The 72,089-nt window shown below is 45.3% G+C and overlaps 1 protein-coding gene across 1 annotated transcript; it reads right to left on the reverse strand.

Moving 5' to 3' along the window:
* Positions 1–26,402: 26,402 nt before the first annotated feature.
* Positions 26,403–45,032, reverse strand: LOC148151332 (heme-binding protein 2-like). Its single transcript, XM_087976373.1, has 4 exons — positions 44,901–45,032; positions 38,487–38,616; positions 31,914–32,088; positions 26,403–27,758 (listed from the first exon to the last, which is right to left on the reverse strand). The coding sequence occupies exons 1-4, from the start codon at positions 45,030–45,032 to the stop codon at positions 27,593–27,595; spliced, it is 603 nt and encodes a 200-aa protein (XP_087832499.1). The 3' UTR covers positions 26,403–27,592.
* Positions 45,033–72,089: the final 27,057 nt, after the last annotated feature.

A 72,089-nucleotide genomic window follows, 5' to 3' on the forward strand; every position in this document is an offset into this window, starting at 1 on the left:
AAGCAAAAACTCAAAATATCGATGTTCCCTCAGATCGGTGAATTCACGGTTCGATTCTCAGCATCTTCAGGTGGATCTGCAGTTTGAGCAGTGAGTTCAGATATTTTCATGCTGTTTTTGGGCCTGTTTTTGGAATAAATTACTCAAACATGAAACACAGGAGGCAAGTAGCAGCAATTTGCTTCTGGAACAGTTTCCTTCATTCCAACTTTGAGATGGATTTTGAAATGATTAACTCACTGAGTGCTGGCTCCAGGGAAGTCTGAAGGTCCCCAGCAGCATTTGCTTTCAGCTCCCACAGTGTCAGGCTGAGAGTTTCCCTGGTAATACAGAAAGTACAGAGTTGTCAGAGTAGTTTGTCAGAGTAGATGAGATAAATCAACTTCACTCAACAACCTTCCCTTGGCTCTCAATGCTCCCATTAAGGAAGTCACACTCCAGGGTATTTAAATGGCTGGTGTAATCTGCAGTCTGTGCTGGGTTAGACAATCTCACCCAGGTGGCAGGAAGGTCACAACAGGAAGTTTAACCTCCTGGTGTCAGGAAGGTGACTAGCATCGTCCCAGTTGAGGGAAATAGCCAGTGAGCTCTGCTGAATTATGTCTCTGTCTGGGTGCTGAGTGAGGACAGTGATGTTTAAACAACACCTCACTTCCAGTGGGGTCAGAAACATCTCAGAGGTGAGAAACCACACGAGTTACCGGGAGAGACACCCTGATGTCTCGGTGAAATACAGGGCCAGCTCCTTCCTGCAGTGACGAGTGTTACAGTCTGGTATGGCAGGAGCACTTGCTCTGTCAATGTCTTTCTGAATTCTGCTTCCTCAATGGTGAACACAGAATTAAATAATCCCCTCAGGGGGGCTGTTCTCTGCTGACTGGGGTCTTCAGGTTCTTTCTTTATTCCTCAGATAATGAAGCAGTTCATGCACACACACAGCAATTCAGAGCGGGACAACATTGATGCCCAGATGGCAAGTGAAATCCATGCGGTGAAAGTGCCAGGCAGTGGCCATGTCTGATCATATTAACATTATTGGGTCCAAGTTTCAAACTCCTGGTCATGCTCATTGACCAGAAAGTGAACTTGACCAGCCACATGAATACTGTTTCTATCCGGCCAGATTCGAGACTGCACTGACTCACCCTCTGTACAAATAAACCTTAATAAACATCACAATTCGGGTGTGCCATGGAATATTCCCAATTTCCTGGGGGTGTGTTCCCACTCCAGACACTAGACACAACAGACCTCAATATATCAATCCCCTTGACCAGAATCCCATCCATTATCTTCAGTACTCCATTTTCTCCTCTGTTGGTATATTGCATGTCAGTCTGTTCTTGCTACAGGATGGACTGCAGTGAGGTACTGCAGCTTCCTCAGCTGCTCATTCTCATTCCCTAACATTCACACTCAAAGGACAAATGCAGCAGGTAGATGGGAACACCATCACCTCCAAGTTCCCCTCTGAGACATTACTCTCCATTGTGTCACCATCACTGGCTTCATAACCTGGAACTGCCACCTTAACAATGCTGGTGTACAGACCCCAGATAGAATCATGGAGATGTACAGCATGGAAACAGTCCCTTCAGTCCACCTTGTCCATGCTGAACAGATATCCCAACCCAGTCTCGTCCCACCTGCCAGCATTCGGCCCATATCCCTCCAAACGCTTCCTATTCATGTACCCATACAGATGCCTTTTAAATGTTGCAATTGTACTAGCCTCCACCACATCGTCTGGCAGCTCATTCCGTACACGTAACATCCTATCAGTCTATTCAATCTCTCCCCATACCTCAAGATCGTCCAATCCTGGCAACATCCTTGTTAATCTCTTCTGACCCCTTTCAAGTTTTGCAACATCTTTCCGATTGGAAGGAGAACAGAATTGCAGGCAGTATTCCAAAGGTGGCCTAACCAATATCCTGTACAGCCGCAACATGACCTCCAAACACCTGTACTCAATATTCTGACCAATAAAGGAAAGCATACCATATGCCTTCTTCACTATCCTATCTACTTGCAACTTTACTTTCAAGGAGCTATGAACCTGCACTCCAAGGTCTCTTTTTCAGCAACACTCCCTAGGACATTATAATTAAGTGTATCAGCCCTGCTAAGATTTGCTTTCCCAAAATGCAGCACCTTGCATTTATCTGAATTAAACTCCATCTGCCACTTCCCATTGGCCCATCTGATCAAGATCTCACTGTAATTTGAGGTAACTTTCTTCGCTGTCCACTACACCTCCAATTTTGGTGTCATCAGCAAACTTACTAACTATATCACTTCTGCTCACATCCAAATCATTTATATAAATGATAAAAAGTAGTGGACCCAGCACGCATCGTTGTGGCACTCCACTGGTCACAGGCTTCCAGTCGGACAAACAACCCTGCACCACCACTCTCTGTTTTCTACCTACAAGCCAGTTCTGTATCCAAATGGTTAGTTCTTCCTGTATTCCATGAGATCTAACCTTGCTAACCAGTCTCCCATGGGGAAGCTTGTCGAATGCCTTACAAGTCCATACAGATAACGTCTACAGCTCTGCCCTCATCAATCCTCTTTGTTATTTCTTCAAAAAACTCAATGAAGTTTGTGAGGCATGATTTCCCACGTGCAAAGCCATGTTCACTATCCCTAATTATTCCTTACCTTTCCAAATAGATTTACATCCTATCCCTCAGGATTCCCTCCAACAACATGCCCACCATCAATGTCAGACTCACTGGTCTATAGTTCCTTAGCTTGTCCTTCCCAACTTTCTTAAACAGTGGCACCACGTTAGCCAACCTCCAGTCCTCCGGCACCTCACCTGTGACTATTGATGATACAAATATCTCAGTATGAGGCCCAGCAAATCACTTCTCTAGCTTCCCACAGAATTCAAGGGAACACCTGATCAGGTCCTGGGGCTTTATCTAGTTTTATTCGTTTCAAGACATCCAGCACTTCCTCTCTGTAATATAGACATTTTTCAAGATGTCACTATCTATTTCCCCACATTCTATATCTTTCATTTCCTTTTCCACAGTAAATACTGCTGCTAAATACTCATTTTGTATCTCCCCCATCTCCTGTGTCTCCATACAAAGGCCACCTTCCTGATCTTTGAGGGTCCCTACTCTCTCCCCAGTTCCCTCTTATCCTTAATGTACTTGTAAAAACCCTTTGAATTCTCCTGAATGCTACTTGTCAAAGCTATCTCATGTCCCCTTTTTGCCCTCCTGATTTCCCTCTTAACTGTAATCCTATACTCTTCTAAGGATTCACTCCATCTATTCTGTCTATATCTGACATATGCTTCCTTCTTTTTCCCTACCAAACCCTCAATTTCTGTAATCATCCCACATTCCCTACGCCATCCAGCCTTTCCTTTCACCCTGACAGGAATATACTGTCTCTGGCCTCTCATTATCTAATTTCTGAAGGATTCCATTTTCCAGCCATCCCTTTACTTGCAAACATCAGCCCCCAATCAGCTTTTGAAAGTTCTTGCCTTATGCTGTCAAAATTAGCCTTCCTCCAATTTAAAACTTCAATGTTTAGATCGTGTTGGTGGCTCAGAGGCTCAGTGGTTAGCACTGCTGCCTCAGAGTGCCAGAAACCCAGGTTCGATTCCAGCCTCAGGTGACTGTGTGGAGTTTGCACGTTCTCCCCATGTCAGTGTGGGTTTCCTCCCACAGTGCAAAGATGTGCAGGTCAGGTGAATTGGTCATGCTAAATTGCCCAGAGAGTTAGGTGCATCAGTCAGGGATAAATAGGGGGAATGGGTCTGGGTGGGTGACTCTTCAGAGGGTCAGTATGAACTGGTTGTACTGAAAGGCCTGTTTCCACACTATAGGGAATCTAAAAATATCTAGTCTCTCCTTTTCCATCAGTATTTTAAAACTAATAGAATTATGGTCACTGGCCCCAAATGCTTCCCCACTGACAGCTCAGTTACCTGCCCTGCCTTATTTCCCAAGAGTAGGTCACGTTTTGCACTTTCTCTGGGAGTAACATCCACAGACTGAATCAGAAAATTTTCTTGTGCACACTTAACAAATTCCTCTCCATCTAAACCCTTAACACTATGGCAGTCCCAGGTGGACGACAGCAATTCAAACAGAGGACTGACCACCATCTTTGGGCATCAAGGAATGGTCAATAAACAACAATCTTGTCAGAATCTCCCACACCCCAAGAAGGAATAAACAACACTGAGTGTCTGCAATGTGAAATTCCGAAACCGGGTATGTTTCTGTTCAAGTGTTTTCCAGCTTCATTTTTTTGATGTCAATGAAGAACACCTGAACTACCTCTAAAGATGAACATCAGCTCCAGCCATTGCTCTGAAATGCAGACCCTGTAAATGTCTGATGGTCGTGTGGAATTTAGCTTCAGGTCTGCCTTTTGAGTTTGACTTTACTTCAGTGAATATTGGGTGGTCCAGATTTGACCAACATTTACACCATTGCTGTTCATGAGCGAGATACTGAGCTAACTTTATTACTTTGCACTAACAGAAACACAAGTCACCATTTGGCCACTTTTCTCATTAACGTCTCCATGGTGACAGAGCATTTTAATGTTGAATCATGAGTGATGCAGAAAAACATCATTCCGAGCCCGAAACTGACTTCATCCACACCTGACCATCCGAATCCCTGAATTTGACTAACTGCAAATTTTACAACATGAGACACAAAATGTACCCGTAATTCTGCCAGGCTCTTTACTCCCTGGAACAGTGACACATCTTGTGGTAAAACCTGAACCAAGCAGGAACGAGGAGGTGGGTGGTGGGTGGGAGAGTGATACCACACGACATGGGGACACCACCTGAGACTGGAGGGAATGATCCCTGGCATCGGAAAAGTGGTCCAGGCAAAGGTCTGGGAGAAATTACAACTGGGGAAGGGGAAGAGAAACCTGGAGCAGGGAGTGGTGAAGAGATGGGAGTGGGAGCTGGAGTGACACTTGGACAGACCCGAGGGTGGGAATGGAGGGACAGTCTCGAGGGGTTGAATACTGTATTCTGCCATTTTTACCCAGGAAAAATATTACAAATCATTAAAGCCCAACATTTAACTGGACTTCTTCTAAACAAAATGCAAAACCACGTCAGGTTTGTGCTGACAGATCTCACAAGAGGAGTCACAGTCTCAGAGCCTCTTCCAATGGTTAAAATCACATCTGAAGGGGAAAAGTATCATAGAATGTGTAAAAATGCAGTCAGGGAGGGGAATGAGGAAAAGGCTGTAAACTTTGATTGAATGTCAGAGGGCTCCATCACCAGGTTTACAGCAGAACAACAGTCAAAATTGATGAAGGGAATGCTGAGAGATGGGCTCAACCCATCGGGCCATCCCCACTCCAGGGGAAAATGTTAATGGATGGTTCTGAAGAATGATAAAGATCAGAAAGAGGAGTGATCATTGCCACTTTATATTTACAGTTGTGTCGATGAGTTAATACTAATACAAGAAGAAACGGTGAGTCAGTGGCTGCAGCAGGTGTCGATGAGGATAAGGTAGAAACAGCTGAAAAATGGGCAGTAGACAGGGACACCCCGTATACTGAATCACAGCTGTGTACCTCACTACACTGCACGGAGGTGGGAACTCACCCCATAGTTAAAGAGGGCTCACTGAAAATTAGGCTGTTGTTCATGCACAACATCAAAGATTCAAAATTGTTTTAATAATGAATTTCAAATCTTTGGGAGTGGAGTGAACTGTGTGTTTGTTATTCTAATTAAAGTCACATGTTTGTGCTTTACACCCTCTGGGTTGTCTCACAATCCAGATAAACTGTCATTTGGCAAATTCCAAACTGAACTCAGCCTATGAGAAATGTTTAAGAGGAACAGAGAAAATGTAAAGGTGAGAGATAAATGCTTCTGCTGTGAAGTTGATCTTAAAAATAGGAAAGGGATTGGAGCAATTGAAGGCAAAGTATAAAACCATAGGGAGGATTATCAAATTCATAAGGTCAGTGTGAAAATGGACAGCAAATTGCAGCAGTGTTCTTGAACATCGACCCATCCAGGTGCCTTTTAAATGTTGCAACTGTACTAACCTCCACCACTTTCTCTGGCAGCTCATTCCACACATGGAACACCCTTGGCATGAAAACATTGCCCCGTAGGTCTCTATTATATCTTTTCCCTCTCACCCTAAACCTATCCACTCTAGTTCTGGACTGCCCCACCCTCGGGAAAAGACTTTGTCTATTTATCCTATCCAAGTCCCTCATGACTTTATAAAGCTCTATAAGGTCACGGTTTAGATTAGAGTGGTGCTGGAAAAGCACAGCAGTTCAGGCAGCATCTGAGGAGCAGGAAAACCAATGTTTCAGGCAAAAGCCCTTCGTCAGGAATACAGGCAGAGAGTCTGAAGGGTGGAGAGATAAATGAGAGGAGGGTGGGGATTGGGAGAAAGTAGCATAGTGTGCAATAGGTGAGTGGGGGAGGGGTTGAAGGTGATAAGTCAGGGAGGGGGGTGGGTGGAGTGGATAGGTGGAAAAGAGGATAGTCAGGTAGGACAAGTCATGGGGACAGTGCTGAGCTGGAAGTTTGGAACTGGGGTGAGGTTGGGGAAGGGGAAATGAGGAAACTGTTGAAATCCACATTGATGCCCTGGGGTTGAAGTGTTCTGAGGCGGAATTTGAGGCGTTCTTCCTCCAGGCGTCTGGTGGTGAGGGAGCGGCGGTGAAGGAGGCCCAGGACCTCCATGTCCTCAGCACAGTGGGAGGGGGAGTTGAAATGTTGGACCACATGGCGGTGTGATTGATTGGTGCGGGTGTCCCGGAGATGTTCCCTAAAGCGCTCTGCTAGGAGATGTCCAGTCTCCACAATGTAGAGGAGACCGCATCAGGAGCAACGGATACAATAAATGATATTGGTGGATGTGCAGGTAAAACTTTGATGGATGTGAAAGGCTCCTTTAGGGCCTCGGATGGAGGTGAGGGAGGAGGTGTGGGCGCAGGCTTTGCAATTCCTGTGGTGGCAGGAGAAGTGCCAGGATGGGAGGGTGGGTTGTAGGGGGGCGTGGACCTGACCAGGTAGTCACGGAGGGAACGGTCTTTGCGGAAGGTGGAAAGGGGTGGGGAGGGAAATATATTCCTGGTGATGGCGTCCGTTTGGAGGTGGCGGAAATGTCGGCGGAGGATTTGGTTTATGCGAAGGTTGGTAGGGTGGAAGGTGAGCACCAGGGGCGTTCTGTCCTTGTTATGTTTGGAGGGGTGGGGTCTGAGGACAGAAATGCGGGATGTGGACAAGATGCGTTGGAGGGCATCTTTAACCACGTGGGAAGGGAAATTATGGTCTCTAAAGAAGGAGGCCATCTGGTGTGTTCTGTGGTGGAATCGACCCTCCTGGGAGCAGATGCAGCGGAGGCGGAGGAATTGGGAATACGGGATGGCATTTTTGCAAGAGGTAGGGTGGAAAGAGGTGTAATCCAGGTAGCTGTGGGAGTCGGTGGGTTTGTAAAAAATGTCGGTGTCAAGTCGGTCGTCATTTAATGGAGATGGAGAGGTCCAGGAAGGGGAGGGAGGTGTCAGAGATGGTCCAGGTAAATTTAAGGTCAGGGTGGAATGTGTTGGTGAAGTTGATGAATTGTTCAACCTTCTCGTGAGAGCACGAGGTGGTGCCAATGCAGTCATCAATGTAGCGGAGGAAGAGGTGGGGAGTGGTGCCTGTGTAATTACGGAAGCTGGACTGTTCTAAGTAGCCAACAAAGAGACAGGCATAGCTGGGGCCCATACGGGGTGCCCATGGCTACCCCTTTGGTTTGGAGGAAGTGGGAGGATTTGAAGGATTGTTAAGGGTGAGGATCAGTTCGGCCAGAAGAATGGGAGTGTTGATGGAAGGGTACTGTTGGGGACGTCGGGAGAGGAAGAAACGGAGGGCTTGGAGACCCTGGTCATGACGGATGGAGGTGTAGAGGGATTGGATATCCATGGTGAAGATGAGGCATTGGGGGCCGGGGAAACGGAAGTCTTGGAGGGGGTGGAGGGCGTGGGTGGTGTCTCGAATGTATGTGTGGAGTTCCTGGACTAGGGTGTATAGGACAGTGTCTTATAACTTCCCTGGATGTATTTCTAGGAATATCTTCCCTAAGTACAACTGTAATGCGATCCCTTATCAAAACCCCCACTCCCCCTCCTGTCTTGCCTCCCTTTCTATCCTGCCTATAGTGTTTATATTCTGGAACATTAAGCTGCCAGTCCTGCCCATCCCTCAGCCATGTGTCCGTAATTGCTCTGATATGCTAGTCCCATATTCCTAGCCATGCCCTGAGTTCATCCCACGAGGAGTTTGAACAGTTCATCCACTACACTAACACCTTCCACCCCGACCTCAAATTCACCTGGACAGTCTCGGACTCCTCCCTCCCCTTCCTAGACCTTTCTGTTTCTATCTCAGGCGACCGAATCAACACGGACATCTACTACAAACCAACCGACTCCCACAGCTACCTGGACTACACCTCCTCCCATCCTGCCCCCTGTAAAAACGCCATCCCATTCTCCCAATTCCTTCGTCTCCGCCGCATCTGCTCCCAGGAGGACCAGTTCAAAATACGTACAACACAGATGGCCTCCTTCTTCAAGGACCGCAATTTCCCCCCCGACGTGGTCGACGGTGCCCTCCACCGCATCTCCTCCACTTCCCGCTCCTCCGCCCTTGAGCCCCGCCCCTCCAACCGCCACCAGGACAGAACCCCACTGGTCCTCACCTACCACCCCACCAATCTCCATGTACAGCGCATCATCCGCCGTCACTTCCGCCACCTCCAAACAGACCCCAGCACCAAGGATATATTTCCCTCCCCTCCCCTATCAGCTTTCCATAGAGACCACTCCCTCCGCGACTCCCTTGTCAGATCCACACCCCCCACCGACCCAACCTCCACTCCTGGCACCTTCCCTTGCAACCGCAGGAGGTGCAACACTTGCGCCCACACCTCCCCCCTCACTTCTCTCCAAGGCCCCAAAGGAAACTTCCATATCCGCCACAGATTCACCTGCACCTCCACCCACATCATCTACTGCATCCGCTGCAGCTGGTGTGGCCTCCTCTATATTGGGGAAACAGGCCACCTACTTGCGGAGCGATTCAGAGAGCACCTCTGGGCCACCCGGACGAACCAACCCAACCAACCTGTAGCACAGCATTTCAACTCCCCCTCCCACTCCACCGAGGATATGCAGGTCATTGGACTCATCCACCGCCAAACCACAACAACCCGACGGTCGGAGGAGGAGCGTCTTATCTTCCGACTGGGAACCCTCCAACCGCAGGGGATGAACTTGGACTTCACCAGTTTCTTCATCCCCCCTCCCCCCACCTTGTCTCAGCCGGATCCCTCCAGCCCGGCACCGCCTTCCTGACCTGCAGTCTTCTTCTTGACCTCTCCGCCTCCATCCTACTCCGACCTATCACCCTCACCTTGACCTCTTTCCACCTATCACATTTCCAACGCCCCTCCTCCAAGTCCCTCCTCCCTACCTTTTATCTTCTCCTGCTGAACACTCTCTGCTCATTCCTGAAGAAGGGCCTGTGCCCGAAACGTCGAATCTCCTGTTCCCTGGATGCTGCCTGACCTGCTGTGCTGTTCCAGCAATAAAGTTTCAACCCTGAGTTCATCTGCCTTCCCTGTTAGGCCTCTTGCATTGAAATAAATGCAGTTTAATTTATCAGTCCTACCTTGTTCTCTGCTTTGTTCCTGCCTGCCCTGACTGTTTGACTTGCTTCTTTTCTCCACTGTACCAGTCTCAGATTGATCTCTTCCCTCACTATCTCCCTGAGCCCCACCCCGCCTTCCCCCTTTACTGGTTTAAATCTTCCTGAGGAGCTCTAACAAATCTCCCTGCCAGTTCAGGCACAATCCATCCTTCTTGTACAGGTCACTTCTACCCCAGAAGAGATTCCAATGATCCAACACTGTGGATTCTTTTCCCATAACCAGCTCCTCAGTCAAACATTCACCTGCTCTATCCTCCTATTTCTATTCTCATCAGCTCATAGTACCGAGAGTATTCCCGATAATACTACCCTCGAGGATCAATATGAACACAAGCCAGGACCAAGGAAAAATATTGCCAACTTCAGAAGAAACAAAGTTACAATAACCTTTAATACTAAACACACAATCTCAAATCCTATTTGGCTCCTAAGGTTCCAATAATTCCCGAGTTTCTTGGAGATTTACACAATTGCTCTCTCTCTCTGGGTGTGTGAAGCTGCTTTCTTCCTCTCTCTCTCTCTCTCTCTCTCTCTCTGGATGGTCAGTTGGTCTTTGCCTCTTGCCATGTTGGTCTCCTCAGAAGGCCTCCAGAAGATTCCAAGAGCAACATCTGTAGGTGTAGCCTGTTTTTATATCTTTGAGATGGTTTTCTGGAACTTTCTTTTGTTCTGGCCAATCAGGGAGATACCCTTAGTGGTTTGAAACAGAGTCAATCATTTGGATGGATTGCTGATGTTAGTTTATTTTTGTGTAGAAGGGCCCAGCACTGTACCTTGCTGTCAGGGCCCTCCTTTGTTCAGTAAATAAGTTGTTGGGAGTCTGTTCTGCATAAATGTTGCCTTTTACATTAGCAAATGGCATTAGCACCTGACTGCTGTGTTTGCACTGTGTCTGGTGTGTGGACGTTGTGATTTTAGAACTTTACTTGGCCAATGTACCCAGCATCCCTTGCTGTTTGGCCAAGTTATCAATCTATCTGTGTTTTAGCAACCAGGAGGCTGCTGAAGTACACACTGGATTAATCTAGAGTACTGTGCATATTTCTGATCTCTTTAAGAGAAAGATATACCCTTATACCTACCTTCCAGTAATACAATGACTGTTCATGAGTTCGGTTATGTATACGTGCCCATATTGGAAATTTGACCAATTCCATCAAAGTCCCATTTTAGGAATTCTGGGATCCTGTTTATAAACACTGCCCTCTACTGGCAGTCAATAATTTTAACTCCAACCAAGAATACTGTACAGCATTTATTCTCAATTGAATACTATTCAGCTGAATTAATGTCAGCAGGAAGCATTTCATTAACCATTTGCACTCACTGTTCCCATTGGCTCATTAGTTCAATTATTCTGATCAATGGCTTTATCCAAGTTTCTCACTTCATTGGCCCTAGAATTCTGATCAGAATTCAGTCATTGTCACCGACACACTTCCCCTGTTCCCCCTGACCTGACACCACCCCCGTAATGACCATGTCAGACCGGACAGACCCCCTCAACCTGACAACCATGACCTGGATTGACCCAAAACTCCCTCACTTTTCCACCAAGCCCAGGAGCCTACAGATCCCTCATCACTGACCCAGTACTCCCCTTCTCCCCAAACACAACCCCATTGGAACTTGACCTCCCCCCACCCCATAACCAGCAAAACAACAGCCCCTCCCTTTCACTAGACTTGGTACCCCCTTTGACCCAAAATGGCCCTTGCTCCTGCCAATGGGATTGGAACTACAACCACCTGCATCACCCATCACCACCCAACACCCACCCAGCCCCTCCCTCACTGACCTGAAACCCCACCCAAACTGACCCAGGTGGTACTGACCCCACCTTCCAGACCCGGTAGCACCACACCCCATCCCTAAAGCCTCTGGAGCTGACACTGCCCCCTCAACCCAGAGAATCATAGAGTCATACAGTATAGAAACAGACCCTTCGTTCCAACTATAATCCCAAACTAACCCGTCCCACCTGCCTGCTCCTGACCCATATCCCTCCCAACCTTTCCTATTCATGGACTTATCCAAATGTCTTTTAAACACTGTAATTGTTCCCACATCCACCACTGCCTCTGGAAGTTCAATCCACACACACAAACCACCCTCTATGTGAAAAGGTTTTTAAACTCTCTCCTCTAACTTTAAAAATGTACCTCCTTGTCTTGAAATCCTCCATCATAGGGAAAAGACAACTATCTATTCCTCTCATTATTTTCTAAACTTCTTTCAGATCACTGCTCAACCTTCTACGCTTCAGTGAAAAACATCCCAGTTTATCTCACCTTTCTTTATAACTCAAACCGTCCATACCCAGCACCATCCTGGTCAATCTCTTCTGAGCCCTCTCCAGCTTGATAATACCCTTCCTATAACAGGGCAACCAGAACTGCTCACAGTTTCCCAGAAGAGGTCTCACCAATGTCCTGCACAACCTCAACATGAGGTTCCCAACTCCTATACACAAAGGACTGAGCAATGAAGGCAAGCATGCCAAATGCCTATTTAACCACCCTGTCTATATGTGACACAAACTTCAAAGAATTATGTACCTGCAGCTGTAGTCCGTCTGCTCTACAAAATTACCCAAGGCCCTACCAATTGAATGGAATAAGCCCTACCCTTGTTTGTTGGACCAAACTACAATGCCTCGCATTGATCCAAATTGAACTCCATTTGCCATTTTTCAGCACATTGGCCCATCTGATCAAGATCTCTTTGTGATCTTAGAAAGCCTTCTTCACTGTCTGCTATGTCACTACTAATCATGCCTTCTACATGCTCATCCAAATCATTTCTATAATTGACAAACAAAAGAGGACCCACAACCAATCCTGTGGCAACACCGCTGGTCACAGGCCTCCAGTCTGAAAAGCATTACTCTCCACCATTGCTCTCTGTGTCCTGCCATTAAGCTAATTCTGTATCCAATTGGAAAGCCAATTGGCAATCGGCAAGCCAATTGGCAATCCCATGTGACTTAACTTTACTCATTAATCTCCCATGGAGAAGGTTGTCATTCGCTTTACTAAAACCCAAATAAACAACGTTTAACGCTCTGCCATCATCAATCATGAAAATACTCAACCAAGTTTGTGAGTCACGATTTTCCTCACACACCATGCCAACTATCTTTAATCAATTTGTCCCTCTCTAAATGTCCATAAATCCTATCTTTGATAATCACTTCCAACAATTTACCCACAACCACAGTCAGACTCACAGGTCTATCATTACCCAGTTTCTCTTTACACCCTTTGTTAATCCAAGGTACAACATCAGCCACTCTCCAGTCATCAGGCACCTCGCCCATAGTTACAGATGTTGCAAATATTTCTGCAAGGGGTCTTGTAATTTCCTCTCTTACTTCCCACAACAGTCCGAGATTCCTTAGATCAGTCCCCAGAGATTTATCCACCTTCGTGTTCTCTAAGACCTCCCGAACTTCCTCTTCGAACATAGAACATAGAACATTACAGCGCAGTGCAGGCCCTTCAGTTCTCAATGTTGCACCAACCTGTGAAATTAATCTGATGTCCATCTAACTTACACCATTCCATTATTATCCATATGTATGTCCAATGCCCATCTAAATGCCCTTAACGTCGGTGAGTCTACTACTATTACAGGCAGGCTATTCCACACCTTTACTACTCTCTGAGTGAAGAGACTACCCCGATACCTGTCCTAAATCTAACACTCCTCAATTTAAAGCTATGTTCCCTCATGTTAGTCTTCACCATCCAAAGAAACAGGCTCTCACTGTTCACTCTATCTAACCCTCTGATTATCTTATATGTCTCAATTAAGTCACCTCTCAACCTTCTTCTCTCCAACGAAAACAGCCTCAGTTCCCTCGGACCTTCCTTGTAATACCTTCCCTCCAGCCCAGACAACATCCTAATAAATCTCCTCTGAACCCTTTCCAAAGCTTCCACATTCTTCCTATAATGTGGTGACCAGAACTACACGCAATTCTCCAGGTGCAGCCTTACCACTGTCTTGTACAGCTGAAGCATGACCCCATGGCTCTGAAACTCAATCCCCCTGCCAATAAATACCAATACACCATATGCCTTCTTAACATCCCTATCAACCTGGATGGCAACTTTGAGTGATTTATGTACCTGGACACCGAGATCTCTCTGTTCATCTGCACTGCCAAGGATTTTACCATAAGCCCAGCACTTTGTATTCCTGTTACTTCATCCAAAGTGAACTACCTCACACTTTTCCGCATTTAAGCCCATTTGCCACTTCTCAGCCCAACTCTGCATGTTACCTGTGTCCCTCAGTAACCCATAACATCCTTTGGTACGAGCCACATCTCTATCTACCCTCGTGTTGTCTGCAAATTTACTAACTCATCCTTCTACACCCTCCTTCAGATCATTTATAAACATGACTAACAGCACTAGCCCCAAAACAGATTCTTGCGGCACACCACTGATAACTGATCTCCAGAATGAACATTTCCCATCAACCACCACCCTCAGCTTTCAGCTCGCCAATTTCTGATCCAAACCGCTAAATCACCTTCAATCCTGAAACTTCGTATTTTGTGCAATAGTCTACCATGTGGAACCTTATCAAACACCTTACTGAAGTCCATATACACCACATCAACTGCCTTACCTTCATCCGCCTGTGTCACCTTCTTGAAGAATTCAATAAGGTTAGTGAGGCACGATCTACCCTTCACAAAACCTAATCAAATTAGTCCTTCCCAGATGATTATAAACCCTATCTCTTTTAATCTTTTCCAATATCTTACCCACCACCAAAGTAAGGCTCACTGGCCTATAATTACCAGGGTTGTCCCGACTCCCCTTCTTAAACAAGGGAACAGCATTTGCTATCCTCCAATCTTCGGGCACTACTCATGTCGACAATAATGACATAAAGATCAAAGCCAAAGGCTCAGCAATCTCCTCCCTGGCTTCCCAGAGAGTGTGAGGATAAATCCCATCCGGCCCAGGGGTCTTAACTATTTTCAGATTTTCCAAAATTGCTAAAGCCTCCTCTTTGTCAACCGCAATCCCATCGAATCTTATAGCCTATATCCCTATGTTCCCATTAACATTGCCCTTTTCCAATGTGGAGATTGTTAAAACATATTCATTAAGTGCTTCCACTATGTCCTCAGATTCCTCACACAACTTTCCACTCCTATCTTTGATTGGCTGTAATCTTACTCTAGTCATTCTTTTATTCCTGACATACCAATAGAAAGCTTAAGGGTTTTCCTTGATACTATCCACCAATGACCTCTCATTTTCCCTTCTGGCTCTTCATAGCCCTCTCTTTAGATCTGTTCTGGCTAACTTGTAACTCTCAAGCCCCCTAACCGAGCCCTCTCGCCTCATCCTCACATAAGCCACCTTCTTCCTCTTGACAAGAGATTCAACTTCTTTAATAAACCATGGCTCTCTCTCTCGACAACGACCTCCCTGCCTAACAGGGATATACTTAGCAAAGATCCGCAGTTGCTGTTCCTTGAATAAGCTCCTCATTTCAAGACTGTCTATCCCCTGCAGTTTCCTTCTCCATCCTATGCATCCTAAATCTTGCCTAATCACATCCTAATTGCCTTTTACTCCAGTTATACCTCTTTCCCTGCAGTATATATCTATCTCTGCCCATTGTTATTGCAAACATAACTGAATTATGGTCACTATCGCCAAAATGTTCACCTACCTCCAAATCTAACACCTGGCCGGGTTCATTCCCCAGTACCAAATCCAATATGGCATCGCCCCTTGTTGGCCTGTCTACACACTGTGTCAGAAAACCCTCCTGCACACATTGAACAAAAACTGGCCCATCTAAACGACTCGAACTATAGCATTCCCAGTCAATATTGGGGAAGTTAAAGTCCCCCAAACCGACTACCCATTTACTCTCGCTCCTATTGAGAATCATCTTTGTTATCCTTTTCTCTACATCCCTGGAAAAATTCAGAGGCCTATAGAAAACTCCCAAAGGGGTGACCGCTCCTCTCCTGTTTCTAACCTCAGCCCAAACTACCTCAGTGGATGAGTCCTCAAACATTATCTCAGCTGCTGTAATACTACCCTTGATTAACAATGCCACACCCCCGCCTCTATGACCATCTTCTCTGATCTTGCTGAAACATCTAAATCCCGGAATCTGCATCAACCATTCCTGTTCCTCCTCTAGCCATGTCTCTGAAATGGCCACAACATTGAAATCCCAGGTACCAACCCATGCTGCAAGGTCATCCACCTTATTCCGGATGCTCCTGGCATTGAAGTTCATACATTTCAAACCAACACCCTGCTTGCCGGTGCCCTCCCGCGACTTTGTAAACCCATCCCTGACCTCACTACCCTCAACCTCCTGTATTCTGTAAGTATAATTCAGGTTCCCATCTCTCTGCTGCATTAGTTTAAATCCCCCTCCCAGAGAGAATTAGCTAAGTTCCCTCCCCCCAGGATATTGGTTCCCTCTGGTTCAGGTGAAGACCATCATGTGCGTACAGGTCCCACCTTCCCCAGAAAGAGCTCCAATTATCCAAGAATCCAAAACCCTCCCTCCTGTACCGTTCCTGCAGCCAAGTGTTCAGCTCCACTCTCTGCCTGTTCCTCCCTTCACTAGCACGTGGCACAGACAACAAACCAGAGCTAACAACTCTGTTTGTTCTAGCTCTGAGCTTCCACCCTAACTCCCTGAATTTCTGCCTTCGATCCCCACCTTTCCTTCTACCTATGTCGCTGGTGCCTATGTGGACCACAAGTTGGGGCTGTGCCCTCTCCCCCTCAAGAATCCTGAAAACACGATCAGAGACATCACAAACCCTGGTACCTGGGAGGCAACACACCAATCATGAATTGCTCTTGTTCCCACTAAACCTCCTCTCTGTCCCCCAAACTATGGAGTCCCCAATGACTAAAGCTCTGCTCTTGTTCCTCCTTCCCCTCTGAGCAACAGGGACAGACTTTGTGCCAGAGACCTGTGGCCCATTGCTCACCCATGGTAAGTAGTCCCCCCTCAACAGTATCCTAAATGGTATATTTATTGTTGAGGGGAACCACCACTTTCCTATCCCTGACAGTAACCCATTTACCTTCTTCTCGTGGCTGTGGAGTAACTATCTCCCTGTAACAACTCTCAATAACCCTCTTTGCGAATGATCTGAAGTTCCTCCAGCTCCAGTTCGCGAGGAGCTGGTGTTGGGGGCACTTCCCACAATTGAAGTCAGCGGAGACACTAGAGGTGACCCTTACCTCCCACATACTGCAGGAGGAACATTCAACTGCCCAAACCTCCATTCCCACTATTCTAAATTCCCAAATACATCGCTGGAAAAAACATATAACATGACTGAAAACATTTATCACCGTACACACTGACACACAGAATTTTCTTTTTGGTTAGAGGAGAAGGATGGGTGGGAGACACTACCCAGGTAGTGTTTCGGGTTAAGCAACAGCCCAAATATGTAACCTCGTGACCTCTCTGACTGCCTCCAGGAACGGAAGAAAACCGGAAAGATAAAGAAATTTAAACTGTACACTCACATATCCCAACAGGCTCCGCTGCTCCCTGGTGACCTCATGACCTCTCCAACTACCTCCAGGAACTGAAGAAATGGAGTCGAGAGAATGCAGAGAAATTCTGCTGCTTTAAAAGCAGCAAGGTTTATTTCTCTCCATTCTCTATTTCTTTCTCCACAACAAAAACTGATGCAAAATATTAATTTATTATCCTTCCCATCTCCTGGGATTCAGCACAAAGACAACCTCCTTGATCTTTAAGAGGCCCTACCTTCTCTGTAGTTACCCTCTTGCTCTTAATGTATTTGTAGAATCTCTTCAGATAATCCTTAACCTTATCTGCCAGTGTTATCTCATATCCTCTCTTTGCCTTCCTGATTTATCTCTTAAGAATGCCTCTATGACTCCTTATATTGATTAAGAGATTCAGTTGAACCAAGTTGTCCTTCTCTAAAATAAGATTCTCTTTTATTCTTGCCTAGAACCTCAATACCTTTATCCGTCCATTGTTCCTTCATCTTACCCGCCTTAATCTTCACTCTAACAGGTACAAAATGTCTCTGAACTTTCATCATCACCCCCTTGAATGCCTGCCACTTGTCAGTCATCCTTTCACCTGTCAACAGTCTACTCCAATCAACGTTTGAAAGTTCTTATCTCATCCCATTAAAATTTGCCTCACTCCAATTCAAATCTTTAACCTTTATGGAAGGTGTATCCTTCTCCATAACCATTTTGAAGCTATTAGAATTGTGATGGCTAGACCCAAAGTGTTCCCCCACATTTACTTCAGTTTCCTGCCCAGCCTTATTGCCCGAAAGAAGCTCCAATTTTGCTCCTTCTCTCGTAGGAGCAACTGCATATTTATGAAGAAATTTCTTCACCATCCAGACCTTTAACACTGTGGTAGCCCCCATCAATGTTTAGAAAATTAAAATTCCCCATTATTACAACCTTATTGTGCATATATACATGAGATCTCCCTATATATTTGTTTTTCATTTTCTCTCTTAATATTGGGGGGCCTACAGTATAATATCATCAAAGTGATCTTTCCATTTATATTTTCAATTTCTACACATATAGTTTCGCCTGATGATTTTTCAGAAATATCTTCCCCAGTTCCATGTTATTGATGGTTATGTCTGCAGGACGTGGGTTTGGTTGTGAATCCTATCAGATCGCATGGATCAGTTGTAGCAGCAGTTAGAGGCAATGAGGAATTTACAGGAGCTAGGGGGTGTGATGGATAGCAGTTGTAGGAAAGGAGAAAAAAATCACAGATACAGTCAGGTAGATGGGTTACGTCCAGGAAAGGTAGGACAGAAATGTTGCATGCAATTGTGGTCTCCCTGCGACAGAAGGATGGTATGAAACTTGAACGGGTTCAGAAAAGATTTACAAGGATGTTGCCAGGGTTGGAGGGTTGAGCTATAAGGAGAGGCTGACTCGGCTGGGGCTGTTTTCCCTGGAGTGTCAGCGGCTGAGGGATGACCTTATAGAGGTTTATAAAATCATGAGGGGCAGAGGTAGGTGAATAGCCATGGTCTTTTACTGGAATGGGGGAGTCAAAAACAGAGGCCATAGGTTTAAGGTGAGAGGAGGAAGATTTAAAAGGGACCTGAGGAGCAACTTTTTCACACATGTGTGGAATGAGCTGCCAAAGGAAGTGGTGGAGGCTGGTACAATTTAAAAGGCATCGGGATGGGTATATGAATAGGAAGGGTTTACAGGACAAAGCCAAACCACTTGGCAGGCAGCCCAGACCATAACCTTGTGATTCAGTAAGTGTACAGTGAAAATTACATGGAGCGAGGTAGCTAGGTTGACTACCAGGTTGTATTCCTGATGAAGGGCTTTTGCCTGTAACATCAATTTTCCTGCTCTTGGATGCTGCCTGGCCTCCAGAGTTTTTCCAGACCCACTCTAATCTAGACTCTGATCTCCAGCAGTCCTCACTTTCGTCTACCAGGTTTGAAAACAGACAAAACATTATTCACAAGAATACAGTATGAAACACAAAGAACGGAATAAAGGAAACCTACAGAACTCAGTCTATCCAAACTAGACTAAATTATGCTGTTCCGAATTTATACAACAGTCGCAATAAGCAAACACCTTTTGAAACACAATTTAAAAAAAGGAACAGATGCTGCAGGTTGAAGTTTAAAGGGCAGAAAAAGAGAGAGCAGGTTCACACACAGTCCCCTGCTGAACTCCCAATTGGTTTTGGACCGAACTCAACTGCTCAGCTAGAGGAAGCCCATTCCTGATGAACGGATATTGCCTGAAACATCAATTTTCCTGCTCCTCAGATGCTGTCTGAGGACCTGCTGTGCTTTTCCAGCACCACACTCTTGACTCTGCTCAGTTAGAGAGCTGACCACTCCCCTTCCATTATACAGGTCACTTCTGATACATGACCACTTTGGCCTGAAGTCTCACCTGTTTGTATATAAACAAAAAGACCTCTCAACACCGTTTAATATCTGTAGCAAACCAGTCTAATCAGCACTGGGAGCGTTTACGGCCCCTCTTTAAAAAACCAAGGACATAGTTGCCTTGAGAAAAGGAACAGCTTTTAGAAAAAAGGAACCAACTTTGTGACAAGGGAAATGGGCCAAATGTTGGCAAATGGGACGAGATTAGTTTAGGATATCTACTACACTTCTAAACCATGACCACTTTGGACTGAAGTCTCATCTATTTGCATATAAACAAAGAGGCCTCTCAATGCTGTTTAATCTCTGTACTTAACCGTCTAATTGGCACCGGGAGCGATTACGACCCCTCTTTAAAAAACTAAGGACACAGACCAACCATCACACAGACCAACCATCACACAGAGCAACCCTCGCACAGAGCAACCATCGCATAGACTAACCATCGCACAGACCAACCATCGCACAGACCAACCATCACACAGACCAACCATCGCACAGACCAACCATCGCATAGACCAACCATCGCACAGACCAACCATCGCACAGACCAACCATCGCACAGACCAACCATCGCACAGACCAACCATCACACAGACCAACCATCGCATAGACCAACCATCACACAGACCAACCATCACACAGACCAACCATCACACAGACCAACCATCGCACAGACCAACCATCACACAGAACAACCATCACACAGACCAACAATCACACAGACCAACCATCACACAGACCAACCATCACACAGACCAACCATCGCACAGACCAACCATCGCACAGACCAACCATCACACAGACCAACCATCGAACAGACAAACATTGAACAAACCAACCATCGTACAGACCAACCATCACAAAGACCAACCATCGCACATACCAACCATCGCACAGACCAACCATCGGACAGACCAACCATCGAACAGACCAACCATCACACAGACCAACCATCACACAGGCCAACCATCGAACAGACCAACCATCACACAGACCAACCATCACACAGGCCAACCATCACACAGACCAACCATCGCAAAAACCAACCATCACACAAACCAACCATCATACAAACCAATCATACATAGACCAATCATTACACAGACCATTGCACAGACCAACCATTGCACAAACCAACCAACATACAGACCAACAATCACACAGACCAACCATCGCACAGACCAACCATCGAACAGACCAACCATCACACAGACCAACCATCACACAGGCCAACCATCACACAGACCAACCATCGCACAGACCAACCATCGCACAGACAAACCATCGCATAGACCAACCATCACACAGACCAACCATCGCACAGACCAACCATCACACAGGCCAACCATCACACAGACCAACCATCGCACAGACCAACCATCGTACAGACCAACCATTGCACAGATCAAGCATCACACAGACCAACCATCACACAGACCAACCATCACACAGACCAATCATCGCACAGACTAACCATCTTACAGACCAACCATCGGACAGACCAACCATCGAACAAAACAACCATCACACAGACCAACCATCACACAGACCAACCATTATACAGACCAACCATCGAAAAGACCAACCATCGCACAGACCAACCGTCACTCAAACCAACCATCGCACAGACCAACCATCGCACAGACCAACCATCGCACAGACCAACCATCACACAGACCAACCATCGCACAGACCAACCATTGCACAAACCAACCATCATACAGACCAACCATCGCACAGATCAACCATCACACAGATCAACCATCACACAGACCAACCATCGCAAAAACCAACCATCGCAAAAACCAACCATCGCAAAAACCAACCATCACACAAACCAACCATCATACAAACCAACCACACATAGACCAATCATTACACAGACCATTGCACAGATCAACCATTGCACAAACCAACCATCATACAGACCAACCATCACACAAACCAACCATCACACAGACCAACCATCACACAGACCAACCATCACACAGACCAATCATCGCACAGACCAACTATCGCACAGACCAACCCTCGCACAGACCAACCATTGCACAAGAACTATGGATTTTGATTCGAAAATCAAAGGTGGGTCACCCATCAGATCTTGTACTGGCTCAGCCATTTCCAGTTACGGGTAATATTTGTCCTTTTTGCAAGAACTGCTTCAGTGATGACTCAGGAACTTGTATCAGCTACACCAAGAGTCAGCACGAGAGTATTCCAGTGAAGTGCATTTAATGTGGTTTGAAAGTGAGCCTTCACACCTGTAATAAGTCAATTTAACTTAAACAAGTCTGGATGGTGAGTGGATTAGAGGGAAATGTGCAGATGGTGGCGATCCACTGTTATCTGCTGTCCTTGTTCTTTGAGATGGAAATGCTCAAGGCTTTAGAAGATTCTGTCGAGGAACTTTGGTGAGATTCTGGAGAGGCACGGTGGCACAGTGGTTAGCTCGGGTTCAATTCCCACCTCAGGTGACTGTCTGTGTGGAGTTTGCACATTCTCCCCGTGTATGTGTGGGTTTCCTCTGGGTGCTCCGGTTTCCTCCCACAGTCCAAAAAAAAGTGGAGGTTTGGTGAATTGGCCATGCTAAGTTGCCCGTAGTATTAGGTGTAGGGGTAAATGTAAGGGAACGGGTCTGGGTGGGTTGCGCTTCGGCGGGTCTGTGTGGACATGTTGGGCCGAAGGGCCTATTTCCACACTGTAAGTAATCTAATCTAATCTTGGAGAGTATTCCATCATACTCCTGCCTTGTGTTTTGGACAGGCTTTGGGAAGTCAGGAGGTGAGTTATTCACTGCAGATTTCCTAGTTTCTCACCTGCTTTCACTGAATTTCAAAAGACAATGGTTCGATTGCCTCTTATTGGATATATATAGGTTACTAGGGGCTGCATGTGACTTAGTGGTCAGCTCGACTTTCTCATAGTGGCAACAACCTGGGTTTGAATTCACTCCCTGGGGCAGGAGTGGAGTTTATGCATTCTCTCCGAATTTTTGTGGATTTCCTCTGGGTAACCCGGTTTCCTCCCACAGTCCAAAGGCGAATAGGTTAAATTGCCCAGAGTGTCCAGAGATATGCAGGTGAGGTAGGTGAGCCATGTTAAATGGAGGGTTACATGGGAAGGTAGGAGGTGTGTCTGGGTGGGATGCTGTTCAGGGGGTTGTTGTGGTCTCAGTGGGCTGAATGGCCTGTCGTCACATTGTAGGGTTTCTATGATACTTCTGATAGACAACTTGTCACAGTATCCTCTCACCTGTTTCATTTATTACCTCCACCTTTATGAATTCTACATCTTCTGATTCCAGATCATTTCTTACTATCCTTACTATTCTATCCCACACCAACAATGCTACCCCATCATATTCCCCCTCACCCCTTGCCTGAGGCCTGCTGACCCTCCGGTATAACTCTGCACCAGCAGCCACCTCTGTCTAATGAGAGAGAACAGCCTCTGGGACGATGGTGACTTTCACTGTAACTACAATACCATGGGAAATAGGAACAGGAGTGGGCCATTCAGCCCCTCGAGCCTGCTCTCCCATTCCAAAGGATCAGGGATTTGAAGAATACACTACAATAGATAGGAAAATAAGTTGTAATGAAGAAATTAGAAATTTACAAAAGAATTATCAAAATTTGACAGATTGGAGTTTAACTTGGTTAAGTGGACTGTTACTCGTTTTGAACGGAGGTTAGAAAGGCAATTTGTTGTCTAAACACAGAGAAACTTCAGAGTGTTTTGATACAGAGGGGCTTGGGCATGAATAGCAGAAACTAGTGTGCAGACACTGCAAATGGGAATTTTGCATTTATTACAAGATGAAAGTAGGAAGAGGGGCTGAAACTGTACAAGGCATTGTTGTGACTGCTCCTGGAGTGTTGTGAAACTGAAAACCTTTCGACACACATCAATCTTTGAGCCACACATGTAACTCCTTGCCTTTACATTAGCAACATCCGTTTGCCTGGAGCTCAGGTACACTGTGGGCCAAATGCCCTCCGTTAATGCAGGATCAATCCTCTAAAATAGGAGAATTATTACGTTCAATCTTCAATATGTCGACACATTTGTTTCAGTGAAATGTGGGAGTATTTATTGAATATTAAATTCATGACATGATCATTGACCTGGATTTCCCTCAGAGTAAAGAATTGAACAGGAGACCTAGTGTTGTGATGCATCACCCTCTTTATTTCACAGCGAGAAAACATTCCCAGCGAGAAAACATTCCCAGCGAGAAAACATTCCCAGCAGTTAGAAAAACACAAACACTGCCTCAAAGACAATAGCTTCTTCATTCCACACAAGGAGCCTGTGAATGAATGGTTGTTAACAGGAATCATATTGGAATAGATCATTTCCTCAATTACACATTCAGTCAGTCGATATATGGGTAGAGCTCTCAGGGTGGGTTGGAGCAGATCTGAAGCTGAATTTTATCCTAACATCAGACTCTGGATTCTGATTTCACGTTGGGATTTTTCTCCATTTTATGGACCAGTTTGAAGCTGCATCCTTCCTGGTTCCCAGAATCTTCCACTTGTCCTTCCTCACCTGGATCCAGCTGTTTTCTGAACCTGCACTGACCTGAGTAAAACTGAACTGGATTGAGAAACAACCTTTCTCCTCATTCCCAGCACAATGTCCAGTGTCTGACCATCAGGAATGTCAGGAAAAGGGAATATTCTACTGCCCACACAGAGGGCAGAATTTTCACCCTGGCCTGGTGTTCCTGACGGCAGTAACCACAGTGTCCCCCACTTCCACTCTCTTCATTCTTGTTAGTTCCAATTCAAATGTAAATTCGACCAGTGAGACTGGGAACACATTCCTCACTAATATATAATTCTCCGTGTGTCTGGATGTTTCTGGTTCCAATTGCAAGACCCTCACCTTCCTCCAGGCTCCAGTCCACATGGGCATAGCTTTAGGGTGAGAGGGGAAAGATATAAAAGAGACCTAAGGGGCAACTTTCTCATGCAGAGGGTGGTATGTGTAAGTGGTGGAGGCTGGTACAATTGCAACATTTAAGAGGCATTTGGATGGGTATATGAATAGGAAGGGTTTGGAGGGATAAAGGCCGGGAGCTGGCCGGTGGGACTAGATTGGGTTGGGATATCTGATCGGCACAGACGGGTTGGACGGAAGAGTCTGTTTCCATGCTGTACGTCTCTATGACTCTATGACTCTATAACTCTCACTGACCCCCTATAACTCTCACTGACCCCTCCTGGTCCTGAGCCTCAATGCAAGTTCCCACTCTCCTACTGCCTTCCCTTGTGCTGCAGAGTTCAACAAGTGCAAACTCTGACCTCAGACACCACAGCACAAAGCTGACTGTTATGTGTAACCTGATGTTTATTGAAATGTGCCTTGTGAATCTCATGTGTCACTGACTTTCAGATAAAGGTTTGACATCATTACAAAAGAGTCACAACAATGAATATTGATGGAATACAAATCCATTCCATGTAGGAATACTCCACAGGGCAGTTCCAGCACCGACCCACCTCAGACAACCAGGCTCTGTAATACCTCCCACTGTCAATGAGCTCTGACCACATCAACGTGAAACATTCTGACCCAGCATGACTGAGATTAAACAGAAGTATAATCCATCACCAGGACCATCCCTGTCTTAGGCCGTGCACAATTCATTCATTTCAAACAAGATTAGAGAAAAGAACATTTAATCCCTGCCTCCCAGTGAAGGACCCAGCTCCCCGTCAACAGTTGAATTTAACCCTGTGTATGTGTTGAATTACGAATTTAAACTGATGTCACCAATGCCTCACAGAAATGGTTGATCAGGAATGAATCTGAAACACTGGGCAAAACTTGTGTTAAAAGGAACATGAGCATCCAGGACTGCTCTGTCAGGGACAGTCAGAGTGACCAGAGCTGGAACCTAATGTCTGGTTAATGTGTGGTTTGAAAGTTCATGTACGCATTCAGCAAACAATGAGGAAAACAAAGAGCATGCTGGTCTTCACTACAATGGGAGTGAAGAGTCCGAATCTCTCACTTCAGTGATAAATGTGGGATCACAATCTTTTGGTCTCTTTACATGAGGAAGGATGTATTTACCCTGAAGGGGAATGCAATGACTGCTCATGAGGCAGATAATAAACTACAAACATCCAGGTCCCCGAGCTTCTTCTCTCTCTTAAAAATCATATCCCTTACTTTATTTATAATTGCTATAATGATTATTGGCTAAAAGAGAGGCAAGGATGGCAGCTCAACACCCCTGGACACAGAGTTTTCAGGCAGGACAGAGAAGGGGATATAAAAAGGTCAGTGTGCCAGGAGCCTTACCAGGAGCACACTTGCAAAAACGAGGTCTTTCTGAGAGTGAAAGGTTGGAGTTCATCATAGCAAATGGGCAGGAGCATGATCAGTTGATGGTTCATTGTCATAGTCTAAGGGATTTTCCAAAAGTAATGTAGAGACAGGTAGAAGATTTTGCATAAAACATCCAGGTTGTGTGTATTAGATCAGTATAAAATCCTGTGTTCAGATTAATGGCAACTGCCTGTACAGAAAGTGAAAGAAAAAGGCTCTTTTAAGAAGTTCTTAGAACAGAGTATTAAGCTGAAGCTGTAGATGTTGGTGGGGGGGGGGGGGGGGGGGGAGTACGTGGTGGAGAGAGAGAGAGAGAGAGAGAGAGAGACAGAGACAGAGACAGAGAGACAGAGAGAGAGGCAATCTGCGAGTAACTGCGGTGACAGGGGTTGAGGTAGACTGGGAAATTAAAGTTGAAGTGTTCAAGCTGCAAGAGGATTTTGTGTGTACATCTGAGTTAAGTTGACGAAAACGAAAACATCCAAGTGTTTTATGAGTCAACAGATCAGGTTCAAGGAATGTCAGATGTTTGGGTGTTGATGGAAAGACAGACCCACATGTCCTGAACCTGTGTTATGAAGTTGAAGGTGTACCTTTAAGAGAGAGTGAATGCAGGCCTCTGTCATGTAACTGACTGCAGGCAGAAAGCGGACTGGACAATTTGAAGATGTAACATTTGGGCTGTAACATAAGATACCTTGTTTTTTTCACAGCCGATTGAATTCAACCAATCAGTTTAAACTATGCCCCAAGATAGTAAAAACCAATCGAATTTGAATTTGACAACATCAAACCAATGAGATGATCCGATATCTTGGAGTATAAAAAGCAGGTATTTTGGACAGTTAGCCAGAGACAGAGAGCATCTACTGTCATGCAGAGTGCCTGCAACACTGCTCCCCGAAAGGTACCTTTCTCATATGAAACATCTTTACAGCAGAATGCTGAAAATGACCCAGGGAAATCTGCAGAGGAGAACTGACACTGCTGCCTGGTTTTGAAAATTAATTTGCTGTAAATTTAATAGGGGCTATATTGTTATAGAGTGGGAGGTAGATAAATAAAGGAGGTTTACAGTTCTAGATAAAGAATAAGTTTGTTTTTCTTTAAATAGTGAGATTTGGGGTAGTTCTCTTACTTTGACAGATGGTGAGGTAATAAGCATTTCTGTGTGTTTGGTTTAATTAGTTGAAGGGTTTACCTTGTGTTATAACACCTGTGTACTGTGGTATGTCTCAATGAGTGAAATGTTTAGTACTAACCATAACCTTTATTGTATAATCTTTCTTTTTGGTTTGCATTTAATATTGTCTTTCTTACCAGGAAGATTATTCCATGACACAAACTTACTTACTCCGGAATTTGAGTCCAAATCCCAACAGCTAGGTAAATCCTTTCTTAGATTAGGAGACCGTGCTAATCCAGGTTAAAGCCAAGATGTAACTTGCATATGAATAAAACAGTTTAAGACAGAGTTAAGCGCGATTGACTGTTATATGTCTGTAAAGGGAACAGAACTTTACAAAACAAAATCATTTGGAAGCTTTAAAAAAAGTTACTTCCATTAGCCCCCATTTGCTATAGAAATTAAGAGTAAAATGTCCTGGTTCAAAGGGTTGGTTGTCTTCTTCCAAATCCTTCAGGAATTCAAGCACATGTTCTTCATATTGTTTCTCTTCCAGTTTCCTATCAATTGCCCTACAATATGAATATAGGCATTTCATTCTCATTCCTCGTGACAAACGCTTTCTGGATCTGAGTAGATTAACAGGTCAATATGAACAGGTGACAGCCATTCAGGTCATTGAGAACCCTCCACCATTCAGTGCAATCCCAGCTACAGGAATGTCATCAATAACCTCACAGAATGGGCAGACGTGTGGCAGATGGAATTTAGGACGGGGGAGTGAGGTGAGACACTCTGGGAAAAGGGATGTTGGAATCATTATCGATGATGAAAATGTACCAGGGACAGGGAGATCTGAGGGATATTGACCAGTGAAAGATGCAGCACATATTAAGGAAGCATGGGGGACTTTGAGCTTCATTACTAGGGGTAGTGAGTACAAATGGGGGGAGATCATGCTGAAGCTTTGTAAACTGCTGGTTAGGTCACAGCTTAAGCATTGTGTGAAGTGATAATCACTCACACTTTAGGAATGATATTTGCACCTTGTGAGGATGCAGAGGGATTTTACCAATAGGTTTAGAGTGGAGAAGCTGGGAAATTTGTCCTTGGACAATTGGTTGGAGCTGTACCAGACAGTGACATGAGTTAGGTAAGGGAGACAAAGAAAAGCTGTTCTCGCTGACTCATGGGACAAGAATGAGAGGGAACCGTTTCTGAAGGTGATGTCAGGAGGATGTTTTAAAATCTTTATTCATGGGCTATATGAGTATTTATTGCCTATCCCGACCTGCCCTTGAGAAGGTGGTATTTAGCTGCCTCCCAGACTACTTCTGTCTATTTGGTGTAGGTACATACACAATCCCGCTGGGGTGGTGGGGGTGTTCCAGGAATTTGACCCAGAGAAACAGAAAGGACGGTAATAGATTTCCAATTCAGGAATTTGCAGGTGGTGGTGATCTCACATATCTGCTGCCCTTCTCCTTCCAGGTGAGATGAGGAGGGGGGGGGGGGGGGGGGGTGCTGGAGGGGTTCATGGCTGTGGAAGGCGCTATCTTCGTAGCAAAAGCAGAAAGTGCTGGAGAAACTCAGCAGGTCTGACAACATCTGCGGAGAAATAACCTGTGATGAAGGATCACTGGACATGAAATGTTAACTTTGTTTCTCTCTCCACAGATGCTGCAAGAACTGCTGAGTTTCTCCAGAACTTTCCATTTCTGTTTTATATTCCCAACATCACAGTTCTTTGTATTACTTTGCTGTCAGGTGTCGATGGTGGAGAGAGTAGATGCTTGTGAATCTGATGCCAACCAAGTGAACTGCTTTGATGTGGATGGTGTCAAGCTGCTTGAATGTTATTGGAGCTGCCCAATGGCAGTCAGGTGGGCAATATTCCATCACACTTTTGCCTTGTAGATGCGGGACATGTTTTGGAGAGTTAATAGGTGAGTTATTTGTTGCAGGATACCTCTGACCTGTTCTTGTAGCCACAGTAGTTATATGACTAGTCCAGTTGATTTTTTTGGTCAATGGGAACTCCCAGGATGTAGATAGTGGGGGATTCAGGGATAGTAACACCACTGAATGTCAAGTGACAATGGTCACTTTCTCCCCTGTTGGAGACAGTCATTGCCTATCATTTGTATTGAATGTTACTTATCATTTGTCAGCCCAAGCCTGGATACTGCCCAGGTCTTGCTGCTTTGCACAAGGGCTGCTTTAATGTCTGATGAGTGACAAATGGTGCTGGACATTGTGTAATCATTAGTGAATATCCCACTTCTGACCTTATAATGGAGGGAGGATTATTAATGAAACAGCTGAAGATGTTTGGGCCAAGGACATTATCCTGAGGAAATCCTGCAGCATTATCCTGAACCTGAGATCACTGACCATGTGCAACCCATCCAGTTAGTACTGGTTCCACTTCCCCAGAACCAGTCCCAATGTCCCAGGAATCTGCAACCCTCCCCTTGCACCACCTTTCCAGCATGTGTTCAATTATAATTTCCTGGACTTTCTACTCTGACTCGCACGTGGCAATAGTAGTAATCCTGACATCACAACCTTTGAGGTCATACTTTCAACTTACTTCCTAACACCCTTTATTCTGCATTTAGGACCTCATGCCATATTTTATCCTCTGTCATTGGGACCAATGTGTACCATGACCACTGGCTGTTTATCCTCATCCTCCAGGATATCCTGTAGTCACTCTGAGACATCCTTGACCCAAACACCAAGGAGACAGCATCCGATTCTGGAATCTAATTTGTTGCCAGAGAAACATCCATCTATTCCCCTTCCAGTTGAATCCCCGATAGCTATTGCATTCTCACACTTTCCCCTCCTCTCCTTTGCTACAAGGTGAACCGTGGGAAACAGATGTGGCTGTTACTGGTCCTCTCTGAGGGACCATTCCCCCCGACAGTATCCAAAGTGTCTGTTTTGCAGGAAATAGCCACAGGGGGTTCCTGCACTGCCTGCCTAGCCCCTTACTCTGCCTGGTGGTCACCCATTCCCTTTCTGCCTATGAAATCTGAGCCTGCAGTGTGACCATCTCCCTGTATGTGCTATTCGCAGTACTCTCAGCTTCATGGATGATCCACAGTGTCTCCAGCCATTCCTCCAGTTCTGAAAGCTGAGCTTCAAGGAGCTGCAGTTGGAGGCCATTCCTGAACCCCTGCTGGCCCTAGGCAGTGGAAATGTGATCAGCTTCCCAAGTAGAGCAGGAAGAGCACACCATGGCTTTGAGCTCTCCTGTCATGACTTACTGTTTTGATCAAGATCTACCCTGGCTCAATGGCGAGTGCAGAAGGGTATGCCAGGAGCAGCACCAGGCACATCTGTAAGTGAGGTGTCAAACTGGTGAAGCTACAAACCAGGACTACATGCGTGCCAAATACCACAAGCAGCAAGTGATAGACAGAGCTAAGGGATCCCACAGCCAACAAATCAGATGGAAGCTCTGCAGTCCTGCCATATCCAGTTGTGAATGGTGGTGGACAATTAAACAGCTCACTGGAGGGGGAGGCTCCACAAATATTCCCTCTCCTCAGGGATGGGAGAGACCAGCAGATGAATGCAAAGGACAAGGCATTTGCAGCAATCTTCACCAGCAGTGCCGAGTGGATGACCCATCTCTACCTTTTCCAGTGGTCCCCAGCATCACAGATGCTTATCTGAAGCCAATTTGATTTACTCTGCATCAATATCAAGAAACGGTTGGTGGCACTGGATACCACAAAGGCTGTGGACCCTGACAACATTCTGGCAGTAGGACTGAAGACGCGTGCTCATGAATTTGCCACATCCTGAGCCAAGCTGTTCCAGTACAGCCACAGCACCACTGCCTTGTCTCCCTTCCCTTCCTAAGCAGCTTATTTTATGTGCAGTCTTTCCCTGTTTTCCCTGGAACATCAGCGGCTGAGGGGTGACCTTATAGAGGTTTATAAAATCATGAGGGCATGGATCGGATAAATAGACAAAGTCTTTTCCCTGGGTGGGGAAGTCCAGAACTAGAGGACATAGGTTTAGGGTGAGAGGGGAAAGATATAAAAGAGACCTATGGAGCAACAGGGTGGTATGTGTATGGAATGAGCGCTATCAGAAGAAGTGGTGGAGGCTGGTACAATTGCAACATTTAAAAAGGCATCTGGATGGGTCTATGAATAGGAAGGGTTTGAGGGATATGGGCTGGGCGCTGGCAGATGCTACTAGATTGGGTTGGGATATCTGGTCAGCATGCACAAGTTGATCCGAAGGGTCTGTTTCTGTGCTGTACATCCCTAAGACTCTCTCTGTAACTCCCAGCCTTAGTTATTATGTTCATACGTAACTCTGTTTTGGACTTCCTTCCTTTTGTCCCCTACTCTGACATCACCTATTCACTGAAGAGCTATACCAGACTCAGTGTGAGATTTCTCTCTTCACAGATGCTGGCAGAGCTGCTGAGTTTGTATCACCCCTCAACACACTGGTTCCAGTGCAGTGATACCAAGTCTGCAGGGCCTCTGTGTGGAGAGACTGTAGAAGTTGAGATTACTTACCTTAGAGCAGAAAGGGTTAATAAGTGATTGGAGAAAGCTATTCAAAACCATGAAGGGTAAAGGAGGAGAAACTTTGTGGCTGGTGGGACTTGAACCAAGGCCTAAGGTAGGGACATTACCATTACAACATAAAGAGCCCTCCATTAAGTTCACCATTATATCAGCCGCTAAACTCACCTGACAAAGTACCAACTATCAGATGCATTTCCAAATGTAACCGTTGGATCTGTAGGTGCTGGTGGACTCTTGACTTGAGGAACTAGAAGCAGATAAACAATGTAGTTCTGTAAAATTGTTCCATTTACCACGTGGCCAGAAATTCCCCAAGGTGCAGTGACAGGAACGATTGTTTCTGTAAATAAAAGATATTTTATTTGATGATCATCTGTGGTGTCACTGACAGTGAGTCAGAGGTTACAGGTGAGGGGTCAGGGGTGACATTGCTGAAGTGGGGCAGACACTGATGTGACAGATTGAATAATAGCCTCACAGAGTGACACAGCGCTGGGGGAGGGGACTCCTGTGCTGGCTGTTTGGTCGATTTTTAACCAGATCATTACACTGATTTGCTCTTTTCACACCTACACGCAAATATTCCCTCATCGTGGAAATATTTATCTTTCGAATGTTGTGACTGAATTTGCTTCTATCACCATTCCAGGCAGTGCTTTCCAGATCACAATACTACAGGAAAAGTCATTCTCGTCTGACCAGACTGTAGATAGGGCTACTGTCTCATGAGAGAGAACTGGTGGTGGTTTAACCGGAGGGTCACCCCACCTAATGTCAAAGGAGAGTTTGAGGACGTTTTCCTTCATGGTGACCTCAGACTGTGCAGAACTTGAACCCATGCTGTTGGCATTAGGCTGCCCCTCAAGCCAGCTGTACAACGAAGTCAGCTAACCAGCCCCTTGACAACTGCACATTGTTGCAACTGGATGTAGGTTTGCTCACTGAGCTAGAAGGTTTGTTTTCAGACGTTTCGTCACCATACCAGGTATTATCATCAGTGAGCCCCCAGATGAAGTATTAGTGGCATGGCCCACATTTTATTTGTGTTTCGGTTTCCTTGGGTTGGTGATATCATTTCCTGTGATGACAACATTTCCTTGTTACAATGACTGAAATTCACATACTCTCATCATTAACACCTCTCCCACAGTTTCTCCTCCTTTACCCTTCGTGGTTTTGAATAGCTCTCTCCAATCACTTCTTAACCCTTTCTGCTCTAAGGTAAGTAACCCCAACTTCTACAGTCTCTCCACACAGAGGCCCTGCAGACTTGGTATCACTGCATTAAATCTCTCCAGCACTCCCTCCAGTCAAATATTGGGACATAGATATCTCACCTAGTTTGAATCTCCCAGCCAGTTGGAGGATAGAGATAAAAAACCTGCAGCTGCTGGAATCCAAGGTAGACAAACAGGAGGCTGGGACAACACAGCAAGCCAGACAGCATCTGGAGGTGAAGTTGACACTTCAGGTGTAACCCTTCTTCAGGACTGTGGGTGGGTGTAAGTGGGAATGGCAGACAAACGGAATGGGAGGAGCAGAGTGTAAAGTGGGGATAGGTGAAGACAGGTAGAGGGTACCACCTGGTTGGTCAATGGGAGGAATGAATCTGGTTGGTGGCAGGGAGCAGTGGAAGGGATGGGGACGGCTGGGAAGGGGGTCGGGGGAATGGGGCAGGAGATTATTTGAAATTGGAAAACTCAACATTGAATCCTCCAGGCTGTAGGCTACCTGGCAGAAGATGAAATGTTCTTCCCCAAATTTGTAGTGTGGTTTGTTGTGGGAATGGAGGAGGCCAAGGATTGTCATGTCAGAAAGGAAGTGGGAAGGGGAATTAAAATGGGCGGTGGCTGGGAGGTCTGGCCAGCCCCTGCAAGCCCGGCTGTGATGCTCGGTGAACCATTCCCTGAGTTTATGTTCTGTCTCCTCAATGTAGAGAAGATGACATTGTGAGCACCAGATACAGTAAACTAGGTTGGAGAAGAGGGAGGTGAACCTCTGTCTCACCTGAAAGGACTGTTTGGCGCCATGGATGGGAGGTGAGGGGGGTGGTATCCGGCAGATTTTGCATCTTATCCGGTTGCAATGGCAGGTACCTGGGGATTTGGGGGTTGGGTGGAGGGGGGGGTGGGGGGGTGTTGGGGAGAATGGCATAAACCAAGGACTGTCTAAAGGAGTGGTCATTGCGGAAGGCAGAGAGGGGTGAGGAGGGGAACATGTTCTTGGTGATGGGGTCTAGTTGGAGTTGGCGGACGTATTTAAAGATGATACTTTTGATGCGGATACTGGTGGGGTGGTAGGTGAAGACAAGGTGGACCCTGTCTTTCCCGTGTTGTTGAGGAGAGGTTAGGGCAGTGGAGCAGGGAATGGAGGTGGTGCAGTGGAGGGCTATCTGGATGACAGAAGCGGGAAAAGCACGTTTTTTCGAAATAGGTGGACATCTGGGATGCTCGCACATGGCATGTCTCTTTGTCTGAGCAGATGTGGCGAAGGCAGAGGAATTGGGAGAATGGGTTGGAGTTCTTGCAGGAGGGAGGAGGTGTAGTTGTGGGAGTCTGATGGTTTAGAGTAAATGTCTGTCTGGAGACTGTCACCAGAGATTGAAATGGAGAGGTCACGAAAGGGGAGGGGTGTGTCCAAGATGGACCAAGTGAATTTGAGGGTGGGGTGGAAGCTGTGGGTGAAGTCGATGAACTGCTCCAGTTAGGCCTGGGAGCAGGACGCTGCAATGATTCAGTCATCGATGTAATGGCGGAAGAGTTGGTGCACAGTGCCTATGTATGTACTGAAGAGGGACTGTTTGATTATAGCTAACAAAGAGGTAGGTGTATCTGGGGTCCATCCAGGTGCCCAAGGCCTTGAAGGAAATGAGAGGAGTTAAAGGGAAAGTTATTATAGGTGAGGATCAGTTTGGCAAGGTGGAGGGGGACTGGATAGGTCTGTTGGAGAGGAAGAAGCAGAGGGTCTGGAGGCTGTCCTTGTCGGGTATGGATGTGTTTTAGGACTGCACATCTATAGTGAGGATAAAGCACTGTGGGCCAGGGAACTGGAAGTTGCTGAAGAGATGGAGAGTGTGGTTAGTGTTGCGGATGTAGGTAGGAAGTGACGAGACCAAGGGGGAAGAGGATGGAGTCGAGGTGGGACAAGATGAGTTTGGTGGGTAAGGAGCATGCTGAGACGATGGGTTGGCTGGGGTAGTTTTTTTTTTTAGATTACATTACAGTGTGGAAACAGGCCCTTCGGCCCAACAAGTCCACACCGACCCGCCGAAGCGAAACCCACCCATACCCCTACATTTACCCCTTTACCTAACACTACGGGCAATTTAGCATGGCCAATTCACCTGACCCTGCACATCTTTGGACTGTGGGAGGAAACCGGAGCACCAGGAGGAAACCCACGCAGACACGGGGAGAACGTGCAAACTCCACACAGTCAGTCGCCTGAGGCGGGAATTGAACCCGGGTCTCAGGCGCTGTGAGGCAGCAGTGCTAACCACTGGGCCACCGTGCCGCCTGGGTCGGTGAATCTTGGGGTACAGATGGAACCAGGCAGTATGGGGCTGGGACAGAGGTGAGAGGCAGTGGAGGGGAGATCACCACCAGAGGCAATGAGGGCTCGGACAGTGCAAGTGTTTTTGGCCTGTTGGGTTGCAGTGGGGTTATCTGCAAGGGGGAGGTAGGATGTGGTGTCGGAGAGTTGGCATCTGGCCTCTGTGACAGAGGTTCAATCTCCAGACCTTTGTCAGCGGGTTTTGTGAACCAGGGTTGGTGCGGAGATAGTGGAGTGCTGCAGGTTCAGAGGGGGTGATGTTGGAGTGGGTGAGGAGTTGGAGAAAATGAGGCGCTGATGTCATGTTGACGATCAGAACTCCCCTTCCCATTCCCTTTCCAACCTGACCGTCCTTGGCCTCCTCCATTGCCACAACAAACCAAACAACAAATTGGAGGAACAACACCTCATCTTCTGTCACGACAGCCTACAGCCCGGAGGACTCAACATTGAGTTCTCCAATTTCAAATAACCTCACTTCCCATCCCCTGACCCCCTTCCCAGTCCCTTCCCTTCCTTTCCACTCCTCCCAGACACCAACTGGATTCATTCCTCCCATTGCCTAATCAGATTGTACTCTCTACCTGACTTCACCTAACCCCACTTCACCACCCTGCATCCACCACCCCCTTTGTCTGCAGCTTTATCTGCAGAAGGGTTACACCCAAAATGTCGATTTCTCCACCTCCTGATGCTGCCTGGCTTGCTGTGTTCTTCCAGCCTTTGCTTGTCAGCCAGTCAGAGGTATCAATTTATTGAAGGCCCAGTCTGCTGGCAGGGATCGGGAAGTGAGTGATATTTTGAGGAGGGATCAAGGGGATAGGAACATGAGGGAAGGTGATTGGGTTAGGGCCTGGTGGTGGTTTTCAGCAGCGTCCCTAAACACTGGCTGTGCCTGTGATTGCCACAGATTGTGGTAAATCAAGGCCCAACCTGACCAGCAGATGCCCCACGAATAACTTTCAGGAAGGCTGCCATATTTCTCTCAAATCAGGTAAATGGCAGCTTAAGGCTCTTAAATGGCCATAAATTGATCACTGAAAGACTGTAATTGGTCATTGGTTCAGGAAGGTTGAACATTGACCCTCTCACTAAGATTGTAATTGAGTTGGAAAGGGAATGGGAAGGGGAATTCTGATTGTCAACATGACATCAGCGGCTTCATTTTCTCCAACCCCTCACCCACTCAAACCATAAGACCATCAGATATAGGAACAGTTTTAGGCTATTCGGCCCGTCAAGTCAGCTCCACCATTCAATCATGGCTGACATATTTCTCAAACCCATTCTCCTGCTTTCTCCCCGTAACCCTTGATCCCTTAATCATAGGATAGATATTTCCTAATTATTTGTCACTTCTGCAGAGGGGAAAATCCCACCCAATGTTTCCGGTCATTGACCTTGCATCAGAACTGGACAGGAGTTTTAAAAGTGTTAGACACTATAATCAGTGCACATGGGGTGAGCTGGTTTATTGGGTTTGTAAAAATTTGATTGTTTTGGTCCTACCTCTGTTTGTTTGAGTCTGTTGTGGTTCTGTTTGCCGAGCTGGGAATTTGTGTTGCAGACGTTTCGTCCCCTGTCTAGGTGACAACCTCAGTGCTTGGGAGCCTCCTGTGAAGCGCTTCTGTGATCTTTCCTCCGGCATTTATAGTGCTTTGTATCTGCCGCTTCCGGTTGTCAGTTCCAGCTGACCGCTGCAGTGGCCAGTATATTGGGTCCAGGTTAATGTGTTTGATGATAGAGTCTGTGGATGAGTGTCATGCCTCTAGGAATTCCTTGGCTGTTCTCTGTTTGGCTTGTCCTATAATAGTAGTGTTGTCCCAGTCGAACTCATGTTGCTTGTTCTCTGTGTTTGTGGCTACTAAGGATAGCTGGTCGTGTTGTTTCATGGCTAGTTGGTGTTCATGGATACGGATCGTTAGCTGTCTTCCAGTTTGTCCTATGTAGTGTTTTGTGCAGTCCTTGCATGGGATTTTGTACACTACGTAGTGGACCCAATATACCGGCCACTGCAGCGGACAACTGGAACTGACAACCGGAAGCGGCAGATACAAACCACTATAAATGCCGGAGAAAACGTCACAGAAGCGCTTCACAGGAGGCTCCCAAGCACTGAGGATGTCACCTAGACAGGGGACGAAATGTCTGCAACACAAATTCCCAGCTCGGCGAACAGAACCACAACAACGAGCACCCGAGCTACAAATCTTCTCACAAATGTTTGAGTCTCTGTGTCGCCCTGAATGTGATAGTGCCAGCATGAAGCATAGTCCATGTCTATACAGGATGGACCATGGATTGATGTCTGTGAGAGCCGTTGCAGCACGTGAGATCAAGATGAACAAGGTATTTGTAAGATGGTGGTTTCAGCTGACAATGTTTCCCCACATCTTCAAACATCCCGATTCTTTTTTTTCTTGGCCCGTGCTGGTGGGAATGAGTTGGTCAGTGATGCCTGAGGCAGAGAGGTGTACAACACAAAGGGAGCCAGGGATTAGGGAGACCTGCCCCCCCCCCCAACTCTCCCCAGCCCTGTATTGACTAATGGATCCACAGGACTGACCCACTGCCCAAACTACAGAGGTACTGACTTCCCAACAGAGAACTCCCTGAGCAGGTGCCTCACTGTGGTCAATCCCCTGGATGGTGTCCTAGGCTGTGCCTGATTTACTGTATCAGGACCCCTAACTGAGTGTCTCCACGGCCTGCACTAAGGACTACTCCACTAAGACATGGCCATTTGGTTGCCGATCATGCAGTGTGTGTTTGCCACGGAAGATGCTGGCACTGAGAAATGGTGCAGGTATAAGATTGCAGCAATAATAAGGCATTGAACAATCTAGAATCCCCTCTAATTGGCAACTTGCTGCCATGCAACTCAGCGAGTTGCTTGCTCGAGTTGAGGTTGGCTTCATGGGACTTCTCACCTGATAGCCCAGATCCTGAGAAGAGTCTGCTCACTGTTTGAAATACACTTCCCACTTCCCAGATTGTAGGACCACAGAGCTGTATTTAATAAAGCAGTTTCCAAATTAACAATGTGATCAAGCACCCCTCTGGGATTCACATTGGCAAATTCATTAGGAAATGTGTCAGTCTGTGGAGAAGGTTTCAGACAAGACTAGTTAGAGACTAAAGGAGTATTTTATATTTTGTTGCAATTTAAAGGGATATGCAATGTACCTTCAGCATTGTTAAAAGCTGAATAATTGAAAAGAATTTTCAAGCCAGTATCCACTGCATGAACCAGATCCATATCATCAACCTTTGTTTTAATCCATTGGATGGCTGGGTATTGCATCTCTTTATAATTCTAAAACAAGAAGAGAAATTGAATTATCACACGAGAAAATTAACCCGACACCAAAATAAACATCAAATGAGAAAATTGTCATAAAGTTTAAGGACTACTTTAGGTTTTTTTTGGACTGTGAACTAAAATGGGGAAGAGTACTCCTTGAGACTAAGGAAACTATGTCAGAAGATATTTGCAGTTTTAGGAATAAGTTACTGGAACACATTGAGTTTATAGAATCAGAGGTACAGCACAGAAACAGACCTTTCGGTCCAACTCATCCATGCCAATCAGATATCCTAAACCTGTCCCATTTGCCAGCACTTGGCCCATATCCCTCTAAAACCTTCCTATTCATGTAGCCATCCAGATGGCTTTCAAATATTGTTATTGTACCTGCCTTCCCCACTTCCTCTGGCAGCTCATTCCATACATGCACCTCCCTCTGTGTGAAAAGGTTGCCCCTTAGGTCCATTTTAATTTTTTCCCCTCTCACCTTAAACCTACGCCCTCAAGTTCTGGACTCCCCTATCGCCAGAGAAAAGACTTGTCTATTTATCCTATCCAAGCCCCTCATGATTTTATAAACTTTTAAGGTCACCCCTCAGCCTCTGATGCTCCAGGGAAAACAGCACCAGCCTGTTCAGCCTCTCCCTCTACCTCAAATCCTCCAACCCTGGCAACACCCTTGTAAATCTTTTCTGAACCCTTTCAAGTTTCACAACATCTTTCCGACAGAAGAGAGACCAGAATTGCACGCAATATTCCACAAGTGGCCTAACCAATGTCCTGTACAGCCGCAACATGACCTCCCAACTCCTGTACTCAATACTCTGACCAATAAAGGAAAGCATACCAAATGGCGCCTTCACTATCCTATCCACATGCAACTCTATTTTCAAGGAACTATGAACCTGCACTCCAAGGTCTCTTTGTTCAGCAACACTCCCGAGGACTTTACTATTAAGTGAATAAGTCCTGCTAAGATTTGCCTTTTCAAAATGTAGCACCTCACATTTATCTAAACTAAACCAATCTGCCATTCATTAGCCCATTAGCTTGATTTGGTGCATTGCTTTATTTGGGCAGTGAGGTTGAATTCCAAAAAAAACTCAGCTCTGCCAATGTTTCTTCACAGCAATTTTGCCCAGAAACAATCTTTTGAAAAGCTTTTTAATCAGCATCAGTTATGGGCTCAGGAGGGCTCAGCATTGTAACAAAAACTTGAATGGTTCCTGAGCAAGTTGTAATAGCCATTAAGACCAAAGGCTTGTGAAATATCTTCCTTTGTAACATCATACCGATCATATCAAAGTTGAATCATGCCATTTGAGTTTAAACATGTACAGCCAATTTCCAAACACTGATGCTTCAAGTCATATATGAAGTACCTCACTGTAGTTTATTTAGAAAACACAGGAACACCAGTGCTTAGTGGTTAGCACTGCTGCCTCTCAGCACGAGGGACCTGAGTTTGATTGCAGCCTCTGGTGACTGTGTATGGAGTTTGCACATTCTCCCTGTGGCTGCGTGAGTTTCCTCCAGGTGCTCTCATTTCCTTCCACAGTCCAAAGGTGTGCAGGTTAGATGGATTGAATAGGTGGATCGGCCAGGCTAAGTTGCCCATAGTATTCAGGGATATGTAGGTTAGGTGCATTAGTCAGGGAAAACGTAGCGTATTAGGATAGGGGAATGGGTCTGGGTGAGTTACTTGGAGGGTCGGTGTGGACTTGTTGGGTCAAGCAGCCTGCTTCCATACTCTAAGGATTTTACAGATTCACATGGAAAGAACATATAAGGCAATTAGAGAATGTGTTTTAGCTACTGGCAGCACAGTGGCTCTGTGGTTATCACAGTTGCCTCACAGTACCAGGAACCCATTTCAATTCCATCCTCTGGTGACTGTCTTTGTGGAGTTTGCCCATTCTGTGTCCATGTGGGTTTCCTTTGGGTGCTCCAGTTTCCTGCCACAGTCCAAAGATGTGCACGGAAGATGGACTGGCCAAGTTAAGTCCATGGATGTGTAGGTTAAGTGGATTAGGTATGGGAAATGTAGAATTACAGGGACTGGGAACAGTGTTGGGTCTGGGTGGGATACTACTCAGAGGGTCGGTGTGGATTCAATGGGCTGAATGGCCTGCATTGACACTGTCAGGCTTCTGTGTAATTGCAGTTTGATGACTTGATAACATGCCTGGCCAAAAATGAGTTCACAAAAGCAAGGGTGATTTACCTAGGACATATCAAGGACAATATTACAAAGAACTGAATTAAAAGTCACACAACACCAGGTTATAGTCCAACCGGTTTAATTGGAAGCACTAGCATTCGGAGAGCCGCTCCTTCATCAGGTGGTTGTGGAGGACACAATTGTAAGACACAGCATTTATAGCAAAAGTTTACAGTGTGATGTAACTGAAATTATACATTGAAAAATACCTCGACTGTTTGTCAAGTCTCTCATCTGTTAGAAAAACTAGACGTAAAATAAAATCCAAACATTTCTCCTCGATATTCATTTGCATTGTCATTGCCGAATCCACCAATATTCTAGGTTTAACCATTGATCTGGACAAGCCAAATGAGTTCCAAGGGAGATTCAGAGACTCTGAATTCTGCAGTGAATAGCTGACCTCCTTTCTTCCCCATGCTTGTCTCCCATCTGCAAGCCACAGTGCAGGAGTGTGAGTGAAGACTTTAACTTGCCTCTTCCAACAACATTCAAGAAGCTTGACACCATCTTGGAAAACACAATCCGTTTTATTCTTGTGCCTGTTCATTACTGGCAACATCCACTCTCTATTCTCTATCGATGCATTATGGCAATAGGGTGCACAGTGTTACCGGTTAATGTTTCTCTAACCTCCAGAATTACTGCAGTGAATGTTCAGTGCAGTACCTCCAAGTACATGCTTCTTTAGAAAAAGAGAGCATAGCTGCATACAGCACTCTGGACGCAGTCTCACCAAAGCCCCTTGTACAAGGGCAATGAAACCTCCTCATTCTTGCTCTTCAACTCTCTTTCAATAAAGGCCTTTATTCAATATTCCATGTTTTAAAATGTATTATTTTAGAGAATGTGGCTATCATTGGCAAGCCCCTCCGTTGTTGCCTGTCCATCTCTTCGATCTGAGTGACTTGCCAGGCCATTTTAGACAACATTTAAGAGTGGTGCACATTACTGTGGATAAAGTCACAAGTAGACTAGCCCAGGTAAAAATAGCAGATTTCCTGTTCTCTAGGCTATGAGTGAACCAGATGTGGTTTACAATAATTGATAATAGTTCCATGGTCACCACTGCAGAGAGTAGATTTTCAAACCCAATTCTAGCCACCAATATGGGATTTGAATCTGTGACCCTAAAGCAGTTGCAACAAAACCAAAAACTGCAAAAGTTGGAAATCTAAAATAAAAATAAAAAAACGCTAGACAAGCTCAGCAGGTCTGGCAGTATCTGTGGAAAGAGTTAGAGTTTCGAATCCGATAGGACTCAACTTCAGAAATAGTCACATCACACTTAAACATTTACTCTCTCCACAAATGCTGTCAGACCTAATGTGTTTCTCCATCAGTTTCAGTGTTTATTTCTCCAAAGCATGAGATTGTCCCTCTGGATTATTGGTCACTATGCCACCATCTTCCCCCGTCCTGATCGTTTGCCGTGCCTTTATGCCAACCTGCTGAGTTTCATGTCCTGGACATCCAACTATCCCTGAACACCAACATTGAAAATTCTTTTCACAGATGAAAACAATTCTTTCCTTTTAATTCATACGTGGGATGGGGGCATTGCTGACTAGACCAGCATATACTGCCCATCCTAATTGCCCAGAGAGCAGTTAAATGTCAATCACATTGCTGTGGGTCTGGAGTCACATGTAGACCAGAAGTTGGCAGTTTCCTTCCCTGAAAGACATTTCTGAACCAGATGGGTTTTCCCAACAATTGACAATGGATTCCTGGACATCACAGAATCTTAATTTCGGATGATTATTGAATTCAAATTCCACCATCTGCCATGGCGAGATTCAAACCCAGGTCCCCAGAACATTACCTGTGTCTCGGGATTAAGAGTCCGGCGATAATACCTCAAGGCCATCAGCTCTCCATTTAATTCACCTTCTGATCTAATTCTTTGATTAAAGTGAATAACTTTACATTTTCCCACATTATACTCCATCTGCCCATGTGTTGCCCATTCACTTAACTTACCTGGCAGATTCCTATTATCCTGTCAGCGGCTAAAATCTCCACCTGGCTTCACAACAGCAAACGTAAATACTTGACACTCAGTCCTATCATATAGATTGTAAATAGCTAAGGCCCCAGCATTGATGGTTACAACACTCCACTAACTGACAGTCTACCAACTTATACACATCCTGTCTAACCTTACCCTTTGGTATCAATCTCTAAATCTTAACTGCCCAATTCACGACAGCAGCTTGTTTAAGAATCTACCCATGCCACTGAAATCTATACAGATTGATTAGATTCCCTACAGTGTGGAAACAGGCCATTTGGTCCCACCAGTCCACACAGACCCTCCGAAGAGTAACCCACCCAGACCCATTTTGTTCTGACTAATGCACCAAACACTATGGGCAATTTAGCATGGCCAATCCACCTGACCTGCACATCTTTGGATTGTGGGAGGAAACCCACACAGACACGGGGAGAATGTGCAAACTCCACACAGACAGTCGCCCGAGGCTGGAATTGAACCTGTGTCCCTGGCACTGTGAGGCAGCAGTGCAAACCACTGAGCCACCGTGCTGTCCTTGCACTAACCTTCACACTTCAATTTCTCCAGCAATGATGATATCCTGAAAACCAGACACAGAGTAGGGAACACAACCTTCGGACTACTCAATTGTGACTACACAGAATATAATTTATCTCCCTTACTGTTCTCATCTCCAACACAAACAGGTTGCCCTCTCACCCAGCATTTGCATGGCTACTTTCTCCACAGAGTCATCGTCTGTTTGTCCTTCACCCTGCTATCCTTGTTCTCTCTGACTGATGTCACACTAACTTCCCTGTTTTTTACTCTCCCTCCAGTCTTGAACATCTCTGTTAGAACTGTTCTGTTCTAAACTACTGACGCTGTTAGAGAATCTGGGCAGTACAGAAGGTCACAAACCATTGGACCCAGTAATCCTACAGTCAACTTCTTTAAGAATCCTAGGATGCAGGTTACCAAGTGCTGGGAATTTATCAGGTGTTTAATCCTGGAGATTTTCTCATATTTACTCTCTTTTATACTGAGTAATTCCACAACCTCTTCAGATCTTTGATGTCCCACTATTCAGTTTTTAATAAAATATTTTTTGTGTGAAGACAGATTCAAGGTGTGTGTTTTATATCCCTCCCACTTCCCTCTTCCCTGTCATTTTCCTACCTTTGTTTCTCAGAGTTTAACAATTATTTTTGCTTCTGTCCCATCTGCTTGTGCAAGCTCGTGTAATATGTAAATTCCTGTCTGGTATGCTGCCACTGTCTATTATTCCCTCTCTTATTAATATTCAGTCATTGCCTGTTCTGGACATTTACTGGAATTGTCAGAAGAATCTCTTCTTTAATCTAGTATTACCCTGAATTAATTTGGTCAGACATTGGTCAATCAGTTTTCCTGTGGAGTTTGTGTTTCTCAATGGAATATGTCCACATAAAAAATAATGCAAAATTCTTCAAGTATTTGCTAATGTTAATCAACCTTCACACCTTCTCCTGTCCACTAACCAATGCAGAGTGACCCCAACATGGTCAGAGAGCAGTATCTCACAGCTGACTTATCTTCTGTTTGCAGCCTGCTGGATTGAAATGACTTTGCAGCTGTCCAGGATTGGGGAATGGGAAGATTCCACTCACAACCAGACTTGGCCTCTTCCACATTGAACACAGAGACCTTCAGCCTGTGATCAGCTGCCTTTCAGAAACAGGGTTAGATTGAGTGAAGACAGGAGCAGTAGGAGAGCTCCCTGCCTCTACAGTCCTCGTGTTGACCCCCACCAGCCCCCTCTCTGTGAGCACACTGACCCCTCCCTTCACCTGCTGCTGGAGATGGAAGCCCTGATATTCTTCTTACTGCACAAGCTGGCAGTGGGAGCCAGGCAGGCTATGGCAGCTCATGTAGAAAGTGTTAATGAGGCCCGAGGAGTAATTTCAGTCCAGTTTCATGGTTCAGGGTTGGGATGTGGACTGTCGGTGCACTGCAGGTTAGGGACTAAAAACAACATGGAATAATTTCCACTGGTACAAACATGACAGAACAGAGGAAACTCTCAGATGTACTGACCTTGTCCTGGATGACTTGTTCTGGCTCTGGACAGTCAACATGAGTACAGAGGTCGATCACCTCCTGCTCTGGGTCCTGAGCAGCAATTTGATGCCCGAAGAGGACAGACACAGTTAAGAAGATTCTCAGCATCTTGGTGTTCTCTCAGATCACTGGTGAATGCACTGACTGACTCTCAGCACCTTCAGGTGGATCTGCAGTTTGAACACTGAGTTGTAACTTTTATATACTGTTTGATGAGGGTGATTTTGAATACAGCTTAGCTATATTATGTATTGGGGAAATGCTCCAACTCATTGACTATGTAAAATACTTTTCGTTCTAACTTTGGGATGGGTTCATAAATCATTAACCTTCTGTCAGTTGGTTCACGGGAACTCTGAAACCTGGGAAAACGAGTTTTGTAATTGCTATCACTCATCACTGTTGTGCTGACACTTACTCTCCCCTGGTTACTGTTTCTGGTGGTGGTGTACCTATGGTCTTAATTCATCTATTTCTAACTATTGAAGAGGACCAACTCTGGGTAAGAGGCAGGAGAATGAGGTTGAGAAACGTCAGCTATGATCGAATGGCGGAGCAGACACAATGGGCTGAGTGGCCTAATTCTGCTCCTATATCCAAAGATGTGCAGTTTAGGTGCATTGGCCGTGGTACATTGTTATGCAGTGGCCAGGGGTGTGTCGGCTAGATGAGTTAGCCAAGCTAAACGTGGAGTTATGGGAATGGAGTAAGTGGTTAGATCCAGGTGAGATGCCCTTCAGAAGGGTTGGTCCTGAATTGATGGGCCAAATGGCCCCTATCCATACTGTAGTGATGCTATGATTCTATGTCTTATTAATTACTAGATATATTAATTACTTTGAAGAAGAGATGGAATGTGTTGCAGTCATACTGGCTGATGGCACAAGCATCACTGGGCAAGCAAATTGAGTGGACATTATGGCCACGTGAATGCAGCTGTAAGACCAAAAGATGGAGGAACAGAATTTGCTCAGTTCCTTCACACATTCCACTCTTCAAAATATTCCAGATTCAAACGAACGTATTCTCTTTAGAACTTGTCACTTCCCTGGATCTACCTCTGCGTGGAATCATTCTTGCTGTGAACTGAATAATTAATAGTTCATCAACTTCGAATGATACAACCCCCTGAGCTATCCCTTTCCTCCTCTTCTATCAATTCTTGGGGAGCAGCTATTTAGTGAAGTCCTTCATAAAATTTGCGACAAGAACTCAACAATTCCATGGCCTGTCTTGAACCTCCTCCCTCATTGACAGGCCTTGACAGTCTGTTCTGTCCATTGGGCCATGGGGAAGTTCCCATTTTTATTTGAGGTGTCTTTAAAAACAACATCTTCCAGCAATTGAGAATGTGAAGTAAAGCCCTCTGTATTCCTGAACAGCTCCCAAGGTGATCAGAATACTGTTCATGGATTAGATCACTGAACAGCTTTTTAAACTTCATGTTAAGTTCCCTACTGAGTGCTTGAATAACACCATTTATCAATTTATTTATCAGTACCAATTTCCAAAACATTCACAAACACTTTCTCTTAGAAGATAACACATGTCCTGGCTGGTCAAGCCAAGTCTCTAAAAGGCAAATCCCACTGGGATGTCTGTAAATTTCCATTAATACACATTTAGAGATATGGAAGGTGTCAATAGACAATAGACAATAGGTGCAGGAGTAGGCCATTCAGCCCTTCGAGCCTGCACCGCCATTCAATATAATCATGGCTGATCATTCCTAATCAGTATCCTGTTCCTGCCTTATCTCCATAACCCTTGATTCCACTATCTTTGAGAGCTCTATCCAACTCCTTCTTAAATGAATCCAGAGAGTGGGCCTCCACTGCCCTCTGGGGCAGAGCATTCCACACAGCCACCACTCTCTGTCCTGAGCTCTGTCCTAAATGGTCTATCCCGTATTTTTAAGCTGTGTCCTCTGGTTCGGCACTCACCCATTAGTGGAAATATGTTTCCTACTGCCAGAGTGTCCAATCCTTTCATAATCTTATACGTCTCAATCAGATCCCCTCTCAGTCTTCGAAACTCAAGGGTATACAAACCCAGACGCTTCAGTCTTTCAGTGTAAGGTAATCCTGCCATTCCAGGAATTGACCTCGTGAATCTACGCTGCACTCCCTCAATAGCCAGAATGTCTTTTCTCAAATTTGGAGACCAGAACTGCACACAGTACTCCAGGTGTGGTCTCACCAGGGCCCTGTACAGCTGCAGAAGCACCTCTTTGCTTCTATACTCAATTCCTCTTGCGATGAAGGCCAGCATGCTATTAGCCTTCTTCACTACCTGCTGTACCTGCATGCTTGCCTTCATTGACTGGTGTACAAGAACACCCAGATCTCTCTGTACTGCCCCTTTACATAAATTGATTCCATTGAGGTAGTAGTCTGCCTTCCTGTTTTTGCCATCAAAGTGGATAACCATTCATTTATCCACATTAAACTGCATCTGCCAAGCATCTGCCCACTCACCTAACCTGTCCAGGTCACCCTGTAATCTCCTAACATCCTCATCACATTTCACCCTGCCACCTAGCTTTGTATCATCAGCAAATTTGCTAATGTTATTGCTGATACCATCTTCTATATCATTAACATATATTGTAAAAAGCTGCGGTCCCAGCACGGATCTTTGCGGTACCCCACTGGTCACTGCCTGCCATTCCGAAATGGAGCCGTTTATCACTACCCTTTGTTTCCTATTAGCCAACCAATTTTCAATCCAATCTAGTACTTTGCCCCCAATACCATGCGCCCTAATTTTACTCACAAACCTCCTGTGTGGGACTTTATCAAAAGCTTTCTGAAAGTCCAGGTACACTACATCTACTGGATCTCCCTCGTCCAACTTCAGAGTTACATCCTCAAAAAATTCAAGAAGATTAGTCAAGCATGATTTCCCCTTCATAAATCCATGCTGACTCTGTCCTATCCTATTACGATTATCCAGATGTGCAGTAATTTCATCCTTTATAATAGACTCCAGCATCTTTCCCACCACTGAGGTCAGACTAACTGGTCTATAATTTCCTGCTTTCTCTCTCCCACCTTTCTTAAAAAGTGGTATAACATTAGCCACCCTCCAATCCTCAGGAACCGACCCCGAATCTATTGAACTCTGGAAAATAATCACCAACGCATCCACGGTTTCCCGAGCCAGCTCCTTCAGTACCCTGGGATGCAGACCATCAGGCCCCGGAGACTTATCAACCTTCAGACCTAACAGCCTCTCCAACACCAACACAATTCTGGGGGAATTGAAAGGAAGCTGCCAGCAGAAAGAGTTAACTCACTGTGAGTCTGAGACGGTGGGGGAGGGAGGTAAGTCACTGAGTGATTTTGTTGTAATTGTTCAGGAAAACTGCTTAAATCTGCTGTTCATTTCAAACTGACCTTTTGAATTTGATAAGCCTTTCTTTGGTTTTACCATTTGTCTTCAATTGTCTCCAATCCCTTTAGTATTTTTAAGATCACTTTCACATCAGAAGCATTTATTTCTTACCTTGGCGTTTTCTATATTTCTTTTCAATGTTTTTCAAAAGCTGAGTTCGGTTTGATATTTGCCAAACATTAGTTTATCTGGATTGTGAGAATAATTTGAGAGTGTAAAGCACAAAAACTTGTTTTTAATTAGAATCAATAAAACACACAGTTCACTCCACTCCCAAAGATTTGAAATTCATTATTAAACCATGATTGAATCTTTGATGTTGTGCATGAACAACACCCTAATTTTCAGTGAGCCCTCTTTAACTATGGGGTGAGTTCCCACCTCTGTGCAGTGTAGTGAGGTACACAGCTGTGATTCAGTATACGGGGTGTCCCTGTCTACTGCCCATTTTTCAGCTGTTTCTACCTTATCCTCATCGACACCTGCTGCAGCCACTGACTCACCGTTTCTTCTTATATTAGTATTAACTCATCGACACAACTGTAAATATAAAGTGATGATGATCACTCCCTCTTTCTGACCTTTATCATTCTTCGGAACCATCCATGAACATTTTCTTCTGGGGTGGGGATGGCCCGATGGGTTGAACCCATCTCTCAGTTTTGCCTTTCTCAATTTTGACTGTTGTTCTGCTGTACACTCGGTGATGGAGCCCTCTGACGTTTAGTCAAAGTTTACAGCCTTTTCCTCATTCACCTCCCTGATTGCATCTTTAAAAGTTTGTTTCATACTCAGTGCAGATCCCACCAGCATGGTCCTTCTTCAGCCCCTACACAGATTCTTCCTGCTTGGATTTTGTCTCCCTCCTGGCTCCTGCACAGCTTCGTCCAGTCCGGATACAGCCGACTTTATTCTTGGTCCCTGCATGGATCCCTCAGTGTGGATCTGACCCATTCCCAGGGTAATTACTCTAGTGTGGAGTAGACAAAGAGGAGGCTGGAAGAACACAGCAAGCCAGGCTGCATCAGGAGGTGGATAAGTCAACGTTTCAGGTATTAACTCTGAAATGCCCAAAACACTGATTTCTCCACCTCCTGATGCTGCCTGACTTGCTGTGTTCTTCCAGCCTCCTGTTTGTCTACTTTGGATTCCAGCATCTGCAGATTTTTTGTCTTTATTCTAGTGAGGAGTCTGACTCCTGAACTCTCTTGGCTCATGTGTGGTATATCCAGCGCAGAATTTGGCGTATCCTCTATGATCATCCCTCACTTCCCTGGCCCTAGTGCATTTTCTCAAACATGGAATAACCTCTGTGGGCTTCCCCAGCACCTCCTGCCCTGAGTACTTCTTCCCGATTCCTGAGCTGGCCACTGAGGTCTAGGGTACACCTGATCAGGCCCTGTGGATTTATCCACTTTTATGCATTTCACAACATCCAGCAGCTCCTCCTCTGTAATATTTACATTTTTCAAGATGTCACACATGACTCCAGACCTTCAGCACTGTGGTTCACTCTCACTGCTTTCTGAAGTGGCCTAACAAGTGACTCAATTGTGTCAATCGCATGACAATGAATCCACCTGCTGATTACCATGTACTGTCCTCTGTTGGCTGATGGATTGGTACTCCTCCATGTTGAGCAACACGTCGAGGAAGCACTGAGGGTGGCAAGGGTGCAAAATGTCCTCTGGGTGGGAGACTTCAATGTCCACCACCAACAGTGGCAGCAGTACATGTGATTGAGCTGGTCAGCTAGACTGGGTCTGTAACAGGTGGTGAGGGAACCAACAAGAGGATGGTTCACCGTTGATTGCACAACCTACAGCACCATTCACAACTCCTCAGATTCCGAAACAGTCCGAGTTCAAATGCAACACGATCTGCCCCAGAAGGCTGTGGAGGCCAAGTCTCTGGATACTTCCAAGAAAGAGTTGGATGGAGCTCTGAAGAATAGTGGAATCAAGGGTTATGGGGATAAGGCACAGGATACTGATTGAGGATGATCAGCCAAGATCATAATGAATGGTGGTGCAGGCTCGAAGGGCAGAATGGCCTACACCTGCACCTATTGTCTATTGTCCATTGAACAATATCTAGGCTTGAACTGACGGGTGTCATGTAACATTTGCACCACACAAATGACCATCTCCAATCGTAGATATTCTAACCACTCCCACATGACATTCAGTGGTGTTACCATCACTGAATCCCCTGCTACAATTATCCTGGAGATTGCCATTGAAACTCAACAGGACTAACCACATAAATACAATAGTTACAAGAGCAGGTCAGAGGATTAGAATAATGTGGCATGTAATTCAGTTCCTGACTCCTGAAGGCCTGACCACTATCTACAAGGCACAAGTCAGGAATGTGATGGAATACTCCCCACTTGCCCGACTGTGTGCAGCCCCAACAACAGTCAAGACGCTTGACACCATCCAGGACAAAACAGCCTGCTTGATTGGTATCACATCCACAAACATCTGCTTCCCAACACTCAGGAACAGCAATTTTGTACTATCTACAAGATGCACAGCAGAAATTCATCAAAGACAGCACAATCCAACCCAAAACAACTTTCATCTCAAAAGACATGGGCAGCAGATACATGGGAACACCACCACCTTCAAGTTCCCCTCCAAACCACTCACCATCCTGACTTGGAAATATATCGCTGTTTTTTCAGTGTCACTGGGTAAACATCCAGGAAGTCTCTCCCCAAGGGCATTGTGGGTCAACCTCAGCACATGAAGGACTGCAGCAGTTCAAAAAGGCAGCTCACCACTTTCTCAAAGACACTGAGGGTGGGTAATCAAAGCTTGTCAGTCAATGATGCCCATGTCCATAAAATCATAAGACACAGGAGCAGAATTAGGCCACTCAGCCCTTTGAGACTGCTCTGCCGTTCGATCTTGGCTGATACGTTTCTCAATCTCATGCTCCTGCCTTTTCCCTGTAACCATTGATCCCCCTATCAATCAACAAACTGTCTATCTCAGTTTTAAATGCTCTCAATGACTTGGCCTCGATAACCTTTTGCAGCAATGGGTTCCACAGATTCACCACCGCCTGGCTGAAGACATTTCTCCTCATCTCATGTCTAATGGTCATCTCCCCACTCGGAGGCTTTGCTCTGAGGTCCTCGTCTCCACCACTAGTAGGAACAGCCTCTCCATGTCCAGTCTATAGCCCTCTATGTTATCTGTAAATTTCAATGAGGTCATCCCCCCCAGCGCCTTTTTAAACACCATCGAGTACAGCTCCAGAGATCTCAACTGCTCCTCTTCTGACAAGTTCTTCATTCCCGGGATCATTCTTGTAAACATTCTCTGGACCTCCCTTCCAATGCTCACACTTTCTTCCTTAGATATGGGGTCCAAACTACTCACAATGTTTCACATGTGCTCAGGCCAGAACCTTACACAGCCCCAGCAGTACATCCCTGCTCTTGTATTCGAGCTCTGCAATGAATGTTAATATTTTATTTGCCTTCCTAACTGCCAATGAAACCTGCAAGTTAACCTGAAGAGAATCCTGAACTAGTAATCCCAAGGACTTCTGTTCTTCGGATTTCTGAAGCCTTTCACCATTTAGAATACAGAGCAGAGAGCATCCGAGGAGCAGGAAAATCGATGTTTCGGGCAAAAGCCCTTCATCAGGAATACTTTCCTGATGGTCCTCAGATGCTGCCTGACCTACTGTGCTTTTCCAGCACCACTCTGATCTAAACTCTGGTTTCCAGCATTTGCAGTGCTCACTTTTGCCTACCATTTAGAATATAGTCTAATTTTCCTGCAAAAATGCACAACTCACACTTTCCCATGTTGTATTCCATTTGCTACTTCTTTGCCTCCTCTCCAACCCTGTACAAGTCCCTCTGAAGCCTCCCTGCTTCCTCAGCACTACCTGTCCTTCCACCTATCTTTGTGTCTTTTGCAAACTTAGCAACAATGCCCTCAGTTCCTTCATCCAGATCATTAATATATAACATGAATAATTGTGGTCCCAACACTGATCCCTGTGGAAATCCACGAGTGACTGGGTGCCATTCTGAAAAACACCCCTTCATCCCCACTCTGCTCTTTGCCAGTCAGTCAATCCTCTGTCCATGCCAGCATCTTGCCCCCAACACCATGGGCTCTTATCTTATGGAGCAGCTTCCTGTGCTGCAACTTGTTAAAGGTCTTCTGGAAATCCAAATAGATTTTACCCACTGCCTCTCCTTTATGTCACTGGATTATTATCTCCTCAAATAATTCCAACAGATCTGTCAGGCATGACCTCCCCTTGATGAAGCCGTGCTGACCCTGCCCTATTTTACCAAGTATCCCACAATCTCATCATTAATAATGGACTCTAAATTCTTGCTAATGACTGAGGGCCTGCTAACTGGCCTGGAAGACGTTTACTGATCGTAATTGTTTCCTCACTCAGTGAATTGCTGTCGAGGTAATCCATATTCAGAACCCATACTCAAAATGTTTCCCTCGACAGGTGCAATTTTAACCGCTGACCAAGATCAGTCAGCAAATTCTGTCGCAAATTAACAGTTTAGTCAGGAGAAGCCCAGCTAAATGTCAGACTTTATTGTTTTGGAACTTTTCTGCTGTGTGAAAATGGCAGAAAAGAGCATTTAACCCCTCGAGACTGTCCCTCCATTCCCACCCTCTGGTCTGTCCAAGTGTCACTTCAGCTCCCACTCCCATCTCTTCACCACTCCCTGCTCTAGGCTTCTCTTCCCCTTCCCCAGTTGTAATCTCTCCCAAACCTTTTCTCAGACCACTTTCCTTATCCCAGGGATCATTCCCTCCAGTCCTCATGCCGTGTGTTATCATTTTCCCACTCACTAACCACCTCCTCGTTCCTGCTTGGTTCAGGTTTTACCACAAGATTTGTCACTGTTCCAGGGAGTAAAGAGCCTGGGGGAATTACAGGTACATTTTCAGTCTCATGTTGTAAAATCTGCATTTAGTCAAATTCAGGGATTTGAATGGTCCAGGTGTGGATGAAGGTCACTTGAGGTCTCACAACAATGTTTTTCTTCGTCTCTCATGATTCGCTATTAACATATTCCATCACCATGGTGACCTTCCTGAGAAAATGGGCGAATTGGTGATTGTATGTCTCTTCATGAAAAGTAATAAAATTAGTTCAGTATCTCACTCAAAAACATAAATGATCAAATCTGGACCACCCAATGTTCACTGAATTTCACTCAAAGACAGACCCAAAAGGCAGACCTGAAGCTAAATTCCAATTGTCTATCTGTAAATTTACAGGGTCTGCATTTCAGAGCAATGGGTGGAGCTGACATTTACATTTGGAAATAGATCAGATCCTCTCTGGCATAATAAAAGTTCTATACAACAATGATACAACTTACCAATTTTTATACTCTTTACCCCAATCACAGAAGGCAAGCACGCCATCTGCCTTCTCCAACACCTTATCTACATAGTTGAGCTTTAGGAACTGTGGTTCTGTATACCTCGATCCCTCTGTATGTCCCTGCTTCTGAGGTTCTGCCATTCACTGTTTTCCTCCTTCCTGAGTGAGAACTTCCACAATGTATCACCTCACATTTGTCTGGATTAAATTCCACCTGCCGTTTCTCCACCCATGTCTCCAGCCGATCGATATCCTGCTGCATCCTCTGGCAATCCCATTTACTATCCACAGCTCCCCCAATCCTTGTGTCATCTGCAAATTTACTAATCAGACCACATTTTATAAGAAGCCATCAGGTAATAATCTGGAAATTAAATGAAATTCAGCTTTGAGTGAATATGCGAAGATTGGGATTGGTGTTTCAGGTCAGGAAAGTCAATCAGATTCATTTTATGGATAATTATCTGTGAATTTTCGGACAAGTCATCAATTGTGTCTGATTAACCTCTTGTTGGATCTGTCCCAAATCTCTCCTTTGATGCATAAAGAGGAATTGAACAGTCAGCTGAAATACCATGTTTGGGCAGCACGGGGGCTCAGTGGTTGGGCGGCACGGTGGCTCAATGGTTGGGAGGCACGGGGGCTCAGTGGTTGGGAGGCACGGGGGCTCAGTGGTTGGGCGGCACGGGGGCTCAGTGGTTGGGAGGCACGGTGGCTCAGTGGTTGGGAGGCACGGGGGCCCAGTGGTTGGGAGGCACGGTGGCTCAGTGGTTGGGCGGCATGGGGGCTCAGTGGTTGGGAGGCACGGTGGCTCAGTGGTTGGGAGGCATGGGGGCTCAGTGGTTGGGCAGCACGGGGGCTCAGTGGTTGGGCGGCACGGGGGCTCGGTGGTTGGGAGGCACGGTGGCTCAGTGGTCAGCACTGCTGCCTCACAGGGACCCAGTCTCGGGCAGCTGTCTGTATGGAGTTTGCACTTTCTCCCCATGTCTGCATGTGTTATCTCTGGGTGCTCTGGTTTCCTCCCACAGTCCAAAGATGTGCAGGTTTGGTGAAGTGGCCATGCTAAATTGCCCATAGTGTTCAGGAATGTGTAGGTTAGGCACATTGGTCAGGGCTAAATGTAGAATAATAGGGTAAGGGAATGGGTCTGGGTGGGTTGTTCTTCAGAGGGTCAGTGTGGACTTGTTGGGCCAAATGGCCTGATTCCACATTGCAGGGATTCTATGTGATCTGTGTGAAAAGGAATTAGATGTTCATGTAATTTCTTAAAGCAGGAATTCTCCCTCTGTTTCTGAGTCCCGTGTGAAAATGTGAAGCTTGTTTTACACAGAGGGAGAATTCCTGCTTTAAGAAATTACATGAACATCTAATTCCTTTTCACACAGGACTCAGAAACAAACATGATCATCAAACTGATTGCCATCCTTCCATCTGTGAGAGATGGTGGGAACGCAGCCTCAGCACTTTCCTGAAAGTATCTGCTGTCCTCCGAATGACTGAACAAGCTGATTCTCGAAAGAATCACCACAAATCAAACCTGAGCAATTTTCTGTATTGTCAGGAATGTACTTAGAGTCATAGAGTCATAGAGATGTACAACATGGAAACAGACCCTTCGGTCCAACACGTCCATGCTGACCAGATATCCCAACCCAATCTAGTCCCACCTGCCAGCACCTGGCCCATATCCCTCCAAACCCTTCCTATTCATATACCCATCCAAATGTCTCTTAAATGTTGCAATTGTACCAGCCTCCACCACTGGTCTCTTTTATATCTTTCCCCTCTCACCCTGAACCTATGCAACTCCCCGACCCCAGTGAAAAGACTTTGCCTATTTACCCTATCCATGCCCCTCATAATTTTGTAAACCTCTATAAGGTCACCTCTCAGCCTCCAACGCTCCAGGGAAAACAGCCCCAGCCTGTTCAGTCTCTCCAACCCTGGCAACATCCAACATCCTTCTCTGAGCCCTTTCAAGTTTCACAATATCTTTCCGATAGGATGGAGACCAGAATTGCACGCAATATTCCAACAGTGGCCTAACCAACATCCTGTACAGCCACAACATGACCTCCTGACTCCTGTACTCAATACTCTGACCAATAAAGGAAAACATATCAAACGCCTTCTTCACTATCCTATCTACCTGCAACTCCACTTTCAAGGAGCTATGAACCTGCACTCCAAGGTCTCTTTGTTCAGCAACACTTCCTAGGACCTTACCAATAAGTGCATAAGTCCTGCTAAGATTTGCTTTCCTAAAATGCAGCACCTTACATTTATCTGAATTAAACTCCATCTGCCACTTCTCAGCCCATTGGCCCATCTGGTCCAGATCCTGTTGTAATCTGAGGTAACCCTCTTTGTTATCCACTACACCTCCAATTTTGGTGTCATCTGAAAACTTACTAACTGTACCCCTTATGCTCGCATCCAAATCATTTATTTAAGTGACAAAAAGTAGAGGACCCAGCACCGATCCTTGTGGCACTCCACTGGTCACAGGCCTCCAGTCTGAAAAACAACCCTCCACCACCACCCTCTGTCTTCTACCTTTGAGCCAGTTCTGTATCCAAATGGCTAGTACTCCCCGTATTCCATGAGATCTAACCTTGCTCATCAGTCTCCCATGGGGAAGCTTGTCGTACGCTTTACTGAAGTCCATATAGATCACATCTACTGCTCTGCCCTCATCAATCTTCTTTGTAACATCTTCAAAAAACTCAATCAAGTTTGTGAGACATGATTGCCAATGCACAAAGCCATGTTGTCTATCCATAATCAGTCCTTGCCTTTCCAAATATACATGCATCCTGTCCCTCAGGATTCCCTCCAACAATTTGCCTACCACCGAGGTCAGGCTCACTGGTCAATAGTTCCCTGGCTTGTCCTTACCACCATTCTTAAACAGTGGCACCACGTTTGCCAACCTTCAGTCTTCTGGCACCTCACCTGTGACTATCGATGATAAAAATATCTCAGCAAGAGGCCCAGAAATCACTTCTCTAGTTTCGGACAGAGTTCTCGGGTACACCTGATCAGGTCCTGGGGATTTATCCACCTTTACCCATTTCAAGACATCCAGCACTTCCTCCTCTGTAATCTGGACATTTTGCAAGATGTCACCATTTATTTCCCTGCAGTCTATGTATTCCATATCCTTGTCCACATTAAATACTGATGCAAAATACTCATTTAGTATCTCCCCCTTTTTCTGCGGCTCCACACAAAGGCTGCCCTGCTGATCTTTGAGGGGCCCTATTCTCTCCCTTTTGTCCTTAATGTATTTGTAAAAACCCTTTGGATTCTCCTTAATTCTATTTGCCAAAGCTACCTCATGTCACCTTTTAGCCCTCCTGATTTCCCTCTTAAGTATACTCCTACTTCCTTTATACTCTTCTAAGGATTCACTCGATCTATCCTGTCTATACCTTACATATGCTTCCTTCTTTTTCTTAACCAAACCCTCAATTTCTTTAGCCATCCAGCATTCCCTATACCTACCAGCCTTTCCTTTCACCCTAACAGGAATATACTTTCTCTGGATTCTCGTTATCTCATTTAGATTAGATTAGATTCCTACAGTTTGGAAACAGGCCCTTCGGCCCGACAAGTCCACCGACCCTCCGAAGAGTAACCCACCCAGACCCATTTCCCTCTGACTAATGCATCTAACACCATGGGCAATTTAGCATGGCCAATTCACCTCACCTGCGCATCTTTGGATTGTGGGAGGAAACCGGAGCACCCAGAGGAAACCCACGCAGACACAGGGAGAATGGGCAAACTGCACACGAACAGTTGCCCAAGGCTGGAATCAAACCTGGGACCCTGGTGCTGTGAGGCAGAAGTGCTAACCACTGAGACACTGTGCTGCCCTGAAGGCTTCCCATTTTTCAGCCGTCCTTTACCGGCGAACATCTACCTCCAATCAGCTTTCGAAGATTCTTGCCAAATACTGTCAAAATTTGCCTTTCTCCAATTAAGAACTTCAACTTATAGATCTGGTCTATCCTTTTCTATCACTATTTTAAAACCAATAGAATTATGGTTGCTGGCCCCAAAGTGCACCGCCACTGACACCTCAGTCACCTGCCTTGCCTTATTTCCCAAGAGTAGGTCAATTTTGCACCTTTTCTCGTAGGTACACCCACATACTGAATCAGAAAATTGTCCTGTACACACTTAATAAATTCCTCTCCATCTAAACCTTTAACACTATGGCAGTCTCAGTCCATGTTTGGAAAGTTAAAATCCCTGACCATAACCACCCTATTATTCTTACAGGTAGCTTAGATCTCCTTACAAGTTTGTTTCTCAATTTCCCTCTGACTATTAGGGGTCTATAATACAATCCCAATAAGGTGATCATCCCTTTCTTATTTCTCAGTTCCACCCAAATAACTTCCCTGGATGTAGTTCCTGGAATATCTTCCCTCAGCACAGCTGTAATGCTATCCCTTATCAAAAATGCCATTCCCCCTCCTCTCTTGCCTCCCTTTCTATCCGCCCTGTAGCATTTGTATCCTGGAACATTATCCTGCCAGTCCTGCCCATCCCTGAGCCATGTTTCTGTAATTGCTATGACATCCCAGTCCCATGTTCCTAACCATGCCCTGAGTTCATCTGCCTTCCCTATAAGGCCTCTTGCATTGAAATAAATGGAGTTTAATTATTAGTCCTACCTTGTCCCTGCCTGCCCTGATTGTTTGACTCACTTCTGTTCTCAACTGTACCAGTCTCAGATTGATCTCTTTCCTCACTATCTCCCTGGGTCTCAACCTCCCCCCGCGCCCCCACACACCTTACTAGTTTAAATCCTCCTGAGCAGCTCGAGCAAATTTCCCTGCCAGTATATTAGTCCCCTTCCAATTTAGGTGCAATCTGTCCTTCTTATACAGATCACTTCTACCCCAAAAGAGATTCCAATGATCCAAAAATGTGAATCCTTCTCCCATACACCAGCTCCTCAGCCATGCATTCATCTGCTCTATCCTCCTATTCCTGCCCTCACTAGCTCATTGTGTTGTAACTGTCCTGGCTAAGGGAGTGGCAAGTTCTGGAGCACAAGTCTTCAGTACTATTGCCAGAATGTTGTCAGGGCCCATAGCCTTTGCAGTATCCACTGTCTCCAACTGTTTCTTGATATCACATGGAGTGAATAGAATTGGCTGAAGACTGGTATCTGTGATGCTGGGGACCACTGGAGGAGGCCAAGAAGGATTATCCACTCAGCACTTATGGCTGAAGATTGCTGAGAAAGATTCAGCCTTATCTTTTGCTCTGATGTGCTGGGCGCTCTCATCATTGAGGATGGGGATATTTGTGGAGCCTCCTCCTCCAGTGAGTTGTTTAATTGACCACCACCAGTCACAACTGGATGTGGCCGGACTGCAGAGCTGAGGTCTGATCCCTCGATCTGTGCCAAATGCCTTCTCCACTACCCTGTTTAGCTGTGAGTTTACATTCAAGGAACTATGGGCCTGCACTCCAAGGTCTCTTTATTTGACAACACTCCCCAGGACCCGGACAATACATGTGGAAGTCCTGCCCTGGTTTGCCTTATCAAAATGCAACACCTCACGTTTATCTGAATTAAACTCCATCTGCCATGCCTCGGCCCATCAGCCCATCTGATCAAGGTCACATTGTACTCTGAGGGAACTTTCTTCACTGCCCACCTCACCAGCAATGGTGGTGCCATCTGCAGACTTACCGAACCATTTCTCTTGTTTTCACATCCAAATGTGAAATTATAGAAATGACAACAAGCAGTGGATCTAGCACTGATCCTTGTGACACACTTCCAATCACAGGCCTCCAGTGTGCAAAACAAACCTCCAACATCATCCACTGTCTCCTATCTCCAAGCTAATTTTGTATCCAAATTGCTAGCTGTCTCTGAATTCCAGGTGATTGAACCTTGCTAATTAGTCTATCATGTGGAACCTCATCAAACATTTGGCTGTTCACCCTATCATTCCCCTCATAATTTTATAAACTTTTACAAGGTCACCCCTCAGCCTGCAACGCTCCAGGAAAAACAGCACCAACCTATTCAGCCTCTCCCTATAGCTCAAACCCTCGAACCCTGGCAACATCCTTGTAAATCTTTCCTTCACCCTTCAAGTTGCACATTATTGTTCCAACAGCTGGGGGAGCAGAATTGCACGCAGTATTCCAAAAGTGGTCTAACCAGTGTCCTACACAGCTAAATGTCAGACTTTAATGCTTTGAAAGTTTGCTGCGTGAAAATGACAGAATAAAGTATTTAACCCCTCGAGACTGTCCCACCATTCCCACCCTCTGGTCTATCCAAGTGACACTACAGCTCTCACTCCCTGCTCCAGGCTTCCCTTCCCCTTCCCCAGCAGTAATCTTTCCCAAACCTTTTTCCCGTACCACTTTCCTGATGCCAGGGATCATTCCCTCCAGTCTCAGGTGGTGTCCCCATGCCGTGTGGTGTCACTCTTCCACCCACCACCCACCTCCTCGTTCCTGCTTGGTTCAGGTTTTACCACAAGATGTGTCACTGTTCCAGGGAGTAAAGAGCCTGCGAGAATTACAGGTACATTTTCTCTCTCATGTTGTAAAATCTACATTTAGTCAAATTTGGGGATTTGAATGTTCCAGGAGCAGATTAGGTCTCGCAACAATGTTTTTCTTCATCTCTCATGGTTCAGTATTAACATATTCCATCACCATGGTGACCTTCCTGAGAAAATAGGCCAAATGGTGATTGTAGGTCTCTTCGTGAAAAGTAATTAAATCAGTTCAGTACCTCACTCAAAAACAGAAATGGTGTAAATGTTGGTCAAATCTGGACTACCAAATGTTGACTGAAGTAAAGACTGACCCAAAAGCTAATTTCAATTATCTATCTGTATATTTACAAGGTCTGCATTTCAGAGCAATGGGTGGAGCTGACATTTATGTTTGGAAATAGTTCAAGTGTTCTCTCGTAATACAAAAATTCTGTACAGCAACGGTACAATTTACCAATGTTTACGCCCTAGTCAGAGAAGGCAAGCATGCCATCTGCCTTCTCCACCACCTTATCTACATAGTTGCCGTTTTAGGGACCTATGGTTCTGTATACCTCGATCCCTCTGTATGTTACTGCTTCTAAGGTTCTGCCATTCACTGTTTTCCTCCTTCCTGAGTGAGAACTTCCACAATGTATCACCTCACATTTATCTGGATTAAATTCCATCTGCCGTTTCTCCACCCAAGTCTCCAGCCGATCGATATCCTGCTGCATCCTCTGGCAATCCCATTTACTATCCACAGCTCCCCCAATCCTCGAGTCATCTGCAAACTTACTAATCAGACCACATTTTACAAGAATCATCAGGTAATAATCTGGAAATTAAATGAAAGTCAGCTTTGAGTGAATGTGCGAAGATTGGGATTGGTGTTTCAGGTCAGGAAAGTCAATCAAACTTATTTTGTGTACAATGAAATATGGATTTTGAGACATGTCAACAACTGTGTTGGATTAACCTCTTGATGGATAAAGAGGATTTGAAAATCAGCTGAAATACCATGCTTGGAAAAGGAATTGGATTTTCATATAATTTCTTAAAGCAGGAAGTCTCCCGCTGTGTAAAACATGCTTCACATTTTCCCACAGGACTCAGGAACAAACATGGTCAGCAAACTGATTGTCATCCTTCCATCTGTGAGAGATGGTGGGAAAGCAGCCTCAGTATTTGCTGAGATTATCTGCTGCCCTCCAAATGTCTGAACAATTGATTCTGGAAAGAATCATCATCAAACACACCCTGACAAGCTGTCTCTCTCTGACACGAGTGATAATGAACTGGCCCAAAACAGGGCAGCAAACAGTGAGCTCCTGACGAGACTGAATTTGAATTAAATGTGTCCCAGGGACTGAAGGCAGAAAACTTCATGACCGATATCAGCTGTCTCTGAGAGTCACAGAGATGTATAGCATACCGACCAGATATCCTCAATTAATGTGGTCCTATTTGCCAGCATTTGGCCAATATCCCTCTAAATCCTTCCTATTCAGGTACCCATACAAATGCCTTTTAAATTCTATAATTGTACCAGCCTTCACCACTGCCTCTGCAGTTCAACCCATACACACACGACCTGCTCTGTGAAAAACCTGCCCCTTATCTATTCCCTCTCACCTTAAATCTATGCCCTCTAGTTTTAGACTCCTTCAGCCTTGGAAAAAGACCTTTGCTATTCACCCTATTCAGACCCCTCATGATGTTATACACCTCAATAAGGTCACTCCTCAACCTCTGACACTCCATGGAAAATACCTGCTGCTTATCCAGCCTCTCCCTATTGCTCAAACTCTCCAACCGCTGCAGAATCCTTGTAAATCTTCTCTGTACCCTTTCAAGTTTAACACCATCTTTCCTATAGAGGGAGAAATCAGTATTTCAAAACTGGCCTGAACAATGTCCTGCACAGCCACAACATGTTGTTGGGGCTGTGTGTGTGTTTTTTTGAATAAACTAGTCAACAACATGAAACACAGGAGGCAAACAGCAGCAAATTGTTTCTGGAACAGTTTCCTTCATTCCAACTTTGAGGCGGATTTTGAAATGATTAACTCACTGAGTGCTGGCTCCAGGGAAGTCTGAAGATCTCCAGCAGCATTTTGCTTTCAGCTTCCACAGTATCAGGCTGATAGATTCCCTGCTCTTACAGAAAGAACAGTGTTGTCAGAGTAGTTTGTTCCATGAGATAAATCTACAAACCCTTTCCTTACTCTCAATGCTCCCATTAATTGGAGACGCTGGTGTTGTATAGTGCAATGGGGTCACCTGTAGTGTGACATGAACCCAAGGTCCTGGTTGAGGCCATCCCCATGGGTACCGAACTTGTCTATCGGCCTCTGCTCGGTCACTTTTCGTTGTTGCCTCTCCTGAAGTCCGCCTTGGAGGACGGTCACCCAAAGGTCTGAGGTCGAATATCCCAGACCCCTGAAGTGTTCTCCGACTGGGAGGAAACACTCCTGTCTGGTGATGGTTGCGCAGTGTCCATTCATCCGTAGCCGTAGCCTCTGTTTGATCTTGCAATGTACCATGCCTCAGGGCATCCTTGCCTGCAGTGTATGAGAGAAACAACATGCAAGGTGACAAAACCACACCAGGTACATGTACACCAAGAACAAGAAATTGGAGAAACTTGGCATCACCACCAGCAGGAGCCAAGCCCAACCCAGCACCACAGTGTTCCTGTAAATCCGTTTTTTACTTTAGAATCAGTCTGACCATTGTGGCACAGACAGCCTCACACAAAAAACCTTCAATACATTATCTGGACTGACATGGCACCAATTGTTAAAGTTCACTTGAATGTGACTTTTAAAAAAGGTTTTGCAATTTACATATGAAAGAACTGAAACTAACATCGTCATTCTAAAAGATGTGAAACTTAATAAACAATCCAGGTCTTTTTCAATATATAATTTCAGTTACATCACCATGTAAACTGTTGCTAGAAATTCTGTATCTTACAATCTTATTCTCCATAACCCCCTATAAGACCATAAGACATGGGAGCGGAAGTAAGGCCATTCGGCCCATCAAGTCCATTCTGCCATTCAATCATGGCTGATGGGCATTTCAACTCCACTTACCCGCATTCTCCCCGTAACCCTTAATTCCTTGTTTATCAATTTCTGCCTTGAAGACATTTAGTGTCACAGCCTCCACTGCACTCTGTGGCAATGAATTCCACAGGCCCACCACTCTCTGGCTGAAGAAATGTCTCCGCATTTCTGTTCTGAATTTACCCCCTCTAATCCTAAGGCTGTGTGCACGGGTCCTAGTCTCCTCGCCTAACGGAAACAATTTCCTAGTGTCCACCCTCTCCAAGCCATGTATTATCTTGTAAGTTTCTATTAAATCTCCCCTTAATCTTCTGAACTCCAATGAATACAATCCCAGGATCCTCAGCCGTTCCTCATATGTTAGACCTACCATTCCAGGGATCATCCGTGTGAATCTCCGTTGGACACGCTGCCAGTATGTCCTTCCTGAGATGTGGGGACAAAAACTGGACACAGTACTCCAAATGGGGCCTAACCAGAGCTTTATAAAGTCTCAGTAGCACAACAGTGCTTTTATATTCCAACCCTCTTGAGATAATTGACAACATTGCATTCGCTTTCTTAATCACGGACTCAACCTGCATGTTTACCTTTAGAGAATCCTCAACTAGCACTCCCAGATCCCTCTATAGTTTGGCTTTATGAATTTTCTCACTGTTTAGAAAGTAGTCCATGCTTCTATTCTTTTTTCCAAAGTGCAAGACCTCGCATTTGCTCACATTGAATTCCATCAGCCATTTCCTGGAGCACTCCTCCAACCTGTCTAGATCCTTCTGTAGCCTCCCCACTTCCTCAGTACTACCTGCCTGTCCACCTAACTTTGTATCATCAGCAAACTTCACTAGAATGCCCCCAGTCCCTTCATCCAGATCATTAATATATAATGTGAACAGCTGCAGCCCCAACACTGAACCCTGCGGGACACCGCTTGTCACCGGCTGCCATTCCGAAAAAGAACCTTTTATCCCAACTCTCTGCCTTCTGTCAGACAGCCAATCCTCAATCCATACTAGTAGCTCACCTCGAACACCATGGGCCCTCACCTTGCTCAGCAGCCTCCCGTGTGGCACCTTATCAAAGGCCTTTTGGAAGTCTAGGTAGACCACATCCACTGGGTTTCCCCGGTCTAACCTACTTGTCACCTCTTCAAAGAACTCCAACAGGTTTGTCAGGCATGACCTCCCCTTACTAAATCCATGTTGACTTGTTCTAATCCGACCCTGCTCTTCCAAGAATTTAGAAACCTCATCCTTAATGATGGATTCTAGAATTTTACCAACAATCGAGGTTAGGCTAATTGGCCTATAATTTTCCATCTTTTGCCTTGATCCTTTCTTGAACAAGGGGGTTACAACAGCGATCTTCCAATCATCCGGGACATTCCCTGACTCCAGTGACTTTTGAAAGATCTCAACCAACGTCTCCGCTATTTCCTCAGCCACCTCCCTCAGAACTATTATGGGCGGCACGGTGGCACAGTGGTTAGCACTGCTGCCTCACAGCGCCTGAGACCCGGGTTCAATTCCCGCCTCAAGCGACTGACTGTGTGGAGTTTGCACGTTCTCCCCGTGTCTGCGTGGGTTTCCTCCGGGTGCTCCGGTTTCCTCCCACAGTCCAAAGATGTGCAGGTCAGGTGAATTGGCCATGTTAAAATTGCCCGTAGTGTTAGGTAAGGGGTAAATGTAGGGGTATGGGTGGGTTGCGCTTCGGCGGGTCGGTGTGGACTTGTTGGGCCGAAGGGCCTGTTTCCACGCTGTAATGTAATCTAAAAAAAAAAAAAACTCTAGGATGTAACCCATCAGGGCCAGGAGATTTATCAATTTTAAGACCTTTTCGCTTTTCTAGCACTTTCTCTTTTGTAATGGCAACCATACTCAACTCAGCCTCCTGACTCCCTTTAACTGTTGGGATATTACTCATGTCTTCCACTGTGAAGACTGATGCAAAGTACTTCTTAAGTTCTCCTGCTATTTCCTTATCTCCCATCACTAGGCTTCCAGCATCAGTTTGAAGTGGCCCAATGTCTGCTCTTGCCTGTCGTTTGTTTTTTATGTATTGAAAGAAACTTTTACTATCATTTCTAATATTACTATCATTTCTAATTTGATCCTCTCCTTCCTTATTTCTCTCTTTGTTATCCTGTGTTTGTTTTTGTAGCCTTCCCAATCTTCTGATTTCCCAATGCTCTTGGCCACCTTATAGGCTCTCTCTTTTTCTTTGATAGATTTGCTGACTTTCTTTGTCAGCCATGGCTGTCTAATCCCTCCCCGGATAATCTTTCTATTCTTGGGGATGAACCTCTGTACAGTGTCCTCAATTTTACCCACAAACTCCTGACATTTTTGCTCTACTGTCTTCCCTGCTAGGCTCTACTTCCAGTCTATTTTCGTCAGTTCCTCTCTCATGCCCTCATAATTACCTTTATTTAACTGTAACACCATTACATCCGATTTTGCCTTCTCTCTTTCAAACTGCAGACTGAACTCTACCATATTATGATCGCTGCTTCCTAAGTGTTTCCTTACTTTAAGATTTTTATAAAGTCTGGTTCATTACATAGCACTAGGTCCAGAATAGCCTGCTCCCTTGTCGGCTCCATGACAAACTGTTCCAAAAAGCCATCCTGTAAGCATTCCATGAATTCCCTTTCTTTGGATCCACTGGCAACATTATTTACCCAGTCCACCTGCATATTGAAGTCTCCCATGATCACTGTGACCTTGCCTTTCTGACATGCCTTCTCTATTTCCCGGTACATGTTGCGCCCCTGGTCCTGACCACTGTTAGGAGGTCTGTACATAACTCCTACTATGGTTTTTTTGCCTTTGTGGTTCCTCAATTCCACCCACACAGACTCCACATCATCCAACGCTATGTCATTCAGTGCCATAGATTTAATTGTGTTCTTAACTAACAAGGCAACCCCGCCCCCCCCGCCCACCTTCCTGTCTTTTCGATAAGTTGAAAACCCTTGGATGTTTAACTGCCAGTCCTGACCCCCCTGTAACTACGTCTCTGTGATGCCTACCTGATGAAGGAGCAGCGCTCCAAAAGCTAGTGCTTCCAAATAAACCAATTGGAATATAACCTGGTGCTGTTTGATTTTTAACTTTGTGCTCCCATTAAGGAAGCAATACCCAGGGTAGCATTGACATAAGGAGGGGGGTGGTGTCAGGAAAGTGACCATCATCATTCCAATTGAGGGGTATATCCAGTGAGCTCGGCTGAATTATGTCTCTGTGTGGGTGCTGAGTGAGGACAGTGATGTTTAAACAGCACATCACTTCCAGTGGGGTCAGAAACATCTCAGAGGTGAGAAACCACACGAGTTACCGGGAGAGATACCCTGATGTCTCGGTGAAATACAGGGCCAGCTCCTTCCTGCAGTGACGAGTGTTACAGTCTGGTATGGCAGGAGCACTTGCTCTGTCAATGTCTTTCTGAATTCTGCTTCCTCAATGGTGAACACAGAGTTAAATAATCCCCTCAGTGGGGCTGTTCTCTGCTGACTGGGGTCTTCAGATTCTTTCTTCATTCCTCAGATAATGAAGCCACTTTTCCAAGAAGTTCAACAATCGGAGCTATCAAGTCAATTGGTTTTATCCCCTTGAAATGTTGGTCATAGTGTTCAATGGAGAAAGCGAGGACTGCAGATGCTGGAGATCAGAGATGAAAATGTGTTGCAGGAAAAGCGCAGCAGGTCAGGCAGCATTCAAGGAGCAGGAGAATCGACGTTTCGGGCATGAGCCCTTCTTCAGGAAGGAGGCTCATGCCCGAAACGTCGAATATCCTGCTCCTTGGATGCTGCCTGACCTGCTGCGCTTTTCCAGCAACACATTTTCAGAATAGTGTTCAATGGCGAGCTGATAGTGAACCCTTTGACGTGTCTACTTTAGGGCCTGGATGTCTGGTTTTGGATCCAAAATATGCACCTGGTCCTTTGTTTTATTGTCACATGTCTGCCCTGTGGAGGGGGGGTGGGGGTGGGGGAGGGGGGGGGGGGGGTGGGGAGTCATGAGTCTATTAAAGCAGAAACCCAGGTAATGTCCTGGGAACCTATCCCACCAACATGACAGGTGGTTGAACAATTAAAAATATCTGTAATGAAGATTCGAGCGATGATGGTGAAATCATTGTCGATTGTTGGAAAAAACTTTGAGGGAAGTAAACAATCATCCTCACCTGATCTCACCAACATGTTCCATTCATAAACTGCCCTCCAGGCAATTAGAGATGGACAATAAATGCTCGCCAGTGAAGCCTTCATCCTGTGAATGAATTTAAAAAATAAAAACTGCCGTTTCACACTTGCAAATGAGTTCTGGTTGTCTTCAATTGTTGGGGTTTGAATCTTTCTTAGAATTGTCTCTGTGTGTCCCTTTGTCTCGGACTGAGGTATTCCCAACATACCTTACTTTTTGGCCAGTTTCTGTGTCCTGTTTATTTCAGTTGTTGTGCTTGTATTTATGGATTTGTGGTTGTTGCAGCCGGTTCCTTTTTAATGCTATTATTTTACTTCAGCAGGTTCAGGCTGCTCCAGGAAGGTCCTGCTGCTGTTGCTCCTCAAACTACTCGGAAACTCATGGAGTCAGTCTGGCTGGTTTTCAGCAAATGACTGGGATACACGACAGAAAATGGAGATTCCAGCCCGAGAGTACTTCAGTAAGAGATGCAACACTCAGAATGAACTCCATGTTTTTGAGGTGACAGTGAGGGTTTAAAATTTGAATTTAGTCTGTTGTCAGGAGCAACAAATATATGTAGGCTTTTATTAATCACAAAATGGCTTTTCAACTTAAAATAACACAACAAAATGACTTCAAGTTATGATTTGACACTGTCAATTTGCATTTCTGCTTTGCTGAATTAGCAGAATTAGAAGATAAAGCAGACAATGGAGTCTTCATCAATGAATCATAAGACATTAACTAATCACTCGAACTAACCTTGAACTGCAGTATGAGATGATAATGTGCGTAAGACAACACTATTTCCCAGGAGGAAATATCATTGGGTTAGCCTACTGTCAATCATGTCAGCTTATTACATTTGATTGCTCTTTTCTTGTAATTAAGGCTGTGCTGTCTCTTAAAAACATATAAATAATGTTTAATTTTCGATAGTAATTGCACAAATTCTCCACGGAATAAAGAAGCTTTAACCTCTGTGTTGCTGGACAAAACAGTGCCAGGCTGCCTTATTTTATTAAACTGGTAACCTTGCTTTGTACAGACTGTATTCCTGATAATTCTTTTGACCGATCGCGAAACCGAGAGGTCCCTCCTGGGATCTGGATCTTTAACAGCTCAAAACCCCCTGCAGCCTGACCATGGAACCTGACAAAGTTCACTCTGTCAGGAACCTATGTTTAATAATGCATTTTTGATTATTTGATCATGATGAAACTAACTGTGTTCATCAGTCAGTCTGAAATTACAGCATTCAATATAGCACATTTACTCACCATGTGACTGACTCAGCCCGTTCACCAAGTAGTAGGAAAGATGTATTGTTGGACCTGGTCCTTGGAAGTGAGGTGGGCCAATTGGATGAACTGGCAGTGAGAGACCAGAGACAGTGATCATTGTATCATCAGCTCCAGGATGATGGTGGAGAATGACATGCAGCAATCCAATTGACAGAGAGCTGACTTCAGCGGGGTAACAGCAGAGCTGGTCAGATTGACTGGGACAAGAGGTTATTGGGAAAACCAGGAACTTCACAACTGGCTACATAAAGGAGGTAGAGATTAACATTGGGAAGAAAAAGTGTACCTTATGACAAGGTGTAAGGCAGAAAATACAATTGCAAACCTGTACGAATACTGAAGGTTCAGAGAGGAGGAGAAAAAGCAAATAACTGAGGCAAAGGGAAATTATGAGAAAAGACATAGCAGCTGACATAAAGGGGAATCCCAAAGTCTTCCATACATATGGAAATAACGACTGAGTGATTCAAGGAGGACTAGGACTGATTACAGACCAAGAAGGGGATTCACACAGAGGTCAGGGTACAGTTAAGGTGTGAAATGAACACTTTGCATCTGTCTTTACAAAAGAAGAGTATACTGCCCAGGCCATGGTGACAGAGGAGGGAACACGGTCGCCATTTTCTGCTTGGATCCACTGTCAGTGCGCAGACGGATGAGCATCAGTGACCAGGTCGAATTGGCCTTGGGATCCAAGGTAGGCAGAAGCACAAATGAGGTCATGTTCTTTGGCAATGGGCCAACCAATCCTTTACCCCCTTCACCATCAGGACAGATTATCTGAAGGTGCTGGAAATATGGTTCGGGAGATCCAGGGTGTGCGTAAAACATCCACTGCGCCTGGAGGGCCATCAACTCGGTGCAGGAAGCTCTTTGGTCTGCCTGAAATTTGTGTTGGTCTTCCAGAACAAGGAGTTGACTCCAAACGAGTGTTGCCAATTGGCACATTCCAAGGTCCAGGGCTTTGTGCTGAGGGTTGTAGCTGCCAAAGCGCAGTGGGGAAAGACTATTGTCTGAGATCTTCCTGCTGAAGGTAAATGGGGGTCATTCAGTTATTGGACCCACTCAATGCCTCAAATGCATTTAAGTATTATCTGGTTCAAGTAAGAGATACCTTTGGTTTGTTTGGGAAGAGTCAAACTCCAGTGTTTGTTTGTTTCCTTGATATGCTGCTGTCCAGAACTGAACTGCATTTGTAACTATGTGTGCGTATATCTTTTTAAGAATAAAGCAAATTTTTCAAATTAAAAATGGACATGGTCACAAAAGGGTTCAATGTTATTACGGATGAGGTTTTGCGATACAAGCTGCGGTTAATATCGAAGTCTTGTGATTTGAATTGATTTTTATCCGAAGCAAACACCAGAGGGTGCCATTGTACTGGAAAGACTGGGAGAGCAAATTAAACCGTTGGGAGGGGCTGCATTAAAGTGAGATTGACAGGGACAGAGTTTGCTTTACACAAACAGTGAGAATCCTGTGGGTACATAAAGAATTATTTGTAATTCACTCCTGTGATGTAGGTGCTGCTGGCTGGGAGAGTATTTATTGCCCATTTCCTGTTGCTATTGAGAAGGTGAATTGCCTTCTTGAACTGTTTGTAATCTAAAATGGCTGGTCAGGGAAGTTTCTGATGCATGCTGGGAAGGAGAATAGCCAAGTGAAGCAAACTCAAAACTATTGAAAGAAATCTGAATTGGTTCCGCTGTAAACAGTTCCCAACAACAGAACTCTGTAAAGAGATCAGCCATTCAAGACAGTTGACAGGCTCTAAGGCAATGGATGTGATCAAGGTCACATGGGGAGGCAATGGACTGTTGGACTGTTAATTCAGAAACCCAGCTAATGTTCTGGGGACCCTAATTTGAATTCAATTTAAAAAATCAGGAATTAAGAATCTAGTCATGGCCATGACTCCATTACTGTTTGTCAGAATTCAATAATGCCCATCAGGTTCAATAATGCCTATCAGGTTCAATAATGCCCTGCAGGGCAGGAAACTACCATCCTTAGCTAGTCTGACCTACATGTGACTCCAAACCCACAGCAAAGTAGTTGAGCCTTAGCTGCCCTCTGGGTAATTAGAGATGGGCAATAAATCCTGCCCAGCGAGTAACACCCTCATCCCATGAATGAATAATAAAAAAAGTTTATCCTATTTTGCACAGAATTCATAACTGGTAACAGACACAGCATTAAAGTTCTCAAACAAAGACAAGTAAGTGACAAAATCCATTAAGGAGCCCGATGGATGACCTAATATCTGGGAAGAGAGACATTTGAACAGTTTAGGGACTAAAGAAAAACATAAAAATGGGGGTTCACTGCCTCTTCTCCGTGAGACCTGTACAGATCAACCATCACATAAACCAACCATCACCCAGGCCAACCATCTCACAGACCAACCATCGTACAGACCAACCATCTCACAGACCAACCATCTCACAGACCAACCATCTCACAGACCAACCATTGCACAGACCAACCATCTCACAGACCAACTATTGCACAGACCAACCATCTCACAGACCAACCATCTCACAGACCAACCATCTCACAGACCAACCATCTCACAGACCAACCATTGCACAGACCAACCATCTCACAGACCAACCATTGCACAGACCAACCATTGCACAGACCAACCATCTCACAGACCAACCATCGCACAGACCAACCATTGCACAGACCAACCATTGCACAGACCAACCATCTCACAGACCAACCATCGCACAGACCAACCATTGCACAGACCAACCATTGCACAGACCATCCTTCACACAGACCAATGATTGCACAGATCATCCATCGTACAAACCAACCATCGCACAAGAACAATGAACGTTGAGTGAAGGGATCGAAGGTGGGTCACCAATTGGACCTCATACCGTTTCCAGGTCTGGATAATATTCGTCCTTTTATTAAGAATTACTTCAGAAACGAGTCAAGGACTTGCTTCAACTGCACCAATATGCCAGCATTTAGAGTACTCTCGTCAAGTATTTTAAATGTAAACTGAATGCAAAGCTTTCCATTTGTACCTAATAGATTTAACTCAAGCAAAAACAGAAATTTCGAACTCAATTTAACATAAATCACTGTTATTTCAATGCAAAATGCCTGACAGGTAAGACAATGAACACAGGACACAGTTCGGAACATTGGACTGGGATATGATAGCAGTTACAGAGATGTGGTTCAGGGAAGGGCAAGGCTGGCAGCTTAATGTTCCAGGGGACAGATGCCATCGGAAGGATAGAAAGGATGGCAAGAGAGGAGAGGGTGTGGC

This window comes from Chiloscyllium plagiosum, unplaced genomic scaffold (genome assembly GCF_037043375.1).
Source record: "Chiloscyllium plagiosum isolate Xiang-an unplaced genomic scaffold, Cpla_swu_hap1 HiC_scaffold_3, whole genome shotgun sequence".
Taxonomy (NCBI): Eukaryota; Metazoa; Chordata; class Chondrichthyes; order Orectolobiformes; family Hemiscylliidae; genus Chiloscyllium; species Chiloscyllium plagiosum.

What these genes read in the sequence shown, in the direction of transcription:
- LOC148151332 (XM_087976373.1), bottom strand. Translation starts at nt 45,032, where the DNA reads ATGCTGAGAATCTTCTTAACTGTGTCTGTCCTCTTCGGGCATCAAATT. An exon ending in AACAAGTCATCCAGGACAAG is followed by an intron (nt 38,617 to 44,900) that starts GTCAGTACATCT and finishes TTCTTGTTTTAG; the next exon opens with AATTATAAAGAGATGCAATA. An exon ending in AGCTTTTAACAATGCTGAAG is followed by an intron (nt 32,089 to 38,486) that starts GTACATTGCATA and finishes TTTTATTTACAG; the next exon opens with AAACAATCGTTCCTGTCACT.